Consider the following 72,089-nt stretch of genomic DNA (forward strand, 5'->3'; position numbering starts at 1 on the left):
TAATCATGCATAGCACGTAAACGCCTGGTCACTAGGTGTCAGTGAACGCACCATCAGACCTTGTTAAACTGCCTAAAGTTGATTGCATTATTTTCATAAAACATACCGGTCACTTTTACAGATGTATGTGGTTACTTTAAGAAATAAATAAATAATTTAAGAACTTTAAGAATCTGAATCTGTTGTAAAAGCAAAAGTTTTACTTTTTAAAAAATTAAATTTGACAGTTTGATAAACATACATACCACTTGTTTTGATATTTGTACTTGAAATACGGTGAGTTACCATTTACTTGTTCTCGCAAGTTTTAAAAAATGAAATAAATTCTATTTCATATCATTTTGTACTTGTAAAGGGGAAATGTTGTAGTTATTGATATCACGATATATCACAATGTTCATCGTATTGTTTAGTATGGAGATAGATTGTAGCGTGATATCATGAAAATCGTGAATCGTATCGTCAGATTCATGGCAATGCCCAACACTATAATAAGATTGTATAATATGCACAGCAGGGTTACCTGTCTTCTTTGGGTTCACGGCTCCATGACTGGCCTCTGTCTCCAGGTTCTTTGGCACCCTCTCCTCGTCCTCGTTGACCCCACACTTGCTTCCCTCTTCGGCCAAAGCCACGCGTCCTCTGCGCCTGATCAGATGCTCGTCCTCCTCCTCCGCACCCTGGAAGTGAGAGGCGTTGTGCGGTTGGATGAAGTACTCTTCCCCGCGGAAGTAGAACCCGCCCCTGAGTCCGTGGCACAGGTTGAGCGCAGCGGCCGAGCGCTCGTCTCCATTCACGGTGCCGGAGAAGAAGCAGCCCGGCTCCGATCCGGTCTTTGGCTCCTCCGTGGGTCCAGATTGTGGCGTCCCCACGACGTGGAACACAAAACCCGGTGCCAGGAAAGTCTGATCAGGCTCAAGGTGCAAAACGAACTCTTTCCCAAACGCGTCCAAGCGGTAGAGCCTCATCTCAGACACTTTTTCCCTCTCCTCTGGTGAAAGTGTCCGCCATGGTTCGGCCTGGCTGTGCGGGTCCAGCCTCACCGGCACCACGCTGCTCTCCTCCCAGGCGGTGGTGGTGGTGATGGTCGCACGGACGCACAAAGCCGCGATCAAACCGATGGAAACGCGTAAAACCCACATCATTCACTGCTGTCTGCGATCCGCCCCCCAAAAAGAGGAAATATATCAGATTAAAGGAAGATTTTTAATCCCTTTTAAAGTTTCACCCAAAAAACTTCCACAAAAAAAGTCTTCAAAATTACGCACGGGTGTAGAAATGTATTTAAATTAAAAGTAAGAATGAAATCCAGTGCAGAAATGGTTAAAAGTTATGAGAATGAGAATAAAGTCCAATCTTTGTCTTTTATAGGTGTGAGCTCAGAGGCAGTTTTCTGCTCTTCTTCTCTCTGTTCTCTACCCTTGCCTTGCAGTCAGAACTAAGAATCTACCTCCTATTTATCCCCCTGCCCCGGGACCACCCCCTTTCCTTAGGGCCCTTTCATCTGAGCGGGGGGGAGGGGGGGGGGATTTTACGCAAATCCCGTGCGTAAAAGCAAACGCACCATGGACTTGGAGAGCTGCCATGATCATTAATCATTGTGGTTGGATGATGGAGAAATTTGGGGTATTTGAGGGACTTCACTTATTATTACTATTATTATTGATATTATTATTATGATTATTCCCTACCATTGGAAATATTTCATCCTCATTATGCTTATTATTACTACTTCCCTTTGATGTTGACAAGTGACCACAACACTAATCCATTGTGGAGTTCTTCTTCTTCTTCTTCTTCTTCTTCTTCTTCTTCTTCTTCTTCTTCTTCTTCTTAGCTCATTTAAAGCAGGATAAATTAAACCAGGCATTGATGTTTAATATAAAGCAGAGTTTGGAGTAATGGAAGCAGACAGGACGGGGGTGGGGGTGGTGGTCGGGGTGGGGATAGGGTGGTGTGCGCCAAGCCGGCTCTGGTGCGCCTTTTCCCGGGTTCCGTGGCAGAGAAGGGCCGCTGAAGTCTTAAGGTGGAGCGGCCTCTCTCTCTCTCTCTCTCTCTCTCTCTCTCTCTCTCTCTCTCTCTCTCTCTCTCTCTCTCTCTCTCTCTCTCTCTCTCTCTCTCTCTCTCTCTCTCTCTCCTCTCTCTCCTCTCTCTCTCTCCTCTCTCTCTCTCTCTGTGTGTGTGTGACTTCTACACACTGAAGAACACTAATATGTTGTGCTTTTCAACATCAAGGCAATGCGTAAAAAGCGCATTTGGAAACTGGTTCACAAGCACTTATTTATTTAAAGTTTTTACCATAATTATATAAAAGCATAATTGTTTTTTCATTCCATTCTAGTTCAGGGATAAATGAAAATGAAGGCATCAAAACACAGTGACAGGATAATCTGCAGATAATTAAGATCAGATCCTTGATTTTATGACTCATATTTGGGTTTGTGGGTACATTTCACTCTGCGTCATGAGTTTCCACTTCGACGCACAGACAAGCGTCACCCCCAAAAGTCCACCTTAATCACAATAATTCAGAAATGACACATTTGTACTTTAATGATTTCCCAGAAGAGGGCAGACTCAGATAAAGGTGGTTTCCCACTGCAGATGCGTAACTTCCAACTTCTACCGACAGGTGGCGACATTTGCTTATAATTGGAGAGACAAAACTGAAGCCCAACCCTTGGGTTCTCAACTGGGTCCCACATTTTCCCAAGATCATTAAATTGTGAGCCACTATTTTATAAATCAACCAACAAAATTTCGTTAAAAAAAAAAAAAAAAAAAAAAAAGTTGTTCAGAGCACACATGTATCATCTTTTTTTAAAAAAATAAATGTATGTATTTTCCTGTGCAACATGCATTTCACAGCACTTTCTTTCAAAAGTAAAGACAAGTCCAATATAAGACACAAATTAACAATTTGCTTTTTACTAGCCGTCTGTGACCCACTTTTGGGTCCCAACCCACCAGTTGAGAATCACTGCTCTAGTCGATGGAGGTAGATTTGTGTCTTTATTATTCAATAATAATAATAATAATAATAATAATAAAACCTTTTCAATCAATTTTTTTTTAACTTCAATCAAGTGTAAAAAAAACTGAGCCAAATAATTGCATTTAGAAACTTTTTGAATAAAGTATTTGTTTCTCTTGTTTTTTTGATTGAAGTAGTTTTTTTTTTTGTTTGATTGATAATTAAGTATTATTCAATCAAAAATACATATTTTCAAGCAAACATAAGTAGTAAAATGCAAAATAATATTTGGGACCCAAATAATTGCATTTAAACACTTTTTTTCTTTGAGTGAAAATATTTATTTTTGATTGAAAAGGTTTCTTTTTTGTAATTATTGAATAATAAAGACACAAATCAACCTCCATCGACTAGAGCAGTGATTCTCAACTGGTGGGTCAGGACCCAAAAGTGGGTCTTCTTCCTACTCCTTTTTTGAACGTGCAAATGTTTTATTGAAATCATCTTACTTTGTGTTTTTGGAAATTAACTTGTTTTGTGACATTCCTTTTATTTTTATATGTATTCATTTTGTTTTTACATGTTCAAAAAAATAAACATAAAAATAACACATATATATATATATATATACAGTATATATACCTTGTTAAAGGTCCAACATTTAAAAAAAATCACCATCAGTTCTTCAATATACAGTATGCAGCCATTGCAGTACTTTTTAATCGCAAACTGTTTACAATTACTTCAAAAACCAATTAATTTCTTGCAAATAAACTCACAAATTGAAAAATAAATAAATAAAAAAATTGCAAAAGCAGGCCGGACACTGGCACATTGACGTGGAAATTGTTACATCATTCATATTAGAAATATACCACTATATCCCTGGAATGTTAAATACATCATACAATACAATACAAAACTCTACTAGGTAAACCTGGGCAATATATTGAGAATAAAAATATATCAAGATTTCTATTTTGGCAACACAGAAAATTACAATATCACCTATGTCAATATATTTTTGATTTATTTTGTATTAAAATACTTGTTTTAGGACAATCATCTGTCGCCATTTTTGAGGAAAAATATTGAGTTGATATTTCTACAGGATGGATCAAATATAATATATACCTTACCTCCATAACATCTATTTCTAGTAGGGCTGGGATGATACGCTTCTATTCAATTTTATCGTGATACTTGGGTGTCAATTTTATATTGCGATTCGACAGTGACAATTACTGCGATTTTAATTTCCTTATTTTATTGAAAGTGGAATCATTCGGTTAATTTATTTAGATCGTGCATGAAATTGCACTTTTGACTCTTTAAATTTTAATATTGTCACAAAAAAATTGCGATATATGCGTGAATCAATATTTTTTCCCGCGCCTTTGATTTTTAAAACTTATTATTCTTTTAATTGTAGATAAATCCCCTCTATCGCTGCTTTCATCATCATATCTATAGTCGTAACCTCGAGGACTTTCTGCGAAAGAAAGAAATGACACACACACACACAAAAAGATTTAAATATATAGATTTTATATACATATATTCATGTGGAAGACACTATATTCTTACAAAAAAAACAATCCCTCATGGTCATATTTCTAAGTTAAATAGTAATTTGATACAAAATTACTATTAAATAAATAAACACATCTCATCGTTCGGATTTATTCACACGACAGTTGTAACAAACAATAAATTACAAGTTCAGTGCTGTGTTTGTCGTCAACAGGAGGCGTAGAGTGTGGAGATGTTGATTCCTCACACAAACACGTGGTGGATATTGTGTAAATAAACACATTGTGAAGTTTATCGTAGTTCCCATGCTTTTGTTTTCTGAATGTGTGGCGTATATATCTATGCCAGATGGGTGAGGTTTACCACACAGACATTTTCACACAATTACAGGAAAACATTTTTAAAGTCCATTAGCGAGGTATGTAACACCTGAGCTCAACTGAAACCACGTTTTCACTCCAGTTTCTGGCACCTTTTACACGGGATTTGAAGACATGACGCACATAAACACTAACTCTGCATATTTATTGTTGATTATTTAACTCTGTTTAAGGTGTAAATGTAAATTGTGCTACATATTCAAGCGATCGTTACTTAAAAAAATCCATCACCACTAATTGTTTCCACATTTTTACATTTAAGTCCTTGTATCTTTAGGAAAACTTAAGACAGTAAAAAATCTATCTCAAACTCTGTTGCCCTAAGGCACGTGTCAAACCTAAGGCCTGAGGGCCAAATCCAGCCTTTTGGAGCATCCAATTCGGCCCCCCAGGAGAAAGAAAAAATTAATGACACTCAATATTTGCAGGGGCTCACATTTTTCTCTTATAAGGCATGACTGCAGTCAAATTTAATGTTAAAACTCAAAATTCTTACAAAATCCTTCAATTTTCTTCAAATTGGTCACAAAATCTAGGAAATTTAAAGTCCTGTTGGGACTGATATGTCACTTATTGCTTGGATAGTGTCAGTTTCTTACATATTTTGTATTTTATGTATACACAGAAATGCAAACTAGGGTACAATAATGTTGAAATTACTAGTCTTCCCGCATGAAATTTGTGGCCCACTTCTGCTCCGTATTTGGCACCTGAACCAAAATGAGCTGGACACTTCTTCCCTAAGGCCTAGCTTGATAGCCTAGCCTAGCATAAAGACAAATCCAATTTGGTGTTTATTCGTCGCATGTTGATTTCTTAAAAGCTAAATTGTGTTTTTAACCTTGCCGTCTCATATGTTTTTTTTTTTTTTTTTATATATAAATGGAAATTAAAGGTTAGTAAAAGGCCAGAAAGACAAATAAGGGGGCAACAATCCTCTTTGGTAAACTGTTAGCGAAGCGGCTAGCATGTTAAAAGCTAAACCTTCAGACATTTTGAACTCAGAATGTCCATTTCTTGGCAAACCTCACCCAACATCAGGTCAAACAAAGAGCTTTGGGACGTAAAACCAGTCAGAGACACTCATTTTGCCATTTCAGATGCTGTTGCAAGTATCCAGGGCACACATTGTCATGTTAGCATCAGCAGACACACAAAAAAAAACACAACTGTCGTAGCACCAGCATAACGAACGATACAGAAGAAGCTTTAAAACAAAATCCATCTGTTCATGGTACAAACATTATGCTAAATGCTACCTCTGCCTGAAACCTGTACGTAACCTTTAGGATCCAGATATCGGAATAACGACGACGCATGTGGTGAGCGCAAAAGTCAAACTGCTGAGTCATTGTAGGCTACCGGTGACTATCAAATACTGTAGATTACGATTAAACATTTATTTCCCGAAGATGCTTCAAGATCAGAGGAAGAGCATTAGCATTACAACACGTCACTGGATTAGCGCTTTGTTAAAACAACCTCACTCCTGTAACGTTGTTGCTTTACCAAATAGCCTACATGGGTTTTCCAGTTATAACTTCTCTTGTTTCACATTCATTTGCCTTTTCATAGAAGATGTCCCTACATTATCCCAGATTGACAACAAAATATGACATTAGCTAATCTATGCTAATCAATGAGAAGTTCTGTGGGTATTTATATTCCAAAATCTTAGAATTTCAGGCCAATTTATTAGAAAAGGATGATTTAAATACTACACTTGTAATTAAACCACTGTTGGCTGTAAACTTTGTATCATTTATTCTTTGAAGTTGTCAAAAAACATCCTGAAATCGTGAACTGTAGGAGAAGGGAGAGAAGTCCTTTGAAATTGAAAGCGGAGGTCTTTTATGTTGCCATTCCTTGCTACCGTCAGGGAATCGAGTTTATTGAAGTGACTCCATAATCCTCACATGTTGGGTGACCTTCAGGATTATCACATGGGCAGGAGTGGAAATACAAGCCCTTCCCATGGTTTGGCCTTTTGTGTTGTTCACACTCACGACAACGAACAGATGTTTTGTCTTCAAAGATCACCATAGCGACAAGAAGACCAGGAAGAACAACAGACTGGAGTGAGTACAATCACATAATGTCCACATTGGAAAAGACATGCAACACAGTTCTCAGGCGTGTTGGGGCGCATCTTCCTACGAAAACTCTTTCCTTTCTATTTGTGCTCTGCATAGCTACGTTGATTCCTGGCACTTCCTCAGGTATGTAGTCAGGTACATCCGAGTCAGTCTTTCTAAAGCCTCCTTGTGTACAGTTATGGTTCTGGTTCTGTCCACAAACATTCACAGACCAGTTCTCAGTCACACATCCAGCACTTGAGACTCTTTATCTGATGAACTGATTACAACTTCTTCCTACAAAGTGTGTACATCTTTAGGCTCAACATTTCTTTACCAGACAGTGTTTGAAGGCAGAGGGGCGAGTATTGAGAACGCAGCCTTTAGATAGCTTCCCGCCCCAGTCCTTACATTGCACTGTCCGGCTTTGCCAACCAGCGTCACAAGTTCTTGAACAGTTCATCCAAGGCCCCGTTACCCACTGAGGTCCTGGGGTTGCAGTTGAAGGACCTGGACCTGTGGGTATCACTGAAGTTGTCGTAGTGGCACTGGTGTAGGTTCTTGTCGTGGGTGATGATGCTTTCTGCAATTGAAGGGACTTTGAATTGGCTAGAACTGGATTTGATGGCTGTTGAGGAGCCACCCAACGAGGCATGAAGAAGCTGTAACGGACATCCAGGGGCTTTTTGGCATCTGTTGCTAGAATCTGGATCACCAAGGCTTCTTGGACAGCCCCAGGGCCCATGCTGTGCAACCACTCGTCCCTTTGGCTCCAGCCACTGTAGTTGAGCACAGAACCAATGAGGGGGATGATACTTTCGGAGGTAGAGATCATGAACTTTCCATTCAGGAGGTAGTCTCCATTGGGTCGTCGGAGGGCCAGATAGGCGGTGTAGCGAGTCTGGTCTTTGGCTTTGTACTGGCGAACCTTAATGTGAGTTGAACCGGCGGGGATCTTCACCACATCAGTGTACCCCTTACTGTTTGATGGGGAAGTAAATAGAGAAGTCACATGGAGATTCAACTAATGTTTATTCACACACAACAGTTTTTCTTTTTTTACCTCTTCTTGGTGAAGTTTCCCACCACACGTACACACCCGGTGTTGTCCCCACCACAGATACCACACTTGTCAAACTGGAGCTTGGATCCGATGATTCCATCACACCCAGTTCGTATGCATTTCCCCTTCACGCAAACCGAGCTGCTGTACGGACGACACTCAGTCCCGTCCACCACCTGAACATGAAGAACCATGATGACTCTGAGCATTACATACAAACACATCATTCATCACAGATGTTCCTTTTAGGTGCAACTTACCCTCTGGGAAAACACCACATAGTATCCCGTGCCTTTTGCCCGACAAGTTAATTTGCAAACGTCTTTCGGGAGAACACCAGCATACTTCGGCACCCACTCGACAAAGGTCTTGACACCTTTGGGATCCGTTTGCGGACCATTGCGCACCTCACATTGCTCCTGGCGGAAGCTTTTATCTGACAATCAGACACATGGATAAATAACTAAATAAATCAAACATACACCGTCGAGTTGGTAAATTCATGCATAGGTAGGTGTTGATGATTACTTGAAACTGGGCACGATGTAACGCTGCAGGACCGATAGATGGCTCTCTTGCCCGTGCAGTAGCGCCCGTTGTTTCGTGGCGGCGGGTTGTTGCACAAACGTTGGGCGAACTGCACGCCGCCGCCGCAAGTTCTAGAACATGCACCCCACGAACCCCAAGAACTCCAGCTGCCGTGATTTGACACCTGAGAGGGAAAGATCGTCAGCTACCAAAACAGCATCATTCAACGTCATGTGATGATGTCAACCCACTTCCCTTCATCCCCAATCAAGAACACATGCAGTTCCTTTAGTCATTTAGTAACAATTCAATTTGCAGTACAAGTACAAAGTAACCATTGTTCAGGAATAAAAAATGCTGATGTGACATAATGGCTCTATCTTAAGTGCACCTCTTTGTTTTTCCACGAATAAGCTCACAATGCCAGTTGTTGATTAGAAATCAGTGTTGGACTATGGAATATTCCCTTTTTTGTTTGTCAAGCTCACTCAGTCTTACCGAGTAATGCTTCTTGCGCGTCTTGTCCACACACTTCCCCTGAAGGCAGATGCGTCCTTTTCCGCAGGGCGTGCCCTCTACCGCGGGCAGCTTCTTGGTCAGACACACCATCTGCCCCTGACGCATGACGGCGCACCACAGCCGGGAGCACACGTCCATGCCCGGGCAGACCGTGTACTCCGGTCCGAAGGCCAGGCGACACTGGCGCACGGCGTCGTAGCTTTGTCCCGGAAGCTCTTCAGGGCCGAGGAGCGACTGGCGAGGAGAATCGAGGAGACACTCGGCTGTGGGTAGAGGAAAGAAGATGGTATTAACAGCAGAGCTTTAGATCCGAAAGGAAACTGGAAGGCCTAATATGAGTCATGCCTTGGCAGCACGGCAAAAATGCTTTTTAAAGACGTCCATATGACTATAAAACCTCTCTCTGTTAACAGATTTCAGCAGTGTTGCCAGATTTGGCCATGCTGGATAAAAAGTAATCAGCCATATTTTTCAACCCTTGATTTGAGCTTTGTTTGATGGAATATGAGGAAACACGAAAGATCAAATGGATCTCTGAGAATTTGGGTTTCAGAGTCACATCCAAACCAAACCTCCTCCCACACCAACAAATGTAGGGCCGCGATCGAGGAAAACAGATAATAATTGGGCACCAACATGACAATAAAATGTCTTTTGGGACCATATCATGCATTTACTTGCTATTTTTCTCCCCATAAAACGGGTGATTGAATTTCCTGTTAAATAAGTTGCTGAGTGTGTAGCATTGTTGCCAACAGACAGTCAAAATCTTGTGATTTCAGCGTTACCATGCCGTTTTTCAATAATATCTCAAGCATCCATCCATTTTCTGACCCACTTGTTCCTTTTTTCAGGTTGGCAGGGGTCTGCTGGTGCAGGGATGAGCAACTCTATCACAGTGGGGGCCACAATAATGTGATTGTATCTGATCCGAGGGCCACATTATCAACATTTATGTCAGCATTTAGAATAATGACCAAGGGGTTATGTCATCTTTTTTGTCGAAGTCTGGTTTAGTTGTTTTGTCAGTTTTTAGTCATTGTGTGCTTTTGTTATTTTTTTGTGTTCTTGTTTCAATTGTGTGTACTTTCCTGTCATTTTGCGCAATTGTGTTGACAGTTTTTGGAGATATTCTGTAATGTGTTGTTGCGTCTGTCTCTTTTGTCATTTTGTGCATTTTGGGAAATTTTTTGTGTACTTTTGGCATTTTGCTTTCAATTTGTGTGTTTTGGGAGTTATTTTGTGTATTATGTTGCACTGTATATTCCTTTTCAACTTCTGGAAAAACAATTTTTGGGGATTTGTTTTAGGGGCCGCACAAAATTAGACCGAGGGCAATGAAGCATTTGGAAAACTTTGAAAGGGAAAATGGGAGGTTGCCATACCGTTGCCGTCATCAAAGAAGTCCGTGATGGTCGCTGAGGTGCAGCGGCTCCACGGTTTGGAGGCGTCGATGGAGGTGAGGATGGACGACATCAGCCTCTTGTCGCTGTTCACGCCAAATCGCTCCTCGCAGAACTTGGAGTCATCGTGGGACAGGCCGAGCAGGTGCCCTGAGGCGGACACACATAATGTTTTTCCCTGAAGCTTTTTGACAGTCGTGCGTGGAAAGACAACGGCAGCAGGAATGAGTAAAGTAAACACAGCGAGCACTCAGTGTCACGAGCTGACGCTGCAGTGATTTAACAAGCTGTAGCTAGGGCTGGGCGTGTGCAGACGTGCTCACCGATCTCATGGGCCACAGTGAACGCGGCGTGAAGCCCGTCGTCCTCGATGACGGCGCAGCTTCTCTCTGGGGAGCAGATGGCGCCCACGTCGGCCATGCCGAGGGTGTCACAGGAGTGGTGGCCACAGAGGTCCTGACAAAGCAAGAACGGAACATTTGAATCCACAAACGTTGGAAATCACATGAAAGAAGCAAAGAGAAGTGCAGTTATGGTGAAAATGGGAGGACGAGTATGTTTTTAACCAACTATTTATCATTTATTTACTGAGCACACATTAAAGAAAAACAACACTAAAGGTGCAAGGAGGGAACGAAGGCCAAAGGGCGTGTAAAAGAGCTCCACCCTTTTCAATAAACACAAGTAATTTAAAATAAACATGAGACAAAATGCACAAATAAACTTTGATATATGAGGAAAAATAATGTGTACAAAAAGTATGTGTCAAAAGACAAATGAAAATATTAAAAAAATGATAGATTTGATTGATAATTAAAAAAAAAAAGAAATACAAACGTACAAAACAAACCATGACAAAGCTGTTATTAAGTATGTGATGCTCAACATGTGGCTCTTTTTATTCCCCCAGAAAACCTTAAAAGGAGGAACTTTTCAACCGCTTTTTACCTTTTTTGCCCCTTTCCCAAAATAACTGACACTTATTTTAGCTTCCTTTTGACAATAAATCAAAATTTTTCCGAATCTTTGACACTTTTATCAAATTTTTGTCCTTCTTTAAACATTTTTTTGCCACTTTTCATCCAAATAAGCTACATTTTGTCATTACATACCACCCGTTTCCTCTTTTTTGTCAATTATTTTTGCCACTCTTTACTGCTTTTGGCCTATTTTAGTCACTTTTCACTCTTTTCTTGACCATTTTTTTATCACTTTATGTCTTTCCTGCTCATTTCTGTGAAAATCTGTCTCCTTTATACATGACTCAGGCTTGGCTGATGGCTTTTCCCTCATCATCCTCTCATCTCTTCATCTTTTCAGAGCGGTAAAGAGGCTTTCATTCATTCAGCCACTTCCTTCCTCCCATCCTTCCTTTCTTTAATCTCTCGTTTTGTTTTTCGTCCTTCCAACACACACCATTGATCCCTGGTTTGATTCCCACACATGTCCATGCAGACGAGGCCTGGGGCTAATCACGCTGCCACTGTCCCATGTACACGTGCTAACATTTTAACATACAGCACCAGCAATGTGGCTGGTGCACGTGACGCAGTCAACACGGCACAGAGTGTTGTCGTGTTGACAGGCTTGGTTTAGAACAGATGTGTCAAACTCAATTATAACATTAATGTGCCCTCTACATATACGTAAATGATATTTCAAGTATGCGAGGCACCGATGATATCCGGTAAGTGACATATCAGTACCTGCAGGATGTTCTCTTTTAAATTTCATAGATTTTGTGCTAAATCTTCAATTAATTCGGGGAAATTATGTTTAATTTGAATGTTTGTCTGTTTTTGTAGTCGTTTTGTGTATTTTTGGTGTCATTTTGTTGTTGTTTCTTTTTATTATTCAGTATATTCTTCATTTATTTTGTGTGTTTTTGTTGTCATTTTGTGTTTCGTTGGTATTATTTAAGTTATTCTATCTCAGTGTGTGTGTTTTTGGTGTCGTTTTGTATGTTTCTCTGTTATTTTTGCCTATTTTGTAGTGATCATGTGTGTTTTTCTCTGTTGTGTCTTTGTTGTTGTTTTGTGTGTTGCTGGTAATAAGTATTTTTCTCTCTTAGCGAGTGTGTTTTTGGTGTCATTTTTATGTATTTTTGGTGTCTTTTGTTGTTGTTTGTCTGTTCTTTTTATTATTCAGCATCTTTTTCTCCGATTTTGAACGTTGTTGTTGTCATTTTGTGCGTCGTTGGTATTTGTTTTAATTAGTTTCTCTCAGCGTGTGTAGTTTTGTACGTTTCTCTGTTATTTTTGCCTATTTTGTAGTGACCTTGTGTGTTTTTCTCTCATTTATTGTGTCTTTGTTGTTGTTTTGTGTGTTAATTTTCTCTCTTGGTGCGTGTGTTTTTAATGTCATTTTGTCATTGTTTGTTCCTTTTATTATTCAGTAGATCTTCAGTTTATTTTGTGTGTTTTTGTTGTCGTTTTTAGAGTTCCTGGTAAAGTATGATTATCATTTTTAACTAAAAATAAACATCATAAAACCACCTAATTTAAGGCTTTTATTTGTTAATTTTCCCCTCTCTCAAGTACGCCCTGTAGTGCCATCGCGTAGCCCCATTTGACACGTTGTTTAGAACAAATTGCCTTGTGTTCTGCTCTCACACACACACACACTTGAGGAACTCGAGGAAAACCCACTTATTAGGATCTACAAGTGAGAAAGTAGCTGCAGCTTTTCCTCCTCCTGCTCTTTGCACATTTCCTTTTTCATTCTTGCACTTTCAGACTTGAGAACAGGATATTTGGGGGCGGGGGGAAGGACTTGAGAGTCAACGTTGCGGGGGAAAAAGGATTAAGGATTGGCGGAAATTAAAAAAAAGAAGTGAAAAAACAGGGAGGTCGAGATATTAGTAGAAATAATAGGAGGACAAGGGGCCGGCTGGATGCAAGGGTCAGGGGCAGTGTGTGTGTGTGTGTGTGTGTGTGTGTCCACCTCACTTGCAGAGGCTTGCGTTGAACAAACAGACGGCCAGACCCAGACATACACAGAGGTCTCTCCCAGGGTGTGTTTAGCTCATTTTATGTAACACACACACGCACACACAATGACGACAAAGTGTGTGTGTGCATGTGCTTTTTAAATGAAATGTGTGAGGGTTTTTTTTTTTTTTTTTTTTAAATCGGTAAATTAATTTTTTTTAAAAAAAAATACCATAGACTGCCTGAGTAGGAACTCCGATTTTCCGTGATTGCAGAAAACGGCCATAAAAAAAAAAAAAAAAAAAAGAAAAAAAGGAAAACAGAATTCAGGTTCTGAAACGGAAAATACATCTGACCTGTTTTTTTTATTTTTTATTTTCAATTTCTCTCTTTATTTAAAATCAGGCCACAACATGACACGGAAAAGCCTCACGTGCACGTTTTGGGACAATATCACAAATTGAAACGCAATTTGTCATCGGAAAACTGTCGACTGAATGACTAGAATGTGTCACAAATGGACAAATATGACAGATTACGTCCATAATCCTGTTAAAGGTCTAACGCTACATATTGGTGCGAGTGGCTGAGGGTTAGCAGTGTGGCTAATGTCACCCTGCCATTTTTGTAAATCACCTGAAATGTAAAAAAACATCAAATGAATACCAGTATTTGACTCTATCAACCCTATTCGGCATGTTTGGTACGATTTTTGGATGTTTAACAGCCAGTGAAGTCGTCTTAACAGGGAACGACGATGAAACTGAAAAGAAATGAAAAAGTTGATGCGTAAAAGTGAAAACCCTGAAACAAAGGTTGGTAATGGGAAAATGGGAGGTTCTATCTAAGAGAGGAAGAACTTTGACAACTTAAATCTCAACTAATGCATGATAATACGCCTCAATAAAAGGTTGCCCTTAAAGGGATCCTCCACTGTTTTTACAAATGTGGCCCAAAACCTTTCAAATGTATTTATTAGAAGATCTATGCCTAACAAAACACACTATTTTGCACCATGAATGTTTAATTAACTTTTAAAATTGGGACTACTTTACAGTTTTAGAGCCTGTGTTCCTCTTGAAATCATGTGATTGATGATGTCACAGGGCCCCACTGCCTGTAAACATCCCATTGTTTTTGATTGGAGTGAAACATTCAGCCTGATTTTCAGATCATTTAGCAGCTTTTTAGGTCAAAATGACAACTTGTGCTGCTTATGGTTGCTTTAAAAAAAGGAGGAAATATTAAAGATGTTGATGTAAACCTCTTTTGTTTACAAAAAAAAGATAAAAACGGATTGGTAGTAGACAACATAGCGGAGAAGAAGAGCTCTCCTTAGGAACCTTTACTTCCCCTTTGGCTGGTGTAAGCAAGTAAATAATGTACTGTTGAAGGACTTCCACCTTCTATCCTCAGGGTTTGTGTGTCTTTAACTTCAGGCACCACATTTTTTGGGTCCCATTTGTTTTCATTCTCTTTTCCTGATTATTTAAAGCAACCAAAAGCAGCACAAATGGTCATTTTGACCTAAAAAGCTGCAAAAATGATCTAAAAAGCAGGTTGAATGCTTCAATCCAATAGAAAACAATGAGATGTTTACAGGCAGTGGGGCCCTGTGACATCATCAATCACGGATGGCGGAACACAGGCTCTAAAACTGTCAAGTAATGTCATTTTTAAAAGTTAATTAAACAAATATGGTGCAAAATAATGTGTTTTGTTAGGCATAGATCTACTAATAAGTACATTTCAAAGGTTTTAGGCCATATTTGTAAAAACAGTGGAGGATCCCTTTAAAATAAAATGAGTGATATTTGTCATGGCGTAAAGCCAGATGATGAGATTTTGCATTTATAGTCACGCAACGTTAGTTCTAAGAAAAAATATCAAGCAAAGTTTTGCTCAAAATAAGTAGATAATCACAAAAGTCGCAGAAAGACACGTTTGTTTCCATCTTCCTGACCATTCACAGTCAGTTTTTTTGTTTCCAGAAGGACAAATCAGGTCAAGCTGCTGGAAAAGTGATGATCATGTGTGGCTACAGTAAATAGCACGGGGCCTGTGAGGTCAAAGGTCACTGATCCGAACGTTTCTGCGGCTCTGGAGTGTGAAATATCAGGAGCATTTCAAACAAACGCATGTGCCAGTTGTGACGTGAAGCGGGGGTTGGGAAACGTCCACGAGGACAGAGGGGAAATCAGGTCAACAAAAGACGGATGCGAAATGTGATATTTATGTCAATATTTACAAAGCACGAAACCTCACGTGCTTTTTACGCGTCGCCGAAATGAAATCTCACCGTGTCGATGGGGTCGACACTTACTCGCCAACAGAGTTTGTTCAAATATTATGAAGAAATCAAACGTCCACCCAAATGCACAGAGTACACAAAAACACAAAATAATTCATTCCAAAAAACACACAAACCTCATGTAGACACCGCAATAATCGAAAAATATACAAGACAACACAACATGACAACACATAAACACAAAATAACTGAAATATTTACCAAACATGAACAAAAATGCACAAAATAACCACATGATAACAACATCACACAAAAGCGACACATAGGAACACTTATAGGAACATTTTAAATGAAGTTTGAAAAAACAAACATTCAAAAAGTCAACAAAAATCTACAAAATGTTTGTTAACATTTACACAATGTTAACAAAAATACACAACTGACAACAAAGACGCACACAACAACCACTAAAACAAACAAAATCACCAGACATTACAGAATAGACACACAAACTGTTCACAAAACGAGAGGAAAATACAGAAAACAACAACAATAATACAGAAAGTGACTCCAAACACGCACAAATCGGCAATAAAAATGCAGAAAATGACAGAAAAATACACAAAATTACAACACATTATCAACATTCATGTCAGCATTTAGAACAATGACCAAACTAAGCATTAATACAAGCTTTAAAACACACATTTTGTGTTTTTAAATTCATTAGTAGAGTTTCTCATCAATATGGACATTTTTTATTGTCTTTTGTGTGTTTTTCAAGTCATGATGAGTGTTTTTGTTGTATTTTTTCTGTTCTTGTTGTCATTTTATGTATTTTTCTGTCATTTTGTGTAATTTCATGAATTTTTTTTTTTTAAACTTTTTGTGTTTTTGTACTTTTGACATTTTGCTGTTGTGTTCTGTGTTTCTGTGAGTGTCGTGTATCATGGTCTTCATGGATTACAATTTTGTTTTGGGGCCGCGAAAAATTAGCCAGAGGGCCGCATCTGGCCCCCGGGCCACCAGTTGCCTAAGCCTGCCCTACAGTGACCGCTTTGTCCATGTAACGTTCACATGTGGACGCTCAATGTCCCCGTTGTTCAGACCACGTGTTGGCATGTGAGGAAGTGGGTGACGCCACGGCACGGGTCAGCTCACCGTGGGTGTGGGCGTGGGTGGTGGGGGGGGCAATTGGACGCGAACACAAAAGGAGCACGGCCCCTTTAACCCTGTGATCCGCTCTGGCCTCTGTGAGGGAACAGTGGGAAGATTTTATGGTCCAGGTTGTCAGAAATCTAACGCAAACATGGGCAACTTTTATGTTTGTGTGTTTGTGGCGTTATTTTGTATTATCTTCACGAGTGTTTTTGTTGTCGTTTTGTGTATTTTTATGTTCTTTTGTCTATTACCTTGTCCGTATGTTTGGATATTTTTGTATTAATTTAGTTATTGTTTTTGTGTGTTTTGAAGCAAAAATTGTGGGTTTCTTGAGTGATTTTGTATATTTTTTGTAGTTTTCTGTAGTTTCGTATGTTTTTTTGGTCGCATATTATAGTATTTTCATTGTTTGCTATTTTTTCTCATATTTTGTAGTCATTTTATGTAATTATATTATTCTGTTTTTATATAATTCTGTATGTTTTCTGCATTTTCGCTGTGTTTTTGAAAATATTTTTCTGATATTTTTGTATTGGTTTTGTGTACTTGTTTTCTGTAGTTTGTTTTTCATTTTTCATTATTATGTATGTTTTTTCAAAATATGTTTTTTTTTAATTTGTGTTATCTTTCGGTGTGTCATTTGACATGTTTTTGGTGTAATTGTTGTGTATTTATAGAGTATCGATTCATTTTGTTACTTTTGTGTTGTTTTTGTAGTTGTTTAGTGTGTCTTTGTCATTTTGCACGCTTGCACAAACGTAGACCGAGGGTTGCCCGTCTCTGATCTAGAGCCTGTGGACCGTCTTTGGGTCTGCGGACCTCAGTTTAAAACTGCTCCTGCCTTTGATGCACATCTGAATTGAATCCAAGTCGAGCTTTTCTTCTTTCTTTTTTCCAACTCTCAGATTCCAACAGTGACAGAAATGAAGTTTTTTTTTTTTTTTACTTGTTTTTGCTCCGTGTTTGAATGTAAACAAAAAGCAACTATTCTTAATGTTGCATCTCTTGATAAAAGCCTTTAAAATCCCCAGAGTTCAAAGGTCAAACTTAAAGTAAGCTGGCTGATTTCGCCCCTCTTGACCCCAAAGTCAGGTCAGACATTTACTTACATGCTTATTTAGGCGACTCCCTGCGGGGGCGGAGCCAACAGAGAGAGCGTTTCCCCTGTGGTGACGGTCTAAGACCTCAGTGAACGTTTATGAATAAAACAAACTGAAGCTGGAACATTCTGAGTCTTCTTCTGCACACAATTCATGATCAAAAAGTCCATCAAGATGGGTACAGGGTAGGAGTGGAAATGTGCTTTCAGAAAGCTCAAAGGTGAAAATCAAACATCAAAGGCACACAACCTTTACGTTTGCCTTTGATGCTGCCTCATGACTGACCCTTTCCACGCTGCCAAAGCCAACTACCCAAGGATGCCACATCCTTCCTGCAGGTGTCGGCCAATGGGGATGCTGAGGTAGTTACAGGCAAAGGACGGGCCAACTGTTCCATAAAGGGAGATCCAACACTGTTAGCCCAACTTAGCAACCACAAAACACACCATTTAAAAAAAAACAACTTAATTTTATCACCTAAAGACAAAGCGTAGGCCTCATAGATCAATAAATTAAAGATTATTTGCTTTTAAAAATATTTCAAAAAGGTTAAAAGGTTTGTTTTGTTCTGCACTGTAAATGCTGCTGTTTTTTTGGTGCATTGCATTGTGGGATGTGGAGTCCTATAGTGTTTTTACTACTTTGTTTTGTTGCCATAATATGAGGTCAGTTATTGGCTCAAAACCATTTTTGTTCTAGTTTGTTCCGTATTCACCTCACTCTACCAGACATTCAATTTTGGTTTGGTCTACGGGACTTCATATCCCACAATGCAAAGCTCAAAACTTTTCCGAAAATATCAACAGGAGAACCTTTTGGTGAAGATTAAAACAAACTTCCGAAGATGATTTTCAGTCTTTTTTTTGTTTCCATAACTCTCGTAGGTTCTTTGGAGGCATTTTGTCTATCTCTTTGTGTATTTTTGACTCTTTTAGTATGTGTCCTTAGAGTTATTTTGTATATTTTTCTCTCATTTTTTGTCGGTGCTTTGTGTTTTTTCCACACAATTTATGTATTTTGTTGTTTGCGATATCTTTTTTACATTTTTGTAGTCGTTTTGTGTAATTATGTTATCTTTTTGTGTGATTTTGGAGTCATTTTAAATATTTTTCTCTCATTTGATGCATTTTTGTTGTCATTTTGCATATTTGCCTGTTATTGTTGTTCATTCTGGCGGTTGTTTTTCTGTATACCCAATATGCAAAATGACATTTTGGAGTCATTTTGCATACTGTTCTGTTTTTTGTGTGTGTTTTTGTTATTGTTTTGTATATTTTCTCCAAATTTGTTGTCATTTTTATGGAATTTGTGTTATTCTTTCATATGTTTTTATGTAATTGTATGTTTCTGGAATATTTTTTTGTTGCTTTACCCGTGTTTTTCTTAAAGCTTTTGGCCTCTGGTAAAAGTAAGTGTTGAAAATGTGCAAATTGAAGTGAGGAAATGACGACTGCTTATAGTTCAAAGGAGAGTTTTGGGGAAGTTTAGTGGCTGATTTTACGCATGTGTGCCTCTGATCAAAGACTGAAGCTGGAGCTGCCAAAGGACTTGGAGACGGAGCCTGGAAAAACACCAGGAAACTCAGGTTTATGGTTGTTTGACTGACGCTGAGCCACATTACGCACGAAGGATGGAGTAGTGGACACACGAAAAGGAAGGAAACAAACACATCAGTGTGCAAGATTCACTGTCAAACTGTGCGTAATGGTGCCACAGGGTGCGCGTAAAGGATCCAAACACACTGGAATCACACCCTGGGTTCTAAGGCGCGCGCACAGGTGCGTGCGTAAAGATCTAAGTCCCTTTACCTGCCTGGTGAAGAGGATGGCCGCGTCATGGTGCTGCAGGTGGTCGTCATCCAGCGGGTTCTGCTGGTTCTGCCACTTGCAGAAGCTCTTGAGCGTCGCCGCCGCGTTCTTGGACACCTCCAGGCCTTTCTCCTTCTCCGTCACCACCGTCACCTTCACCACCGACAGCCGGATTGGGTTCTCGATGCTGGCGTGTCCGTATAGCTTGGAGGCGATAGAGGCCAGTGTGAGTAAGTAGTGGTTCAGGTCTTTGCCGTATTTCTTCGTCATGGTCTGGTCCGCGACCAGGAGCAGCTCCACGTGCCTGGCGCGGGACACAGACCTCTTGCTCCTGCTCCGGGCGCGCGTTTCCACCGCGCTCTTCCCTTTGCGCGCCGCGTGCCTGCGTCCTCTGCGGCGGTCGCGCGTGCCGCAGCTCTCGCGCCCTCCGTCCATGGCTTCGAACCTGAAACTCTCGCGCGTAAAAACGTGCAGCGCGCTCTCCGCGTCCTTGTCCTGCAGGGCGCGCACGTCGTGCTCGTGTCCCTTCGCCCTGATGATGGGGGTGATGGTGTAGCGCGCGTGGTCCACCGCGAAGAAGCCCTGCAGTCCTCCCCCGCACAGGTCCAGCACCGCCAGGGACTCCGGGTTGGAGTTGACCGTGCCGCGGTACGCGCACTCCCGTTGCGGGCGCGTCACACCGAGCCAGTGCTGGGGACCGAAATGATGCGACAGCACCGACTCATCCCGCTCCATGTCCAACTGGAACCGGCTTCCATTCAGGTACAGCAGGTACCCCACCTTCCCCCCTCCGTGGTAAATCCGGTCTATGGTCCGCACTACGCCGTCCGTCCTGCGAGCAGGTGAGAGAGGGGAGCCGCTCACAGGTGGGAGGTAGAAACCCTGGAAAGAAGAAGAAGAGGCTCCGAGTCCTAACTCCACCAAGCACAGCAGCACCAGCACCAACCCGAACCAGTGCATGATCCCAGTCTGATCTCCAAGGCGCGCACACATTGTTTTATTATTCCAGTGGCTTCAAAGCTTCAGGTCAGCGCTGCTGTGGAAGGAAGCATCCTCCATCCATCCTCCTCCTGCTGTCCATCAGATCCATGAGTCGAGCCTCATGCACGGTGGGAACAGAGATCCACAGTGCGCAGCCCTGAGCTGAAGTTGGAGAACAAAAACACAAAGTTTGCTCTTAATAGCAGGCGGAGAGGAAAAAGTCCTGCCCCCTTTGCGCTCAGTCTGCTCTCCTCCTCCTCCTCCTCCTCCTCCTCCTCCTCCTCCTCCTCCTCCTCTCTCTCCTTCTCAAACATGAGCAAAGTCAAGTGCTGGAGGAGGAGATTCATTATTATTATTATTATTATTATTATGGGATCTGCAAACACAGAGAAGTTGGTTTCACTAAGTTTTATACATAAAGGCCGACATAACGCTGTCATAGGGCTGGGCAATATATCGAGAATCATGATACATTGAGTTTTCTATTCTAGTGACATTGAAAATTACAATATTGCCTATAGCTACAGTATATATAGTTTATACTTACTTCTCAGAACAGCATGAAAAGCTCAGTTAGACGGATCACTGAGTGCATCCTAACTCAGACCTTCTCCTAAACAAGCCATACTACAGAACTCACTCACACGTGCTGTCCCTTAGAGGAGAAAAAGATAACTCCGAATTATCTTTCGGGTCGGACTTAATTTGAAATGAAAATATCGATATCTATATTGCATATCGTCATTTTGAGAAAAAATATCGAGATATGAGTTTTGGTCCATATCCCCCAGCCCTACGCTGGCATGAAGGCTGTCAGTAAGTGACATTTGTTGAATTATGACACCTTTGGAGCTATGTTGGCATTTTTGGGTTAGGTGGAGGGTAACAAAGGGTTAGGATAAACATGGGCAACTGATGGCCCCGGGACCACATGCTGCCCTCAGTTTAATTTACTGTGGCCCCCCAAAATGACAATATAAACAGTAAAAAAAACACAAAAAAAAAACAGCGAAAATAGACCAAATTACAAAAGACTGCACAAAAGGATGGCAAAAATACACACATATACTCCAAAAGGGAGCAAGAAAAATAACAGAAAAATAAACAAAACGAGAACACAAATGACCCCAAAATTGCACAAAATGACTCAACAACAAACAAAACACAGAGTGACAAACAAAACATACAAAGCGACAACAGCAATACACAAAATCAGTCCAAAAACATGCAAAAATGACCAAACAAATACAAAATATGCACCATAATATAATTGCAAAAGAGACTAAACCCGTTATTGTTGCATTCATCTTCAGATTGGTCTGTATGCCAACGCTGAGATGATATTGCTCTATTGTGGTCTTAATCATGCTAATGACAGGTGTCATGTCATAGTAATGTCAGCCTTTATGTATAAAAAGTTCCTTTCTGAATCGTCACGTGTTGAAACTCTGCATCAGTCGTTCTTTTCCTCCTCTGAAGCCTTTAATAATTGAAGAACCAGGGGACGTGAGTGGAGAGTTTGAGCCGATGAAGGAGGGAATGGATAATTTATGGCCATTTAATGGAGAACAGCGTGTGCTAGTGTTGTTCCGATACCCAGTTACATAGTGTACCCCTCGATTTAAATGATTTTTTTAAAATGCTATTTTGATCCTTAAAAGAACTGACAGTTAAACTTGATATGAAACATATTGAAATATTGGTTCACTACGCATGTGTAAGCCAGAGTGTGGTTCTCCAGTTTTGTGTTAAATAGATTGCAAATGACAGTTTTTGACAGAATCCATGCCAAATACAATTATCTGATCTCAATTACAATTCAATTATGATTACAATAGCAACAGATTTTTCCAGTTACACTTACAATTATAACTAGAATTTTTGGAAAATGCAAGTGAGGATGCAGGTGCTGGCCCACACTGCATTAGCATGAACTAGCATTAGCATACATTAACATTAGCGAGAACTAGTGCGTGCATTAACATTAACCTTGCGTTAGCATTAACTAGCATTAGCATACATTAATATTAGCGAGAACTAGCGCATGCATTAACATTAAACTTGCGTTACATTAGCCTAGCAATAACATTAACCTAACATTAGCAGTAAAGTAGCATTAACATCAGCCTAGCACTAGCTTCAACCTAACATTAATGCTAACCTAGCAATAACATTAGCCTAACGTTAACATTAGCCTAGCAATAACATTAACCTAGCATTAGCAGTAAACTAACATTAACCTAGCACTAACATTAACACGAACCTAGCATTAGCATTAACCTGGCAATAGCATTAACCTAACAATGATATTAACCTAACATTAACACTAACCTAACAATAGCATTAGCTTAGCAATAAAATTAACCTAGCATTATCAGTGAACTAGTATTAACATTAGCCTAGCACTAGCATTAACACTAACCTAGCATTAACCTAGCACTAGCATTAGCCTAGCGTTAACATTAGCTTAGCAATAACATTAACATAGCATTAGTAGTAAACTAGCATTGACATTAGTCTAGCACTAGCACTAACCTAGCATTAGCATTACCCTAGCAATTTCATTAATCTAACAATAATATTAACCTAACATTAACAATAACCTAGCAATAGCATTAATCGAGCAATTGTATTAATCTCGCATTAGCAATATCCTACCATTAACCTAGCAATAACATTATCCTAGCATTAACAATAACCTTGCAATAGTATTAACGTAACATTAGCACTAATCTAGCATTACCCTTGCAACAGAATTAACATAGCATTAGCATTAACCTAGCAATAGCAAATAACCTAACATTAGCACAAACCTGACATTAACATTTGCCTAATAGTTGCATTACCGCTAACCTAGCATCAGCCTAACAATAGCATTAACCGAGTATTAACAAAGCAATATCCTAGCAATAGCTTCACTAATTACATCATAATTGTAATTAATTATCAATTACAACTGTAATTGACCCTAACCCTGGTGTGTCTCCTACTATTGCTGAGTAACGGATAGTTTAACTTTCCTCATGTTTCCTAAACGTGCCACCACTACCACTTCTTCTTCTTTGGCGTTACGCAACACTTCCTCCCCCACTCCCTCCCTCCCTCACGTCCTGTGTCTCCATCCTCGACTGCTTCGCTTTTTTTTCTTCAGCCAAACTGTCAAGTGTAGCAGTGCAGACGGAAGACGAGGGATGGAGAAGTGATTCTGCGTCATTATTTCTATAAAGGAAAAAAAAGAAATGTTGCAGCTGCAAATGACTGGCACTGATTGGAGTAGTTAGAGCCTGGGACACACACACACACACACTCCAAACATCATCCCCCCTCCCTCTTTTCTGTGAATCTCACACACACACACACTCAGCCCATTGGAGCATTTTTAATCCCCCCATCATCTCAAACAGAGATGTATGCCAAACCAACCATATGGACATAAAAGCGTGCACACACACACACAAACACACACACACACACACACACACGTGCAGTGAAAAATCACCAAAACATAGTGTGCGACTGCCACGTGTGCGCAGGACCCGCCCACTTCCTGCCTCTGCGGCTTCTCTGAGGGGAGGGAATCCAATAGGGTTAATTGACGAGCCCCGAAGTGTTTACATAACCGTCAGAACTCCCAGCATGCACTACGTCCTCTGCCCTCCCTCTCTTTTCTCCTCCTCCTTTTCAACACACTGATCAGGAGTGTTGTCAGCATCCGTTGCCAAGGCGCCGAGGGAGAGAGAGAGAGAGAGAGAGAGGAGTCTCCTGTATAGACACAACTAATCACGCCACACAATAATGAACACAAACAGTTGTATCGACAATGATTATGTTCATTTAGAAAAGAAAGGCAGATTACTAATCAAAAATAAGACACTTTTTACACCCGTAAACAGACGACGACTCCCAGGATACGACAGATGTAGCACGTTAGCATCCTTTGGGTTTGCAACACCTTGGGGGCGCACAATCCGTTCTCCACTTACAGTACGACACATTAAAGATGATCCTCCACTGTTGGCTTTTTTTTTTTACAAATCTGGCCTAAAATCTTTTAAATGTAATTAATAGATCTATGCTTAACTAAACACATTATTATGCACCATGTTCGTTTTATTAACTTTAAAAAATGGGTTGGTAGTAGACAATGAAGCAGAGAAGAAGAGCTCTCCTTTAATCTCACTTAAACAGTGCGCTGACACGCTCTGGTGGCTGAAGTTAGTGAGTAAATTACAGACTGTTGAAGGACTTCTATCAGTCCGTGATGACTTGCTAACTTCAGCTACCAGAGCGTGTCAGCGCACTGTTTAAGGGAGAGCTCTTCTTCTCTGCTTCATTGTCTACTACGAAATCGCAGAGTTGAAACTGTCGCCCCCCTCCCCGCGGTCACAGATTGTTGTTTATATCCTCGATTCTGTAAACAAAAGATGTTTGCATGAACATTTTTTTACTTTTCCTGATCGTTTACAGCAACTGAAAGCTGCACAAATTAGCATTTTCACTGAAAAAGCTGCTAAATGATCTAAGAAACAGGCTGAATGCTTCACTCCAATAGGAACAATGGGTTGTTCTGAGAAAGTGGGGCCGTGTGACATCATCAATCACAATATGGTGGAACACAGGCTCCAAAACGGCAAAGTAGTCCCATTTTTAAACGTTTTAAAACAAATTTAGAGCAAAAACAATGTGTTTTGTTAGGCATACATCTAGATTTTAGGACATTTGTAACAACAGTGGAGGATCTCTTTAAAGGCAGATTGAACATTGTAAGAATAAAAAGAGGCTCAGGCTGATTCTTTGAGCTTACACCGACTCACTACTGATAGTAAACATGAAGAGTCAACGTAGAAAGTCAACTTTGACAGAATCGAGATAAATATTTCACTCTCAGCAGCAGCAGCAGCACCCCTATTTAAAAAATAAATGTAAAAAAACAACCTCCACTGCATAGATTTCCATAAGCTCCGCCTTCTATTGCCGTTCAAATGTTACAGTAAAAACCACCTATACAGAAAAAGAAAGAAAGAAGAAGAAGAAGAGGTATGGAGTGGATACAAAGAATCAATAGACTTCCTCTACACAGCAGCATCTCGTGTTATCGCGATGATATAGTGACGTGTTTTTATCTGAGGATCAACGGTTCAACACAGAGGCTGGAATCGTCAGATTTAAACGCCTTTCTCTGCATTTTCTAGGATTTTGCATGACCTTGGTTAAAAATGGGCCACTTTTATCACAGCGGGGGCCACAAACGTGTGAGTTTTGCATATGTTTCTGTCATTGCATATTTTTGTGGTCATGTTGTGTATTGTTTGGGTCTTTTTCTGTGTTTTTGTTTTGTTTATGCCTAACTCATATATATATATATATATTTTTTCATTCTAAATTGTTTTTATTTAAAAAAAAATAAATTAAGATTTTTATAAAATAAAAATATACACCCTTTTAAAGTAATGTTTAAGTTAATTCGTGTACATTTGTCATTTTGTGTATATTTGTTGTTGTGTTTCATTCATTTTTGACGTTTTTGGAGTCATTTTTGTGTATTTTCATTGATATTATTTTGGGTATATTTATGGCTATTTTGCATATTTTTGTTGATGCGTTGTATGTTTGTTTTTCAAACGTTATTTATAATCTTCTCATGAATGTTTATAAGTCGTTTTAGTGTGTAATTCTTGTCATTTTGTGCATTTTTCTGTCAATTTGTATGTTTATTGGAGTTATGTTGTGGATTTTTGCTTATTAGTGCATTTTTCTGTCATTTTGTGCGTTTACTTTGGCGGCTTCACACAGAATCAGACCGAGGGCCGTGTGTGGCCCCGTGGCCGTCAGTTGCCCAAGTCGGTAGGATAAGCATATGATGTATTGGCAGTAAAAAGAGCATTAGATGTTGTTCTGCGTGTATCTGTGGCGTGTTAGGAACCATTTGAAGTACAAAAAAAAACTACACAATAATGCCTGTCGCGACTCATGGAGCCTTTTTTAGATGCAAACTCGTAGCCGAAAAAAACGAGGCTAATCTGGCCGAGAGTCAAAGGGGCGACACTAGCTTTGATCTCTCGGTCTCTCATAGAGAGCATAGCGCTAAGATAACGAATAACAACTAAAAAAAAAAACAAAATACTGCATGATGGAATCAGACTTTGAAACTTGTGCTTCATGTTGGGACTAAAAAAAATACAATCGATGTTAAATTAGGAATCAGGAGTGTGTGAGAACGACAACGACAAAAAATAAACCATGTCTCAATACAGAGTTATACCAAAGATTCCCATTAAAAAAAACCTAGCCAGTATTTAGTTTGAAAAACATTCTGTTTGTTGTTTACTTACAAATAAGGTTTGGGTTTTTATTCCCTTTTAAAATGACTGTTACCACTAAATCTAAAATGATGGCATTGACAATCCTTGCAAAAGTTTGAATTATGTTTTTAAAAAAGATCTGTACACTTTTTAGTTTTACACTCCCTAATGGTAGGGGATGTAGTAATCTCACGCCGTTTTGTTTTACGCCCCCTAAAAATAGGGGGGGGGTAAAACAAAAAATGGCTTTGACAATCCTTGCAAAGTTTGAATGATGCTTTTAAAAAGATCTGTACAGTAATCTTACGACTTTTTGTTTTACGCCCCCTAACGGCAGGGGGGCGTAAAACGAAATGATGGCATTGACAATCCGAGCGAGGTTTGAATGATGTTTTTAAAAAGATCTGTGTAATAATCTTACGCCTCTTTGTTTCACGCCCCCTAACAGTAGGGGGCGTAAATTTGTGAACTTAACTTTAACGCAACAAAGTGCGAGAAAACGGTCATAAACACGACTGGATATTCTCAGATTACTCACGTAATAAAAAGTCCAACATGTTGTTCCTCATTTGGCTCATTAGGGGGCGACGGTGAGTCTTAAAGCAAACCGATTTCAAAGCACATTTTCAGTATTGCGGCCTCCACCATCCTGCTGTTAACCTATTAGTCCATTAGGCTGTAATTTGGTTAAAAATGACTTTGACGGCGTTGTTGTTGCCACCTGCTGGTGATATTTAAACCTCGTCAACATGACGAGGTTTTCTCTACGTGAAGAAAAGGGAAAATGTCCGTGTGGAAAACGCAGTTAAAAAAAAAAAACAAGAGTTGTCAGTTCATTTCCTACCCTGTTGTGTCCGGTTACACAAAGTTAAGATCTTTAAAGATATACTGAGCATCATTGTGGGTCATTCCTTTAGTTTTTCTTTGACAAGTCCCAGCAGTTTAACCTCAGCACACCTCACTGGCTGAGCAGCCCTCCTGTGTTTCAAGTAGTTAACGTTTATCAAGTCTTCTGATCTGCGACGAGCACCGTAAATGGTTCCTTTGGCTTCTCGGTGAGAGGCAGCGATGGGGGGCAAGGGTGCGCCGAGCCGTTGGTGTAGATGGCTGGATAGGCCACGTGTGGTAGCGTGGCGGGGGTGCAGAGACGGTGGAACCGCTGTGGAATCCAAGTAAACACAATTAGCTTAAGGTTCCAATGCCTATTATGTAGGAATGTTTTGGTGCTAACCTGTCGCAGGCTTCCAGGGGTGCTGGCCAGGGCGTAGATGGCCCAGATAGGCAGCAGGGAGACGGAGGACAGGGTCAGAAGCCAGCCCAGGGCTGTGGCCCAGCTAGGGGCCACCAGGCCCTTACCCAAGGTCAGCGGAGACCAGCACACCAGGGAGAACACAAAGGTCGCCTACGGGGGAGAACGGGTCTGAATCACCAAAAAGAAGTCTGGGAACATGAGCCAAGACTAAAGACTGGAAAACACCAGCCTGAAAAACTAGCCGACGCCGTCAAAAAAACAAAAAAATCAACACCTATTCTCAAAAAAGAGAAAGAAAAAATGGAGAAAGAGAGAGAAAATTTAGACAAAAAAGAGGAAAAAGAAGAACAAAAAAAAAAAAACAACAAAATGCAACTTTCTAATCAATTATTGGCTTAATTCTAACTTTTGATATACAAGATAGTAAGTAGGGTGGTTCACAATATGACTTCAAGTTTTCCAAATTTTGCCAGATTGCATTTTTGCCTTGTACCTATTGACATTTTGAACCAAAAATTGAGCCAATATAACCTCAATAAAGGGTGGCACACTTTTTCCACAACTTTTATTGCTCAACCGAAGAATGTGTAACTTTCACAGGTATCAGAAACGTGAAAAATAAAACTAACAGTTCCCTGTATTTATACTCAATGAGTAAGAACAAGCACTATTCCAGTGTGCCACCCCTTAATGTGCAGCAATATTTGGTACAGACGCTTGCGATCTGGTGAAATGTAATGAAAATTCATTTTGTGAACCACCCTAATATTGAACCAGAGCTATCAGACTTCCACATCTTCTCACTCACAGTGCAAACCGCCGGGGTCAAGTACTTCCAGCATATCTGGAAGATCACCAGAGGGTTCCGGCCCGTCATGTCCTTGATGTTGGCGCTGAAGCGCTCGGCTCCTGCAGCCAAAACATTGTTATGGTGAGTTGTGGTTGGTCTGAGACCAGGAAATGTCACACTAACGTACTACTCACACTAAGTATGACGTGAGTATTTGTTTGTTCACATTAGATAGTGTGAAACGATTGAGTACGCGATAAATACCTGGTTGTATACAATATGGGGACATTTTTCTAAGTATGCACGATGGGCACACTAGCAATACTGAACTGTCCCATGATGCATTGCGAGCAGAATGTAAAATCGTCCTGGGACCGGCTTCAAGCTAACAATCGAACCTCCTCTTTTCAAAATAAAAGCATCTCATTTTGTCTTACATTTGATTTTTAACTCTTTTCGTCAATAGGGCTCAATTCCAAATGCATCTTGGGAAACTTGTTTACCCTTTTTCTGCAACTACACCATCAATTTTTCTCCTTTTAATGCATTTTGCTACATTACTCCCATTTCTGCCATTTCATCATCAACTTTCAACGCCTTTTCTGCACATTTTTCCACTTCACCCATTATTGTCACTTTTAACCTCTTTTTACCATAATTCATGCTTATTTTTTTGCCAATCTAACCACATTTACAATTTGCCATGCCCATTAATTGCCAGTTTAAATTAATTGTTCCAATATTTACACTTTGAACCCTTTTTACCTCTTTTTCTGTCCATTTTTGGCCACTGTAATTTGTAACTTTGAACCAATTTCTGTGACTTTTAACCCATTTTATTTCTGATTAAAACAAGGATTTACATCTGATAGATACATAAATGTGTTTTTTACAGATTCATATACACGTGTGTGTTCAACCACCTTCACGTACAGTCTCTGGCACCTTTATTTTGGAAGTCTGTCCATCTTTACTTCAAAAATCCTTGATTTCGTGACCAATTTTTGTATAGTTTAGAGGAATTTTGTGGTATTGTTTCCTGTAGGCATGGGAAAATTTGAGTAGCTGAGATATTTACAACTTAATTATTTGGTAATTTCCTTCATGCTGAAAAGAGCAGCAACAAGAGCTTAAACTCTTTGTGAATCCAATCAACTTATTTCCACCCACTGCAGCTGCACTGGGTTTATTTTTAGAAACTTTTACGACATCCTTTGGTTTTAACAGCGTTGGTAATTGTCAGAGCGATCCGTGTTTTCCTCATACATTCCACACTTCTCACAATTAAACAAACAACGTTTCTGTAAATAATTGGGAGCCCCCATGCTTGGCTGGGATAGGGGGCTCCCTGGGGCCCCCAGGGGCTGATTTTGGGCTCTGATACAGACAGACAGGGGCCTGGCAGAGAGCCAGTGGGTCACTGCAGTCACGTTAATGGATCTCAGTCTCCAAGTGGAATGCAGAACAGAAGGGAGCGATGAATGTCTGCGTGAGATTTATCTTTTATACCTTTTAAACATTCCCCGTTAAAGGAGACGAATCATGGGAATGACTTCTTTAATCAAATCGGGCTGGAAGAAGAATTATTTTGAACTAAAATTAAGAAAAATATGGAAACGAAATGTGTAAAAGCAATAAAGAGGAGAAAGAATGATAAAAGTGTGTGACTACATTATTGCTTTTGGTCAGAGGTATAAATAGAGGCTGTGAGCACATCATTTATTTCTCAATAAAAATGAATGGCAACATTTTTAAGAAAAAAAGTCAAAGTAATTGAAAAGTTAAAAAAGACTAAAATGGGGCAAAGACTGTGGGAGGTTACACAAAAATAAAAACATTAGTAATAACTACAATATTTGCAATATTTGGAACATTTTGGAAACAGAAACTCGGGGGCCATAATCAAGAAAATGTGAAAAATGTAAAAACAGTTGTAGTTTGGTACCGTAGACCCAGCCGATGGCCAGGGACTGGAAGATGGAGAGCAGCAGCAGACTGGCTCCACTGCAGGAGAAGTGGTCGTAGATCTGGAACACGTAGAGCCCGCCCTGCAGCGACGTGGGAAAACAAAAACAAACATCGATTCTCCTTATTTATTAACTGCTCACACACACACACACACACACACATTACGTCCTCCCATGTGACCCACCGGTGTGACCATGACCAGTCCAAACAGGAAGCAGACCACGCAGATAACCAGCAGCAGCAGCTCTCTGCGGTGGCCTCGGCGAATCAGGTGAGGGTACAGGTCTGTGACGGAGGTCATTAGAGCCTCCAGACTCACAAACTGGGAAACGCACACACACACACACACAGGTGAGCGCCGCTAAAGGCTGTGTACGTAAAAGAAAACGTGGCTCAAACCAACCTGAGTGTCCAAGCCCAACATGATGATCATGAGGAAGAAGCAAACGGCCCACAGCTGGGGGAGGGGCATCATGGCCACAGCTCGGGGGTAGGCGATGAACGCCAAACCTGGTCCTGAGGATTCAACCAATAATCAGCCACTGAGTAATAATTAATAACAGGATAATAAATGTGAGTCCATCTGTTTTTATGTCATTTTTTTGTTGGAATACTGTGTGTTGGGTGCTTCATTTGGGATTTTAGGTGTTTTTGGAGCCATTTTGTGTATTCTTGTTATCGTGTTGTGTCTTTTTAGAGTTGTATTCTATATTTCTGATTTGTTTTGGGTGATTTTTGAGTTATTTTAGTGTGTTTTTTGAGTTATTTTGTGTATTTTTGTTCTCACTTTAAGTGTAACTTTAGTGTTAGTCATCCATGGTGTTTTTGGAGCCATTTTGTGTATTTTTGTCGTCTATCTGTCCTTTTGTACGCTTTTGGAGTCGTGGTGTATTTTTTGTTATTTGCCACCTTTTTGTTATTTCGTGTGTTTTCGGGGCCATTTCTTGTTTATTTGATGTGGTTTTATGTTTTTAAGAGTTATTTTAATGGGTTTTAAGAGTTATTTTGTGTATTATGAGTTTTTTTCTGTTGTTTTGGGTGTGTTTGTGGTCATCCATGGTTTTTTTGGAGCCATTGTGTGTATTTTTGTTGTCAATTTGTGTATTATTTTTGTCGTCATTTGGCCCGTTGTTGTATTTCGTACATTTGTCATCATGTTGTGTAGTTTTTTTTGTGTGTTATTTTTTTGTGTGTTGTCATTATGCATGTCGTTCATGTCCTTTTTTGTGTGTTAGTCTGGACATTACAGTATCTATAATGTAGCATCAATAAAAAGGTGCTAATACATTTAAATCAGACATGGGGCCCTCAGAATGATTTAGTGTGGCCCCCAAAACCAAACCAATCCCCCCCAAAAAATTGCAATTCAAAATGTTTTTTTACATACTGTACATTTAACTACTGTTTTACGAAAATATGAAAAAAAAAAAAAACACACAAAACAACAAAAATACACAAAATTAAAAAAATAAAGACTCACAACAAGAGAAAAACAAATAAAAACATGTTTTCTTTCCTGCTAAACGGCATATATTAATTCTAAGGCATGCGTTTGCAAATGTGACAAGTTCAAAGTTTAAAGATTAATCCACAGCTTATATGCATTTTGGATGCATTTGTATAAGCCACGATTATTACTTAGCAAATGCAATTAATCCATGGCTACACATTAATTAATCCGATTAAAATGTGCCCACATTTCAGCAAAAAAAAAAAAAAAACATTGAAAATGTCACTTTCAGTTGCTGTAACTGGATTTAAACACTTTGGGGGGTGGTTGACGGTTATTATTATTATTATTATTATTATTATTATTATTATTATTATTATTATTATTACCTGACTGGGCTACAGCGGATATGTCAACGCCCTGCTCCTCAGCCATGAAGCCCAGCACAGAGAAGATGGCAAAACCAGCCAGAAAACTGGTGGTGCTGTTCAGGAGGCAGAGCAGGAAGGAGTCCCTGAAAAACACACACACACAAAGGAAAAAAAACACAAGGTTCAGCGATACAGACTGAGTATCGTGTGTGTCTGGTCCTAAATTGCAGGGCTTTGTCGTGTTACTGTAAATACGAGCGTGGAGTGAAGTGTTCTGTCAGCGATAGAGGGGGGGGGGGGCTGTGGGAAACACCACAGTCAGCACTTTTCTCTGAGGTGTGGTCGTGTCAGTGTGTTTTCTCTGTCCATTCCTGTCATTCCTTCTGGAAGCCGGCGAAGCCGTAAGAGCTTATACGCTGCATTTCAGGCTCTGCGTTTATCTAGGAACAGTGTGTGTTTTTGTTTAGGGTGCTTTTGTTGTCATTTTGGGGCGACTTTGTGTAGTTTTGCTGTCCTTTTTATGTTTTTAAGAGATCGTAGTTTGTTTTTGGAGTGATTGTGTATTTTTGTTTTTTTCTGCTGTCCTCATATGTTTTTGGAGTCTTAATTTATATTATTTATATTGTTTTGGGTGTTTTTGGAGCCATTTTGTGTACTTTTGTTGTCATTTTGTGTCTTACAAGTCTTTATATGTGTTTCGTATTGTAAATTGTTTTGGGTGTGTTTGTGGTCATCTATCATGTTTTTTGGAACCATTTTGTTTTTTTGTCATTATTTGGCACATTTTTGTTATTTTGTGTGTTTTTTGCAGTGAATTTGTCATTATTTTGTGTATTTAAGTGTCCTTTTGTGTGTTTTGGAGTTGTAATATATATTTCTGATAGTGTGTTTTTGGAGCCATTTTGTGTATATTTGTTGTCGATTCGCGTATTGTCTCTGTCCTTTTGTGTGCTTTTGGGGCAGCTAGATTTCCTCTTATCGCGGTAACTTAGGCTGAACGACTAACCTGGTTGTGATTAATTAATTACAGAAAAATTACGCACAAAAAAAAAAACATGGAACCTTTCTCACTTTTTGGTGTGTGTGTGTGTGTGTGTGTGTGTGTGTGTGTGTGTGTGTGTGTGTGTGTGTGTGTGTGTGTGTGTGTGTGAGAGACAGTGGCTCACTTGTAGCAGTCGTTGTTGTATTTGTTGTAGCTGCCGAGGGCTGTCAGACTTCCCAAACAGATTCCATACGAGAAAAATATCTGCGTGCCTGCGTCCATCCACACCTGTGGTCGGATGGAGAAATAACATTTTTAATACATTTTTGCTACATTATTCCCATTTCTGCCACTTCATCACATTTCAGTGCCTTTACTTTAAATTTTTCTACTTTCCACAACTTTTCCAACTAATGTTGCATATATTGACCCATGATTGCCACTTTTCACCATATTTCATGCCTATTTTTGCAACATTAACCGCATTCATAATCTGTCATGCCCATTATTTGTCTGTTTGAACTACTTATTTACTACTTTTTTAATTACATTTTGGACAATGTGATGCTTCCAGCTTTGTGGGAACAGTTTAAGGGAACGTTCTAATATGACATCCTGCACCTTTGAGATGAACTGGAAAGGAGAATGTGAGCCAGGCCTTGTCGTCCAACATCAGTGCCTGACTAGTACATACATACATAAAATAAGATACGATTCCACATATTTCGGTTCACTGTTTCTTGATTCTTCTTTATTTACGTTTACTTGTATATTCATGTAGATTTGTAGAATATTTGCACATTTAATTATTAGTGTTTAATCCTTACTTATCATTCAATTTGTATTCTTGTATCAATAATAAACTATTATGTTCAGGTTTCATTTATTCAAGACAAATTTCTCAGAAAATGTACTTTGATCTCCTGACATGTCAACTGCCAGTCGTCTTCAGAGGTGTCTGCTGATCGCAATGATGTGTCTTTGACACATCATGTAATTAATAAATGAAACCTCAACATATTTTTTAAAAAGAAGACAAAAATAACTATTGTCTTGGTCTTTGTTATAAATTTTTACTTGGAACCACTTGGAAAAGTCCTTTTTCCTCTGGGATTATTAAAGTATTTCTGATTCTAATTTCTGAAAAACTACATTTTTGAACAACACTTGTGTGCGCACACAGGATTAGAAAGGCTTCGACCTCGACATCTCGAGAAGTTCCATTCTACGATGCACGTAATGAACAAAAACTAGTGCATGATGTGTTGTGTTTTGGTACCTGTGGGTCTGCCAGTCGAGTGTGGTTGGGTTTGAGGTAGTAGATGATGCCCTGGGTGGCCCCGGGCAGGGTGGCGCCGCGCACCAGCAGCACAAACAGCATGACGTAGGGGAAGGTGGCCGTCAGGTACACCACCTACAACCCAGGAGGAGACGGTGATGACTACAAAGTAAATAAATCTCAAAGGGGGGAAAAAAAGGAGCTCGGTTTTACATCCTGAGTGCAGCTCAAAAAAAGAGAAGAGTTCATATAAATATAAGAAATATAAAGACAGAGAAAATCCCCATGACTTTAACACCGAGGAAAAATCAAACCACACAATATAACAACAAAAATACACATGAATTAATAAAAAAAAAAAAAAAAAAAACAAGAAAAAACTCAACAGAAAGATTCCAGAAACTACTCAAAAAGTACATGCAACAATAAAAAGTGCACAAAATGCCAAAACACACACAAAAGAAGAAACAGAAAAAAAAACAAAACTTTAAAAAAAATAGAGAAAATTACAAAGGAAATGCAGAAAATGCAAAAGAAATGACAGAAATACACAAAATGACGTGAAAAAACCCAAAAGGACAAAAAAAATCTGCAGATGAACAACTTAGGCACACAAGCACAACAAGATATTACTCAAAACAACAACATAAACATTAAAAACAAAAAAAAGACAATATAAAGCCACTAATGACAAAAAAAACACAAAATATGAGGAAAACACTCAAAACGGAAAACCGAAAAGGACTCCAAAAGTACACACAAAACAACAAGAAAAATACACAAATCAACAAAAAAAAGACAACTAAAAGTGCACAAAATCACTTGAAAAGTACACAGAATGACTACAAACACACAACAATAAAAATACTCACAATTTTAGTTTTTTCTAAATAAAGAAAAGGACAACAAAAAACCTACAAAATGCCAGAACACACAAAAACAATAACCAAAAACCCACAGAAAAAAAACAGGACTTAACAAAAAATTCAGAAAAATACACCAAAAAAAATCAAGGAAAAATACACAAAAAGCAACCGAAAAACACACAAAATGACCCCAAATACACACAAAAAAGCCAACTAAAAATGCACAAAATGACACAGAAAATGACTTAAAAAGTACACATATAATACACTAAGAAAAAAATACACAAAATGACATCATAAAGACCCAAAAGTACATGCACAACAAAAAACCAACAGAAAAAAAACACAACTTATAAGAAATAGAGAAAATGACAACATCAATGCAGAAAACGGGAGAAACAAAAACACGGTGGCAACCAAACAAAGATATTATTACCACACACAGAGAAAAAAAACAAAAAAATACAAGAAAACAATAGTTGATTGCGCCAGAAAACGCTACAAAGATGAATGAAACCATGAGGTAACCCACTAATAATTCCAGTAGTCATGAAGGAGACCTGCACACTCAACGCTCACCTTTCCAGTCGACTTCACGCCCTTCCAGACACAGAAGTAACAGACGATCCAAACCACGGCCAGACACAGAACCAGCTTCCAGCTGACGGGCCCCAGTGAGTCCAAAGAGTCGGAGAGTCGCAGAACCTCTCGCCTGGAACACAAAGACGCTCGTGAGCATTTGACATGGAATGGCTCAACTAAAAAAAATTTAAAAAAAAAGACTCCAGAGACACACTAAATGAGAGAAAATTACACAAGATGACAATAGAAAAACCCAAAAGGATTCTAAATACACAAAAAACTAGAACAACAACACACAAAATCAATTAAAAAGTACACATATTGACTATGAAATTACACAAAATGACTCCAGAAACACACTAAGTGAGAGAAAATTATTCAAAATGACAACAGAAAACCCTAAAAGGACATGAAAGACAAAAAATTCACAAAAAGAACAAAGAAACTTCAGAAAAACACACAATACATCTAAATACTCACAAAACACAGGGACAACACACAAAATGGCAAAAAAAAGAGAACAAAAATGCACAAAATGAGATAAATACTTAAAATGACACCATGAATACACAAAATAACTTCAAAAGTACATATAATGACTACAAAAACACACAAAATGACTCCAAAAACACACTATATGAGAGAAAACTACACAAAATGACAACAGCAAAACCCAAAATAACTCCAAATTCTCAAAAAGAATTGGGAAAAATACACAAAAACAACAGAAAAACACACAATAAATTAAAAAAAAAAAAACACAAAACAACACACAAAATGGCTTCAAAAGTACACATGAATTGAAAAAATAAGGAAAAGGACAGCAAAAACTCACAAAATCGCACATATTGTGCACTTTTATCGTTATATGATAAATTTAAATTTGTCATTATTGATATTGCATTGCTATATTGGTATCTATTAATATGAAAAATTGGAAAAAAATGCTCGACTTACTCCCAGAACTCCATAACGGGTGATGTGGCGTTGCCAGGCAGGCTAGTGGCATTGGCGGTCTGGTTGTGGTAGTCAAACAGAACACAGGCCTCTATAGGTGGACACGTGCACAGTTAGCTTTAGCATGAATTTAAATAGCAAAAAAATGGTTACGATGAGTCATTTTCTGACCGGTATTCCACGAGTTGTTGCAGTGCGACCACGGCAGCTCGGCCTGGAAGCTGTAGGACAGGTAGAACACGGCCCAGGCCAGAATGACTATGTAGTACACGCAACCATGGAGGATCATCACCTGGCTGGCATAGCCCAGGCCTGTGGAGAAAAGGCACACAGACACAACAAGACATTACGCAAAACATCAAAAATACACACAAACTTTAAAAACAAAGAAAAATACAACAAAAAGGCAGAAATGACTCAAAAACCCACAAAATGAGCGGAAAACACTCAAATTGATAAGAGAAAAACCCAAAAGAACTCCAAAAGCACACACAATGACAAAACAAAATGCATAAGAACACACAAAAAGAACAAAAAAACACACAAAACAACAAGAATAATACCCAAAATGACAAAAAAGACAACAAAAATGCACAAAAATGAAAGATGAATACTCAAAAGTACTCATGACAACAGAAACAGCAAAAATATGGTACACATGAATGAACTTAAAAAAATTAAGAAAAAGACAACAAAAATCCACAAAATGACTCCACAAACACACTGAATAAGAGAAAATTACACAAAATGTTAACATAAAAACAACACGCAACAACAAAAAAATGCCAAAACACACAAAACAACAAGAATAACACCCAAAATGACAAAAAAAGACAAGAGAAACGCACAAAATGAAAAACAAATACTCAAAATGACAGCAAGAAAACACAAAATGACTCCAAAAGTAAACATGACTACAAAAACACACACAAAAGAATAAAAAAACCAAAGAAAACTACAACCAAAAGCTACAAAATGACACCAGAATCATCTAAATAAGAAAAAAACACATTAAAATGACAAAATGAAAAACCCAAAAGGTCTCAAAAAGTACATGCAACAACAAAAAAAATGCCAAAACATTGACAAAAACAATAACAAAAAACACGACATGCAAAAAGGACAAAACAATAGAAAAACACACACAGTGACCCCGAATACACACAAAACAACAAGAAAAACACACAAAACTTCAAAAAAGACAACAAAAAAATGCACAAAATAAAAGAAAATTACTCAAAAGGACTCCAAAAGTACAAAAAATACACACGTATGTGCAACAACAAAAAAAATGCACAAAATGTTAAAAACACACAAAAACAATAACAAAAAACCAACGGAAAAAAAAAAAAAAAAAATAGAGAAAATGCAAAAAGGACAAAGAACAACTGAAAGACACACACAATGACCTCAAATACACACAAAACAACAAGAAAAACAAAGAAAATGACAAGACAAACGCACATAATGACTCCAGAAACACACTCAATCAGAGAAAAATAAACAAAATGACAACAGGAAAAACCCCAAAAGGAGTCAAAAAAAAAAAAACAGTCCAAATAACAGAACACACATACAGTAAAAACAATAACAAAAAAACACAACTTCAAAAATGTAAAGAAAAAGACAAGAAAAATGCACAAAATGAGAGAAAAAGAAAAGTGAGTTTACAAAGTGACGGATATTATTTATGGTCACCACCAATCCCCAGTGAGCTCAGCGTTTGGTGTGGATCCAATAGATGCTCATTTCCCTGATGGCTTCATTAATATGATGATATTTAACAGTTTGTTGGCTAATGTTCAAATGGAAAGACGCTCTTTCCCACCCCAACATATGGTCAACAGATTAAAGACGTCATTTTCACAGAGCAAACATCAGATTCACTGTTAATGAGCAGCATTTAGTTCCTGCGTGGAAGGCTACGAATATAAAATACACAAAATGACTGGAAAATACACATCATTTTAACAAGAAAAACACAAAACCGACAACAAGGATAACAGAAGAATACACATATTAACTTCAAATACACAACAAGAAATACACAAAAAGCCACAAAATGCTCAAAATCGAGAACAAAAATACACAAAATGACGACAAGAATGCACAAAACAACAGAAAAATACATACGCTGACAGACAGGAATGTACACAAAAATACCCAGAATAATTTCAAAAGTACATGCAACAAAAAAATGACTACAAGGACGCACAAAACAAGAGAGAAACACAAAATGCTAAAAACACAAAACCATAACTAAAACAACAGAGAAATACCTATTTTGACTCCAAACACACAAAATAACTTAAAAAACAAAGAAAAAGGCAACAAAATAAGAGAAAAATACAAAAAAATCACTACAAAAATGCAGAAAAATGCTCAAAATCGAGAACAAAAATACACAAAATGACGACAAGAATGTACAAAACAACAGAAAAATGACAAACTCACTACAAAAACACATGAAACAAGAAAAAAAAAAACAGACAGGAATGTACACAAAAATACCCAGAATAATTTCAAAAGTACATTGCAACAAAAAAAATGACTACAAGAACGCACAAAACAAGAGAAACACAAAATGCTAAAAAAACAAACAAACACAAAACCATAACATAAACAACAGAGAAATATATATTTTGACTCCAAACACACAAAATAACTTAAAAAACAAAGAAAAAGGCAATAAAATAAGAGGAAAAAAAATTAAAATTACAACAAAAGTAGACAATTACTACAAAAACACAGAAAACAATTAAAAAAAAAAAAAAAAAAAACAGAAATGTCCACAAAACAGAAATATACGTAACAAAAAATACACAAAACAACAAAAAGAAAAACAAAAAAGGAACAAAAACGACAGAAAATACACCCAATGACTCCATATACACACAAGACAACAAGAAAAACACACAATCATTTAAAATGAAAAAAGAAAGAAAAAGACAACAAAAAACACACAAAAAAGTCACAAAACAATAAAAAAATACACAAAAATGACAGAAAAAAAGACAACAAAAAAACTCAACAATAATATGCAAAATGACTACAAAAATACAGACAAAATTACTTTGAAAAACAAAAAAGCACAACAAACACACAAAACATGTCCCCAAAAATACAGCAAAAAAATTAAATAAAAAACACGACTGCAAAAACACACACAATGATAGAAAAATAGACAATTTTCTTAAATTTATGGTGAAATATGCAGTAATTCTTCGTAAAGCAAGTCGAACTTTTAGGAAGATGTTTTTTTTATCTTTATGTTTGTGTGCAATCATATTCAAACTGAATGAATAAGCTTGTTGTTCACACAATGAACTAAATCTGTATGCAATGTTAATAAATCATCTTTAAACGTGATAGTACAGTAGGTAGTGCAACGTTCAGCACTTTCCCAGTTATCTCAAGTTCAGGTCACTGTAAATAAATAAATGTAGCACTGTAAGCTTATCCTTATCGTGCGGCTACGCCATAAAAAACGTAAAAGTGCAGCAAAGTTCATGGCCGTGGAGTTCACGTCGGGTTAGAACTCAGAATAAATAAAAACATCAAATACACGCAGTGGAAACATTCCAGTCAAAATCACCTTATCTTGTGACATTGAGTGTTTCTGGTGTAACCTTATGTTATTTTATTGTCCTTTTGTTTATTTTTGTTCTCCATTTGTGTATTTTATTGTCCTTTTGTTTATTTTTGTTCTCCATTTGTGTATTTTATTGTCCTTTTGTTTATTTTTGTTCTCCTTTGGTGTATTTTATTGTCCTTTTGTGTATTTTTGAAGTCCCATTGCAAGCAACTTGTGTGTTACTGGAGTCATTTTGCGTATTTACTTTGTGGCCCTCACGTTGCCCATGTCTGCTCTAAAGACACAGTAACATTTTAGTAAAATTACCTCCAAACAGTGGACAGATGCTCCTCCAGGCGCTGACCCCTCCCAGGCTGGTGAACTGTCCCAACGAGGTCTCCAGAAGGAACAAAGGGATGCCGCACAGAACCAGGAACAACAGGTAAGGAATGAAAAACACACCTGAACAGAAAAAAACAAAATATTACCCTAGATTTCCAATGAATCCATAGCTGCTCAGAAACTGCTCCGCTGCGTAACTGCAGCGCAATCTGTAGTCAAGCAATCCACACCAGCAGTCTAGAAAATCACGCTCATTCACGTGTAATCGATGATCAACCATGGATAAATGCAATGTTTATATGTGAAATACGGGTTTAAAAGTGCTCGGATTGATCGAATTGTGCTCGCTAGAGCCTTAACGGATAATTTTCACATCAAAAAAAGTTGTATCAGCCTACAGGTTTCATTCCCGTGTCCGAATATGTGCTTGGTTTTGGGAAAGAGTCCAAACTGCGCCCGCTAGAGCTGAAATGCACAATTTTTGGGCCGAAAAAAAGTGTTAATTTTGTCGAAAAAATGTGGTATCAGTGGACGGGTTTTATTCCCGACTTCAAAAATGTGCTCGGTTTTCGGATAGTCTGAATTGCGCCAACTAGAGCCGAAATGGCCAATTTTCAGGCTGAAAATTTTTTTTTCATTTTGTCGAAAATATGGTAGCAGGTTTTATTCCTGTGTCCGAATATGTCCTTGGTTTTTGGATAGAGTCCGAACTGCACCCGCTAGAGCCGAAACGCACAATTTTCGAGCCAAAAAAAAAAAGCATTATTTTTGTCACAAATGTGGTATCAGCCGACAGATTTTATTCCCGTGTCCAAATATGTGCTTGGTTTTGGGAAAGAGTTTAAACTGCGCCCGATAGCGCCGAAACGCACAATGTTTGGGGCAAAAAAAAAAAGTGCTAATTATATCAAAAATGTGGTATCAATGGACGGGTTTTATTCCCGACTTAAAAAATGTGCTCAGTTTTCGGATAGAGTCCGAATTGCGCCCGCTAGAGCCGAAACGCCCAATTTTCGGGCCGTAAAAAAAGTGCAAATTTTATCGAAAATATGGTATCAGCGGACCGGTTTTATTCCCGAGTCCGAATATGTGCTCGGTTTTCGGATAGAATCCGAATTGCACCCGCTAGAGCCGAAACACACAATTTTCGAGCCAAAAAGAAGCATTAATTTTGTCAAAAATGATTTTATTCCCGTGTCCAAATATATGCTTGGTTTTTGGATAGAGTCCAAAATTGGCCCGCAGGAGGCCCCAAAAGGTCGGTAACCTTGATCAATGAATGGAATTACGACTCGAATTTAACACAGTATTTTATTTGAAAAATAATCCAGATATTTTATTCTGTGTTTAGGCACTACTTCCTGTTCAACCTGTCAGCTGAGTTGCGGTTTCGGAAGCGGTGGAAATTGAGAGTTAAACTACGTTAACTCGACGGCTGCAGTTTTTACCTCCTCCGTTTTTGTAGCAAAGGTAGGGGAACCTCCACACGTTGCCAAGCCCGATGATCTGCCCGGCAACAGCCAGCAAGAACTCCGCCTTACTGGCCCACTGTCCTCTGGCGTGGAGGCCGTCTTTGGAGAGTTCCTTTCCTTTGGAGGAGTTCACCGATGGGAGCTTGTTGAGCAGCGAGTCCATCTGCTCGGCAGGCGGTTGGTCGGCCATTACCGGCTTTGGCAGAGATATGCAAACACCCCTGAGGGGGAAAAAAAATAATCAAAAATAAACAGTCGCAGCTGAAGCATGACAAAGCACTTCATACTCACATCTCCGCAACCCCGAAATGAAACAAGTACGAGCCCGAGTGACGGATTATGTGCCTGTTGGTTAGACTGACTTCACCTATCTCAGTTATGAGTCTCAAGGATGAGTTTGGCTGGGTGTGCGTCTTATCTGCTCTCAGCAGGACGCTTGGGTGGAGAAACATTTGTTATTTTCAGCATCAGGAGGGGAGGTATTTCTGCACTGACCTTGCTGAGTTTTTTTTTTTTCTCCCCACAGATAAGACACATGACATCAGCAGATTCTGTTCAGCTGTTGTTCATATAGAAATAATCACAACTACAATTGTTCCATTTCTTTGTCTTTCCCTGTTTAAACTTGTGATTCTCAACCTTTTCAGCCCGTGACCCCCAAAATAAAGGTCCCAAAGAGCGGGGACCCCCACTGTACCTGAAGGTGGTTGAACACAGACATTGAAGAACAGTCATGTGTAGACTGAGCCTATTCAGGAAGTTTAGTATTATTTTCACCATAGTATATATTCATCTTAAAAATGTAAATCCTTGTTTTTATCAGAAACAAAATGTGTTAAAAGTGACAAAAAATGGTGGAAAAGATGGTAAAATGAGACTTTAAAAATCACAGAAATTGGTTAAAAGTGGTAAAAATGGGTTCAAAGTGTCAATATTCAAACAATTAGCAGATAGAATTAGTTTAAACTGGCAAATAATGGCACAAATGTGATTAAATTGGCAACAAATAAGCATGAAACATGGTTAAAACAGGTTAAAAGTGACAATAATCAGTCAACATTAGGTGGGAAAAGTGGTGGAAAAGGTTTATAAGTGCCTAAAATGTCTTTAAAGTGGAAAAATGTGCAGAAAAGGCATTTAATTTTGATGGAGAAGTGGCAGAAATGGGAGTCATGTAACAAAAATGCATTAAAAGGTGCAAAAATGTGGCAAGAAAAAGTGATGGAAATAGATTAAAATATGGCAAGTTTGGTGTAGTTGCAGAAAAAGGTTAAAAAGTAGCAAAAATGGGTTGAGCCTAATGTCACTGTCACTCCAAGTGCAAAACCAGTTTAACGTGCTCCTTATTTTTAGATGCTAAAAATAGATGCTAATTTCATTAAAATTTAGTTTTAAAGTTATTTTCATTTAACATTTAGATTTTTTTTTTGTCATACAGCCAAACAATTGCATCACGTACACTAGTATATTTGTTAATGCTAATAAGTTAAATGCATGTTGTTCTACTGTCATTTTGTACAAATGATACATTAGGAATGGGGTGAGGCAGTGTTTCCAGTTTTGTAATTCAGAATAATTGTGTGAATGACTACACACCCAATGACGAGACATCATTGCATTCATCATTGAGATACTATAATTGGCAGTAGCATTTGCTCAGTCATGCTTACGTTAATGTCTTAATATAAACAACCGAGGATTACGCTCTGTTTCGATTATATAAACAATACCATTTTTAAATGTACATTCCCAACAGAGAAGCCAAAAATAAATACATGCATAAATGTAGAATTTTAAGCAGAGACGGGCGATATTATTGGCATATATTTATCATAAAATTTAATTTCGGTCAACAACGGTATCGACTTTTCCACTGATATTGAAAAACCAACGTGTTAAAAACGAATATCGCACTTTTGTCTCTAATTACAGTTGAATAAGTATTCTTATTTTGCACAGGTGATGTTTATATCACATTAAAAGTAGGATTAAACTGTTGTTTTATTTACATGGTGAAATATATAATAGGTTGGGTGCAGGGGGTCTATATGTATTTAAAAGTATTTGTTAATATAAAAAACCCAGAAATGTAGTGTCAAACAATATCGGCAAAAAGCTAATATCAAACATTTAACAGATTTTAATAACAAATACCTCAAATTGTGTGTGTGCTACACTTTTATATGGAAGTGGATTAGGGCCGTATTACTTATTAAATAAATTTAAAAAAAAATCTGTTTACATAAGTATATATAATTTAATGTATTTGTATTCATTATTATTAGTTTTTATATTTTGCACCTTATCTTTCATTTGCACATTTTCTTTGGGTAGTTTTGCTCCTTTTTCTGCGCATGTGTATATTATTGCCGTTGTGTTTACCCCTCGGTTTTACTGCTTTTGATTCCAAGTTTTCTATTTTGGCGATACAGAAAATTACGATATTGCCTATATTGATATATATATATATGTGTCATTTTTATTGCTGATTTTGTTTTAAAATACTTTTCGCGCATATTGCCTTGCCCTACGATATTATTTATTTTCGAAATTTCCACTTTAATCTTGTCTTTTCCACTTCAATCGCAGCATTATATTTCAACTTTATTCTCGATATGTCAACTTTAATTTCGACTTCATTCTTGATTTGCCCAAAAATCATTTTCTCCATCAAAATTTGTCCCTAATCCGCTTCCGTCCATGACGTACGAGTCCAGTGTGGTTTTTTTCAACACCTGAACCCAAAGTGGATGGAAACGCACCCTTACGTCATCCTCGGCTCTACCATTCACCTTCTTTTCCCTTATACGTAACAAAGCACAGTGTGTAGTCTTATCTATCAGCTCTCAGTTGTGTAACACACACACACACACACACTGTGGAGATATTCCCAAAAGAACTCGATATTACACCTTTCTGATGCTGCTGCTGCTGCATTTATGTGATAAACTTCCCGTCTCGTGCCGGTGACCGTGGAGTGGCCTCTCTCATTCATGCTACACACACACACAACAACAACAACAGCACACATTTCATTCTGTCCACTAACACACTTACAGCACAACAGTGATTAAATAAAAGCCATGTTTACAGCGTGTATTTCCCCCCTCGTCTCTTCTCCCTTTTCTTTATGTAACAATTTGATGCAACGTGCATTTCAGAAGCACCGGAGGCGTGTTTTACTATCGGGATGCTCGGGTTTTAAAGCTGCTATGTTCCATAGGTCAAGTACTTGTGTGCTATTAGCTTATTTAGCTTCGTATGTGGATAAAAAGAGGAATTATTCAACATTTAGTCGCCTACCTTCACGTTTCCTGTAGTTGGCCAGTTGGAAACCCCCCCCCCCCGGAACCGGTGAGGTAATGGTTTGATCCAGGCACGAGCAACAGTCAACGGACTCCATTCAAAGTGTCCTCACAGAGCTCTGCTATTTTGGTCTTATACTGGTGTCACAAACTCACTCATTTATTTATTGTCCACATAATTAAATAAAAAGGCGTTCGTCTCAGCCAATCAGGTCACACCCTGGCTGCTTTCCAGTTTCACCTGCTGCGCCTTAGGTTCACTTTTTTTTTTTTTTTTTTTTTTTGCAAATTCAAACAAGCCTTAAAAAATAAAATAAAATAAAATAAAATAAAATAAAATAAAATAAAATAAAATAAAATAAAATAAAATAAAATAAATATTTTTTTCATCAACGTTGAAGGCTACTGTCTATTAGGAATGGAGTTTTCTGTACAGATTCCAGATACAGAATGTACCATCTGCATGTAAATAACTTATTAAAATCCTCTTCTGTACAGTTCACTATTATATATTTGCAGAGATGTGCTTTTGACCAGACTGACAGCAATGTTTGTGATTTTTTTTCTCACTCGTAAAAACACAATATCAATGTTAAATCTAAATCTAAATGATGGATCTAAATGTTAAATCTAAATGTTTTATGTTAAATCTAAATGTTAACTCAAAATGTCACAGGTGAAACTAAATATTTAGCTAATGTGCAAATTCACCAGAAGTACCAAAATAAAAGCTAATTCCAGTGAATTTAGATATTAGCTAAATATTTAGTTTCACATTTAGATTTAACATTTAGATTTAGATTTAACATTTACAATTTATATTTACCATTTATATTTTTATGTACAGTTAATATTTAACATTTAGAGTTAGATTTAACATTTGGATTGAAATTTAACATTTATATTTACATTTACATTTATTATTTAACAGTTAGATTTAGATCTAAAATTTAGATTTAACATGTAGAATTTAGATTTAACATTTATATTTACATTTAACATTTATATTTACATTTACATTTAATATTTAACAGTTAGATTTAGATCTAAAATTTAGATTTAACATGTAGAATTTAGATTTAACATTTATATTTACATTTAATATTCAACATTTAGATTTAACATTTATATTTAACATTTATATTTACATTTACCATTGACATTATATCATTACAAGAAAAAAAAAATATTGCTGTAAATTGGTGTATTGGTGACTAGAGCCCCTGAGGGCCCCTGACATGGTCCATGAGGGCTACCTGGTGCCAGTGGGCACCGTTTGGTGACCCCTGATTTAGACACTTATAAAAGGAGAGAACTAGTGATATAAGCTCAACTTTAAAAGGTTAAAAACACCTGAGAGATGGTTTTCCAGTGCTGAGGGGGCCAATGAGCAAAAAGTCAGAACAAGTTGAATATGTTCATGTGACTGAAGTAAAAACAAAGCAACACGTAAAAACAAAGGAGTGGGAAAGTAAAGTTGTTACAACTACTAGAAAAGTTACTGTACAGTGTTATGATTAAAAACAGCTCAGCGAGAAAAGACTTGACAATGCGTTTTCTAAAATCGTCATATTTTTGCCATGACTTGACTGATTAATAGTTGCTACCCTAGGGACTTTCTGTGCACGCTGATCTACTAAATCTTTCTGAAGCCCTGTAACTAATCTTATTTTTGCCTTTGAAATAATGCTTTGTACAAAACACACGGTTTTATTGGATTTTGAATCCAGTGTTCAGATCCATAATTCTTCTTCTTGCAAGAATTCCCTTAATATGGCAGACACGGGAATCAAACATGGGTCTCTTTGCTGTGAGCCAATCACTGCTCCACCGTGCTGTACTATGTAGAATTTCATAAAAGTGTATATTATATAAGTCTATATTTAGCTCCTCTGTGATGTTGTATGCTGATGATAATCTGCTTTACTGACAAGGTAATAAACCTTGTGTGCAGATAATAAACTGCTCTGTTTTTGAAATACTTAAAATAACTCTGGACTTATCAGTGGCTTTTAAATACATGGGTCAATAACGTATAAGGGGCTTTCACCGCATGATATTTCATAAAATGAGCATCACTGGGCAAGGTTTGCATGAATATTATGATGAAAATAAAAATGAAAATACCTTAAAATCTTATTTTGGAATATAAGACAGCTAAATAAAGTAGGATAAACAATTCATTTGAATAGATTTACAGCAATTTTAAAGATTTTTTTCAAAACAGTCAAAAGTTGCATGATATTTCGACACTTTGAATGACAGAAGTAATTTATTAAGTACAATTTTTGAAGTTACTCCATATTTGCATTTGAACCTTTTTTTTAAACTAAAAAAAATTTAGTTGGACAGAATATTTAGGCATTGCGTCATTGAACCACCAAGGATTAATGTTTTGGCAAGAGTTTAGTTGAACAACTTTGTCAAGACTTGCGATTGTTGCATGTTGTGCTTTGAAAGAGATGTAGACGCCTTGTCTTCGTCTGTCAAATGTATTTCGAAAACGACTAAAAATAGAGAGAGGGAGAGAGAATGCTCTTTAACTGTTCAACCTTGGCATGGTTCTTAAAATGGATTTTTATGGGCTTAGTCTTGGTCTTGGCTTGGTTTTGACTTCCAAAAGTCTTGGTCTTGGCCAACTTTTGGAATCTCTGGATTCTTAACCCTCGGGATCATCTTTGTGATCAAAAGTGACATTTTGGGTGTTTTTATTTGTTTGTTTTTTAATATTACGGTCAGTTTTAAGGCTTGTTGTATGAAATTTTGCCACTATTTCTTTTCCAAAGTCCTGTACATTGAAAGTGTATAGAAAAAGAGAGATTTGCTGACACTAAGCAACCTAGTGACCAACCCAGTGACCAAATTGGCTCCCATTGTAACCACATATTTCTCCTATACTGTAATTATGACATATGTTTTTTTCCAATTAATACGTAATAGATCAAAGCCTCTGTCTTGAAAATAAAGGGAAAATATGTTTTAGATGTAATGACCCGCTACCAACCAGAAACCATTGCATAAAGTTTTTCAGTAAAAGCCTGGATTTCTTATCTCACAAAATATACAAGGTGCATGTCTATGTGCCAAAAATATTAATGCATTAAATTCAATTCTTCAATCAATTAATGACACGGTCAAGGCTGTAATATTTCCATCCAAAATATTTGACTTTGGCCCTCATTTTTTGGAAATACTTCATATTTAGTATTTGGAAATTATAATACATTTTATATCTATGGATAGGTCTGAAGTAGTTGAAAAGATCTGATGTGGTGGAAGTTAAAATAAAATGAACGGAGTATACGTTTTTATTGCAAACTCATTGAGTTTTTCCTGTTCCTTAGCCCTTCTTACTCCTGTTTCACAACGCTGAATCATTAAAAGCCACTAAACTACCGCAATGTAAATCAAACTTGTGGCTGAGTTGTAAATGAAGCCAATATAAGTCAACAATTAGGTCCCTGACACAAATATTTGTTATAGTGTACTTCAGGTTTCCCTCATTAGTTTTAGGAATTCAGCAGCAAAAGAAAAAAGCGGAAGAAGCCAAAGGTCAAGAGTCAGGAAGTGGTAAAAGAAAGCGTCGCAATCAACAATGCATTGTAGATTCCTCAAGATCTTGAGTGTGCACAGAATGCTTGAGTCTCCTCTCTGTCGGGGGCCACATAAACCCCACAGGTTTAAGGCTCCTGCAATACAGTCGTCACTGTTTAGTCCGTGGTTTTAAACGTGCATCCAAATCAGAGCAGGCGTAGCTACTTTATGGCTGTTTTTATGGACGTCTGCGATGCGGGGCAGTGGGTCACTGATATACAGTGGGAGGCTTTGTTATGGTCTCCAAGCATGGGTGGACTGGGACAAAAATTCAGACCTGGCATTTAGTGTCCAGACCAGCCCACAATATTATCAGCGACACCATGTAGTAGCCGTTATTAGGGTGGCTTTTTATGTCGTTATTTTAATTATTATTCCCCCAGAAAACATTAAAATGGGGAATCTTTAACCCTTTTTTTTAACCTATGTTTTTTGGTTCTTTTTACAACTTTGTCCCATTTTGCCCCTTTTCAAAAAGTTCTGACACTTTTTTCAGACTTGAGCTACCATTTGCCAATAACTTACTATTTTTTTTGTTAATTTTTGCAAGTTCATTTTGATACTTTTTGTTCCATATTTTCTGGCCACTTTTGGACCATTTTTGGCCACCTGTTATCATGTCTGCCTCCACTCGCTCGTCAAAAACCAAACACGTAGCGGCCCAGACCGGCCCACCGGGACGATGCCCGTCATGCCAGATGTCTCCAAATCTATCTTCATTCTAAACTTTAAAACCACAGCAACACAACAGAACGCACTGTGCATGCATTGCAAGAAAAAATAAAAATAAAAAACCCTAATTAAACTTCTGCAGGTTTTACAGTGAGTTTCTTTACTGTGCATATTCAATGGGAGCATGAGGTAATTTACAAAAGCCATCTGATAAGACAACGGTGTCAAGTTAACAGACACCTAACACTGATACCTAATATCTGCCTGCACACGCTCCCTGTATAAACAACCATTATGTCAGATGGCTGCGGACAAGGTGGTTTAGTATACGGATGTCTGCATAATCACTCTGTACACAAGAAGAGGTGCCGGGACCTGTTTGTGTGTGGAATGGCTGCGAAAACTGTAAACCTGCATAACAAATAAAGAGAAAACAATGGCAGCAGGTTGAGATACAATAAAGGTGTGGGCTGTATTTTTTTGCAATGCGCGGCTACAACAAACTCAGTCGTGCACATTGATTAAACTTGCACGGGCAAAGAATGAAGCTCAGAATATATATGACCCACACAGAATGTTCATGAACGGAGGCCAAAAATACACATTTGACAAAAAATGGCAACAAGGAAGTTGACTTAAAAAATAATTGAATTTGAAACATATTTAAAACATTGCCATATAATTTGTGGGAATTTTATGCCACAAAGTTCCAAGAAATTGCAGTGTTAATTATAAATTTAATTACATGATTACGTTATCTGTAAATAATTGAACTAAATGATTCCCAGCATATTAATCTTATTTTTCCCCAATAGTTTCTTTGGATTTCAATAATCTTCTCGATCAAGTGTCAAAATCAAGACTCGGGGGGCCAAATCCGGCCCTTTAAAGCTCCCAATTTGGCCTCATTTGTAGATATCTCAGTACCTCCAAATATACCCAGATTCAATGAAACTGCAAAGTTTTCCAGAGCTCACAGTTTTCCCATGACTTTATCACATAATGGCAGTCATTTTTAACTTCAAATTGTCATTAATAGTCTCAATTTTTCCCAAAATCCTACAATTTTCCTGAAATTATTACCCCAAATCTCAAATTTTCCCCAAATCCTACAATTTTACTCAAATTGTTCCCCAAATTAAATAAAAATTGGTCACAAAATCAAGATAATTTAAGACCCTGCAGGGTATTACATCTGATACTTGCTTGGATATTGTCGGTGCTTTTCATACTTTAGATATTATAATAGATGGAAGTGCAAACTAGGGCACAAGATTGATAAAATTATATTACTATAATTTGGGGCCCACTTGAGATGAAACCTGAATTAAATGAGTTTGACACCCCTGCTCTAGATTATCTGGATTTTTCTCAAAGGTTTAACCATAAGAGTGACCAAAAGTTCCCAATTGGACGCCATCAAACTCTTCAACTCTTTCCCCCCTATGTCTTGCTCCTCAATCTCCAAATAGATAAACATTCCTGTGGCTTTCCTCTTTAACCCATGTGAAACACATATCCAGTAAAGGAGGAGCTAATTAAACCATTGCCTTAAATCCACAATGTACACGGCTCCCCGGAGGCTTGTAGCCAGCCAGTTATTTGCCACAATTGTTTTGTTTTTTTTCGGGGATGAGAAAGTCTTAATGGTCATTGAAACCACACTGGGCACACGTATATTGCTGCCAACATGGTTCATTATATCTATAAAATACCATTCAAATTATTTGTCTTATACAATAAAAAGGAGCTCCACAGGTTGTGAAGTCGAAGAAGTACTTAAGGCATTGCATGTATGTAAAAAGTAGCTGAACCTGATCAAACCTGTACCTACAAGTACCTACATTTCTGTTTTAATGCATGCAAAGGAAAAATACATTTCCATGACAATCTGAGAGGTGAAGTTAAAATCAGACATCAAATGACAGATATCAAAGCCTTTAAAGTTATATTGAGAAAAATAAAATTGGTCACAATCTTGGAGGTGAAATGGCTTTTTTTTTTTACATTAATGTTAAAAACATCCTCTCCTTGTGCTGAGCTCTGTTTAATTTAACCCCTAGTATGTCCAGGTCATTTTTCCGATAAAATCAGTACCAACCTGCTTTTCCTTGGTTCATCCGGTTTTTGACCGTGCTGAATCGAGCTCCCAGGGCAAGTGAGGGGGAGCTAAACGAACCCAGATTCCTGCTGCTCACTGAGTCTGAAGCCAACCAGCGGCTGAGCGCTGCGATCATGGGACTTATACAAGTTGGAACATAAGGCCTTGGCCCGCAAGCAAACTGAGCTGCTTGCAGAGAAACAAATGTACAGTATCTTTATGTTTAACAGTAAGTCATGCTGACGTCAAAGTGCTATAGTATGCATTACAATTGATTATAGGATTTCAAACTATCATACAGAGGTGTAAAGAGTACTGATAAATCCTACTCAAGTAAAAGTACTGTTACTTGTTTGGAAGTTGATTGAGTTTTGTATGTATGACTTACTTGTAGTTGTGTACAAGTAAGTCATACATAAAAAACTCAAGTACAAATAAAAAGTAGCTCAGTCAGTACTCAAAGTGAAAATTACTAGTTACTTTTACACCCACATTTATTTTTGGTAATAAATCTTGCCACGGTTCCCTTGCATACAATAAACATCTCATTCACCAATGAATTCAATTCAAAATAAAAGACATTTGGGAACTTTTTTAAAAAAATTAAACAATTTTTTTCAAATTTAACAATTTTTTTTTAAATTGAACAAATTAAACATTTTATTTATTTCCAAAATTGATTTCTATCTAATTTTTTCTAAATTTCAATTTTCTGAATTCTAAATTTCTAAATTTGAACTAATTTTATAATTTTTTTAATTACCAATTAATTCAATTCAAAATAAAAAAGACTATTTTTTTAAATTAAACAGTTTTTTAAATTGAACTTATTTTTATTTATTTCTAAATTTTCTAAATTTGAACTATTTTTTTAATTAATTACCAATGAATTCAATTCAAAATTAAAAAAAGACATTTATGAATATTTTTTTTTAAATTAAACTATTTTTTTCAGATTTCAGATTGAACACATTTTCAAAATTTTATTTATTTAAAAATTTATTTATTTCTAAATGTTATTTGTTTCTAAATGTTATTTGTTTCTAAATGTTATTTATTTAAACATTTTATTTATTTAAAAATTGTATTTATTCAAAATTGTATTTATTCCAAAATTTATTTATTTCAAAATGTTTTGTATTTCTAAATGTTATTTATTTAAAAATTTTCTAAATTTTAACTTTTTTTTTTTTTTTAATTAAATTGAGGTATATTTAGGAACTCTAAAACTGAGTAAAAGACCTCCATTCAATGCTGTTTTGGTGCCGTGCATTACGTTTAATCTGATTGGTCGGCTATGATGTGATGCATTTGACTGTTGTCTGGTCATTTTTTTGGAGTTTCACAATGTCTGTTGATCATTTTAAAACAACAATTGGTCATGGTTGGGCACAGAAACGTAACAAATATTTTTACTCCTTTAAAGAAATACTTTAGCACAAGTAAAATGACTGATTTAGAAAAGTACTAGTACCCATAAAAGTAACTTAATTCCAGTAACGCGAGTACTATCGCAAAGGGATGACCACGAGAATGGCGTTACAGAGCCAGAAAGAATTCTTTGAAAATCAACTCTTTATCCAAAGATGATTAAAATTTTGGAATCTGGTTCAAACACCCAGACCATCACACTTTGCTTTAATGATGGACGAACCCAACCCTTAAATAATACGCTTTTCTTTGCTAAAGTAAAGAAAACGCATGGGAACTAGCAATTAAAGGGAAGTTGATGGATTAACAGGTTTCAGAGTGAATGTACCAAGCCTTTTACTTAATACCGTTGCAGGGTAATTATATCATAACACAGGTCATTGCCTATTTTGTTTCTACATGCTCGCACACGGCCAGGCCCGTACGCATGGATGCAAAAACTTAATCAAGTTTAAGCACCATGGCCAGGGGGCCTGCGCTGGTCAACAGGGATATGTATCGAGCCCCTTGACTCTTTGGCTAGAGTAAAGGAGAAATATCAGTGAAAAACCCTTGCTGGGATACAATGTTGACTGAAAAGGTGAACTGCATCTGCCACAATATTCAGAACCTTTGATTCCTTATTTTTTGGAGCGACCTGTTATTGAAAAAGGCTGGAAACATCACAAGCTTCTTGATGTCCTGATGGACATTCAAGGCCTGCATTCCATCCTGTAGAACAAAGCTAGATAGACATCATAATGGACAATGTGATGCCAAGGCTAGGTTGTAGCCGACTGGGCTGTGAAAGGTACAGAAACGTCTCATTTGAAGGTATCTGGATATCAAAACAGAAGCTTGTATTTACACATTTCTGATGCCAGTGTGACCCCAAAAACTCTAAAACTGGTGAAGAAAAAGAAGAAATCATAGTAAAAACCCTTCTTAAACAAACTTTTCTGCTAAAATGAACGCACAAAACTTTTCAGAAGTTTAAGTCATACCTTCGATATTTCGATGTTTCCAGCAGTTTTTTTTCCTATATCATAAACAAGATTTTCTACTTGTTTAAAAGCCCTTTTTCAAATAAGATAAGGTGGACAGAAGAAGTTCGTCCCCCCCCTTGCCAACAACTCAATTTCTTACAACTTTAACATACCCGGATAAATGAAACCGTTGCGTGTCAAGCTCAATGTTTGTGAGCCAAATCTGAGTTATCTTGCCTCGAGTGTAAATGACAGAAAAACCATTGAGTGTTTAAGGTACTGCTTACACACAAACTACAAAAAAAAAAACAAATATCACACTCCTAGCATATATCTCGGGCTACATTTAACAAAAAGCAGAAAGACTGAGTCCTTTAAACACTTTTATACCAACCTAGACTCTCCAATTAGCACAGGACCAAAGTGCCACGAGACCTAAAACAAGTCAAAACTCATTAGATTATGCTAACAAACTTTATACAAACTATTGTCACACTATGTAGAAGATCAGCAGCATTCTTGTGTTTAAAGATCTTGGCTCGAGAAAAACACCGCTGATTTCTGGCAGTGACTTCAGTGATTCAGTCATCTGTTATTCTCCACAATTGTTAGAAATTACTCTAAGCCAGATCACTTTGCAGATAATCCGTCTGAATGAGGGCATGCTGGGCTACGACGGAGGGCGCATAATGGTTAAAGCCAGCAATGGCCATGCTCGCCTTTGACACATGTGCTTCTAATAATTTGGACAAATGCATCATGAGACGACCGACTATGTGTTACTGCTTTAAGTCACACAGTGGGATTTACATGCCAAGAGCCACTAAGAAGAGAAACAATAACTGATTTAATTGGGTTAAAAACCACAGCTTTGCCACAAGCTGATGACACGAGACACGGAAAACGCGGTCACCTGTGGTTGGAATGACAAAGTCCATGGAGCGACCCGTGGACTGGGAGTAAAACAAACAAGCTGTAAGATACAAGACATCACCCTACAGTCGGTCCATTGGTGAAGAGCTGCCCTGCTGTTTAGTAACTAGCCGTATGTTGTTAGCCAAACAAAGCTTACATGTACAGGGAAACAATAGATTGCAGCTGCGTTGATGGTTCTTACATTGACACCATGTGGAAAACATGGCTTTGACAAGCATTAAACGGGAAGCAGTTACTCATGAAATGATGACACTTGTTGCAGTTTATATGAAGTAACTCCTTAGTAATGGAATGTCTGGTAGTGGTTGGCGATACCGTAAGAATTACTATTGATCTGATACCAAGTAAATACAGGGCCAATATCGTCAATTGGTCAGAACCTGGTCAGTTCTGGTCAGACTGCCCTAAGCAGGGCCAAATACCATTGTACACTGATAAATCCACCAAGGTCTTTGCCTAAGGAGGCTATGCTCTGTTTTGACTACCGCTATCAGCAATATGCATAACATGTTGCTGATAGCTGGGTTTCCCCCAGATACCTTTCGACATAATAAACCCGGTGTTGGCATCTGACCAGCAACCCTAATGCTGCGTACACACCAAATGCGTTTTGGGTGTCAAAATTGTGCCTCACGCCCCTAGTTGGGCGCTTAGTGCTCATTGAATCAGACGCTTGTCACCAGCGTTGAGCAGGTTTAGGGGAGGGGCTTCTTTGTTGCTGGTGTTGTTCATACAATGGATGATATTGTAGCGATCAGTGACGTTCATAATTCACCCAGTGACTGTGAAGTGGTTGGGAACATAATTGTGTTGAGAAGGCGGTTTTTCCGGTCGGATGTCTTTTGGTGCATTAGAAGGCTCTAGAAAAGTGTGGGTGAATGGATGATGAAGTTTGGAGTTCCTTGCTGAACACGTCGCCTCTGACTCCCGTTCATCGGCTCTACATTATCCAGAGAGTGGCTTGGCATTATTTGCGTCTTGGCGCCGTTTCTGGAATCACCAGAGCTGCGCTTGAACAAGAGTTGTTTTCAGTGCTACTTCTGTCTCTCCCGGGCCTAGTTTGACAACCTGCATCTCCTACCAGGACACCAACTTCAGACGCTCTATTCCAGCAGAAGAACGCCTTGTCGATTTATCTCCGGTTCATGTTTTTTTTCATATTCTGAATTTATCACGGTTGGGGAAAGCTCCTGATTGGTTGACGCCCGCTATATCCCCCAAAAGTTCAACAATCCCAACTCTAGCGTCGGCTGCGCCGGACGCATATCAAAAACTTGAAATCTCAAAACGCGTAAACCTTCAAAACGCACCGCACAGGAGGCAAATCCTCTCGACGCTCCGAGAAGTGCCTCCACCATATATTGTCTACGTAAACCTGACGCTATTGATGCTTTGGATGCGTTTGGTGTGAAACTCGACTTCGTCTTACTCATCAAAACCGCCACAACACCGATACAGATTTTAGGCAAAGTTCATCGATGAAAACCAAATATTTTGATACCAGTGGCTCCCAAACTGGGGGGCGTGACGTCTTGACAGGGTTTGGGGTCGGTGGCACTTGAATGGCTTTGAGTTGAACCTTGAGCATGAAAAACAGAAAATGTTTTGTTCTTTGTACTTCAATCAATAAAGAGCTTTATCATTGTTCTAAAATATGTGATTGCAAATTTTATTTATTTATTTTTTTTCTCTCTTTTTCTACCTGACAGTTTTTCCATTCTTCAAGCAGAAAAAAGTTTGGGAACCACTCATTTTATACCTATTACAACAGTAACAAATCAAAATTTATATGTGAATTTTTTCTTAGATAAAGTGCAAACCACTACTTTTTAAGATAAATAAGATTTTTTTTTTTTTTCCTAAGCAAAATAATAATTCAAGTCTTGACATTTTATACAACCAGTATTTGTGTTACATTTAACACACACGGGTGATTAAATTCAATCAAGTCGGAGCCATGTTATATTTAATGGATTTGTGTCAATTTCAGCAAATGTATAAATACATTGTTATGCTATATACAGTATATCTTTGTGCCTCTGTTATGTTATGTCAAAACATTTCCTACTGGGTGTGGTGGTGAAGTATATGTTTCATTGTAACTGACATTTAACACATACAATAAATATGGCATTAACATACCAAACATCTAAAGAACATAGATATACATATACAGTATATATTGTTCAGGCCAAAGCGCTCTGTCTACAACCTGCCTATAAAATAAACTGGATTCTCGCCAAATGCCATTAACCTATTTTCACTGAACATTTTATTACTTTCATAATGATGACACAAGATGTTTTTCCAGGTCCCGCCGATGAGGAATAGATATGAAACATTTTTTAGATAATTGTGTAGAACTGCACATAGAACCGTAACATGGTTCCACAGTTTTGCATTAAATTACAATTTTTATATGAAAGACATCCCTTTATCATTCTCTCAAACTGGTTCAGGCCTCTGCTGGAACCACGGTTTATTATTATTATTATTATTATTATTAGGAAACAGTTGAAATGATGTGGATGTGGGTGAGTTTGTACTGCATAAAATATGCACCGCTCTCGTCAAACCCTTTTTCTCAGTAGTTAACCTTTGCATAGCTCAGCCTCACATGTAACTAAACACCCAAACAATGACTTTTTGCTGTGTCATGCTGGCAACGTCATGATGACCACAGCGAAACGTGACACGAGTAGGGAGGGTCGAGGCGTGACATGACGCTGCACTGAAGCTGATACAACAGATACTGCTTTTACATTCAAACTGTTGTTTGTTGCGACAGTCGACTTCAGAATATCAGAAAAAAAAGCATGTATATCGAGAATAATGACAAATATGGTAAATAAAACAAGTAAAATCAAACTGCATTTACACAGAAAAGGCAAAGCGCGAATGCTGTACGCTAGCTGGAAGTGTAAAGGACACATGGGATGGAATGATTTGCAGAATTTTCACAAAAAAGAACATTTCACAAGATAAAATGCAATCAAATCAAACAAAATCGAGTCAAACATGATGAAACAAAATCCATCGAATCAAATAAAACTAAAGAAAGTACAATTAAATAAAATAAAAAGTTTAATAATAAAAACTAATAGTAAAATAAAGCTAAATTAAATTTATTAAACAAAATAAAATAAAGTAGAATTAAGTAAACATAAACAAAATGTAAAACAGCAAAAAAAACAAAATGTAAAACATAGTAAAATAAAACTAAATGAAATAAAATAAAGTGTCACGCAATGGATGCATGTCGTGGAAAGATGTACAACAAAAATAAATTAAGAAAATTTAACAAGATAAAATGTAACAAAGTAAAATAAAATAGAGAAAATTGTCGTTAAACAAAAGCAATCAAATCAAATACAACAAAATGAAGTCAAATTCAATTTAAAATAATATTAATAAAATAAAATTAAACAATTTTAAATATAGTGAGATAAAGTAAAGTTAAACAAACTATATTAAATAAAATACAATAAAATAAAGTAGAATTAAGTAAAAATAAACAAAATGTAAATAAAGATAACTAAAACTAAATAAAGTCAAAATGAATTCAAATGAAACATAATAATGATAGATAAAACAAAATAAAGAAATGATCTTTAATCTCATCTCTATTCTGCTCTCTATTGAAAGAGTCATGTGACATTGCAGTGGTTTACCTGTGTATTCACACCTAAACTAACCGTATCTGACACAGCTTTGATCATGTCTTACCAGTGTGGTAAATGGATATGTCGTCCTCCAGTGCAGTCTCTCAAAGAGCAAATCATAGAAGTCAGTCAGTGAAGCAATAAAAGATCTGCCTCGGGTCAGGTGGGAGGAGCTTATGAAAGTCCAAGAATCAGGTGTGCTGGGTTGTTTTCTTCACGTTCATTGTTTCATTCATTCCACAAAAGGACAGAGCGAGCCTTAGACACTTTGATGGTAGTGAAGTCACCACAGGTGTCATCACAGGTGTCATCACAGGTGTCATCACATCTGTAGCAGGTGGACGAGGAAGAGGAGGAGCATGGACAACCCCTGCTGTCATTACACTACTTCTGTTCATCATCACAGCGTTGAGACTTCTTCTCTTCAGCCGTTTATTGGCTATTCTTTAGTGATCTTTACGGAACAGTTACTAGTTTCAAATCCGGGCCAAAAAATAAAAAATAGCCAAACAACAAAAAAAGTGATTAAAAGTGCAATTTGATAAACATTTGTACATACTAACATTTTTTCACAAAATGTTTGCAAGAACACTTTTACCCACTGAAATGAAATATATGGGGCTCCGATTGTAAAATTGTGCGTGCTAAAATAAACGGCAACTTTTTGCATCATTTAGCAACAAACCAAGTTGAAAACACTTACGTGAACTTTTGACCGGATTTACAGCAATATTTGTGAAATTTGTGATTTTTTCTTTTCCATTATAATGTCAATGTTAAATCATTAGCGCTAATTAGCTTTTATTTTGGTACTTCTGGTGAATTTGCATATTAGCTAAATATTTAGTTTCGCCGTGAGATTTAGATATAACATTTAACATTTAGATTTATATTTAACACTTAGATGTACATTTATCATTTAAATTTAACACTTAACATTTAGATTTAACACTTAACATTTAGATTTACATTTAACATTTAATATTTAGATTTTACATTTAGATTTACATTTAAGATTTACATTTAACATTTAGATTTAACATTTAAGATTTAGATTCAACATTGACATTATATTTTTATGAGAAAAAAACATCACATATTTCACTAATATTGCCGTAAATCTGGTTGAAAGTAACGTAAAAAAAAAATGCAAACACTTTTTTTTGCAAATACATGTCACAGAGTGTGACTTATGTGGTCACGACCACTTTTCTCGGAGAAAACATGACGGGGTACGTGAAAACAGAAAAGGAGACCGGGAAATTTCTTAGGATTATACTTTCAAATTATTCCTGCCACATTAGACGTGAAACAAAAAAGGATAACTGAGTGTTATAAAAAGGTTTGGAGCATCCATCTTCCTGCAGCAAAGTATCTCGGGATGAGATTTCACAGGAGTTACGAGGCGCTTGCCCAAAACAACGTTCAATGGAAACACGTTAAAAGCGCAACTATACGTTATTAACATTTAGAAACATTGTTTTTGTTTTCTAAAAATCTGTAATGGACACTCATTGAATTCCTTGTCTGGCAAGAAATATTGCTAAGAATTAAGCAAAAACTCTTTTTAAAGAAACTTTTCGGGGCTCCAAAGCTCAAGTCACATGACCATTTGTCAAAAAAACCCATTGTTTTCAATAACTAACTTGCGAATAGTAATTGCAGCTTGACACCAGTGTTTAAATCTGGAACGTTTAAAAATTCCAGAATCAAATTGTTGCCCAAAGGCCTATCCGTAACATTCCTGATCAACCAAGCTGATGAACTGGATTGCCTATGAATTTGAAAACACTCCCTTAGTGTTTAAGTTCTTTGGATTCCCATGTGACTGTTTTTCTTTGATGCATCATCATAAACCAATGGAGAGGCCTCGTGTCCCTCCAGGAGGTGCATGAATAAAGAAAGATCACAAGGACTACACATTAGAAACAGCACTAAAGCAACGCAATTCAAATTTTCACACCAGGAATGATCGTTGGCCTTGACAGTTGAGAAGAGAATGGAAATGCAACCCTGCACAAGGTCCCACTGTTGTCTTCAAACTGCGTTCTTTTTTTTCCCAAACTGACACGCTGTCACATTTTTTATCTAATGGTTAAGTCTGCTAAATTGGACTATAACCCGAGGGGCTACTGGTGCCTTTTTCATCTTACAATGTAGAAAACATGGTTTTTTTTGGTGGTCTAGACCAGATTGCCCAGGTCTGCAGACACATTCACATGCTTTAGCTTATTCAGACTTGCACAAATCAAAGGCTGCCAAAACTAATTGGAAATCAAAGGGGAAAAGTATCCTGAGGGGACATTTGTGTGACTAAGCAACGAGTCAACAACACACTCTTTTTAATCTTCCCGTTTCATGAAAAATTTAAATTAAGGTATAATGCTTAGGATTTAGCCATTGAAACCCAAACAACTTTGGTCTATTAATATGAATTTATGCAGAAAAATCCCTGTATATTGAAGGTGACAAATTCAGTTTTTGCATTCATGCATTTTCTTTGGAAAAAGCAGTTTGTTTTTTGTTGTCGGGGGCCGGTGATGAGGAATTCGAGAACATGCACGGCATATGTTGGGAGAGCCCTCGTCTCGTATGACCCCTTTGGGATTCCTGAGTCGTAAACACAAAGGGCTGTGATCAACAACGCCCGTCCCACTGCCAATTCTGTCTCCAGTGCACTAACATTCCTCTAAAAAAAAAGAAAACTCTGCAAACTGGAGGGAGAGACATGAATTAATTAGGGCAGGGTGGTGATGTCATAGAGCGAAGCATGTGTTCATTGTTTTTGGCCGATGCAAAGATGACTGATGAAGCTTACGCCATCATTTACTGACATGCAACAAACTGGAACCTGAAATATGTTCAATCGCTGCAAAAAAAAAAAAAAAAAAACCCAAAAAACTATTGAAACCCATTGTTTTATTTGCTTATTCATTGTTTCCAAAAACTTTAGCATTCACACGGCAACGTCTTCAAAACAATCTCTGTTTACATGAGACCGCGAGAAACATACAAAACGATGTGGTATACATGCCAGGCCAATAGATGGCAGTGTGATTTTTCAATTAACCAAAAATAAGTCGGAGTAGAATTGAAATCGGACTTAAAAAGTTTGACCCGACCTGGCCCTGAAACCGATAGAATACGTAGAAAACCAGAATAAAGCTAATCTCTCTTTAAGTCTGAACCCATTTCTGCCAGGCCCTTGTTCTGCATCCGACTATAAACATAACAAGCAGCTTTAAGTGATGCTACATGCTAATGTAGAGGTTTCCTATGGCAACACTGCTGTAAAGACAACTCAGAAACCTAATTTACTAATGTACCAGAGGACAACCTCCATTCATTCCCTCCTGCATAGTTCACGCGCAAATCATCTGACCGTGTTTATATACCATGCAGGCTAAGCAAAAAGTTGAGCAAAACATTTGCGTTTTTTCTTGAAAACGTCATCGTGTAAACAGGTCCTACAAATCTTGCATCGGAATTAATATCATCCGTAACATATTGGGAAACCACAACAAATAAAGGACGATAAGCAATTCAAGATTGAAACTGGTCATGTTTTATATATATATATATATCAGAAACTTTAAAAGTAACACCTAAATTAATTCAAAAAAGGGTCTCAAACGATGAGAATCTGTCGTCTGTTCCACACAAAGGCTTTAACAGACAGGCTGAGTTAGTGCTCTGGATTAGAGTTACCCTCCCTATGTGATGAACTGTCCTGAGATACAATACGCACACATTGTTCTTTGACACGTCTGTGCAGACAGACGCTCTTTGATGCTCCAGCAACACAACTTCAAGGTCAAGGAATCTGGGAGCTCGGAGCAAGCGATGTTCGTGTGACGGTCTTTCCTTTGGCTGCGTCTCGCTCAGATATTTCCTTTAGATGTTGTGACTGTGTATCTATCAAAAACATGTGTCGAGTGTCCACGCACAGCTGCCTGATCTTTGCTTTGCTGATAAGCGGCGATGTGGATTGCTGTGGTAGAAAGGAATGCCCCCTTTTTTTTTTTTTTTCAAAACGCAGAGAATTAACTCGAGTCTTGACCTTGCACGACATCTCCTTCGTGAATGTTTCTCTTCAAGAATTTACTTCCTTAAAAAAAAGGGCCTCTTTCCTATCTAAGCTCTTAATAGCAAGTCTAACAGCGTTTCTCAACATTAGCACATCGTAAAATCCAAAATGGCTGCTGTGCTCTTGGTTCTCCAGTCTGTATAAAAAGGGATTTGCCTTTAAATGCAGCTTCTAATTACAGCAATCACATGTAACTGCAGGTTTCTTGGCTTTGCAGTGGTGGAAACCATTAAATACGACGAAATACAGCTTTTACACTCAACGCCGTGTGCATCTTCCTAATTTACTGTCTCAAATGAGAGAAGATACTCGTCCCGCCTATTAATTTGTGCCTTGGTGATAAAAAGAAATGCACGAGTGATTGAGATGTGTGGATGTAAGAGGACCAGTCAGGAATGTGCCATGAGAAAAAAAAAAAAAAAGAAGACAAGCTCTGCTCGGCTCTCAGCTACAAAACAAAAACCTGATCGCACACAAAAAAACGCCAAATCACCGTCGCATGTAGGAACAAACACGACCCATTGGGTCATCAGCAGCCAGAGTTTGTGGTGGAATGTTATCGGATTTAAAAAGAATCGGGCCCTGTGGAATCCGAGCCTGAGAACACAATACCCTGCCCGAGAGAGAACGCGAACATGCAGTTTTAAGAAAACAAACGTAATTTAAGAAGATACCAGTTGGCCCTGAAATGGCCTTTACAGCAGATTCTGCTACTAAATCCTTCACATAGTAATGTGCAATAACTCTGGAGAAGGGTTTACCAAACATTTATCCAGATTTTAACACATACAGACTTATATTAATTTATCCTTCACATTAAATGCATGTTCACGGAAAATATCACCAAGCATTATATATTATTATTACGTTACATTATGCAGGCAAAGGTGACTCCAGGTCATGCATATGGTGAGATCCTTATTGATAAGCCACAAACAAAAAATAGAGTAAATATGTTGTTTATTTACCAGTGATTTTAGACTGCATGAATAAATTCCATCTAAATCTTAAAGGCATTTATTAACACTGAGAGCAGAACCTATAATAGTAACAATCTGGTCAGTAGTTATGCTCAAACTATGTATAAAGTAAATGTAAAGGGTACCTGTACGCTTGTTTACAGCATCAATTGTTATTTATAATTCCAGCAAGTTCATTCTGTCTTCTTTTTTGAAATAATATGTTATGGTTTCATTCAGTCAGACAACTATTTTCAGGAAATTTACTTAAAAATGTACTTTCATCCCCTGAGTAAATGTAAGTGAATTTCTAAGTATATTTCTAAGTACATTTCTATCGAACTCTGATAAATAATAGTGGAGGATTCCGTTAATAAAGCTTTCAGTTATGTTTCACAACATATACTTACATCAGAGTTTTACTTGGAATCAGCTAAGCTTGGTATGATCATGGAGGACTTGACATTTCTATCCCTTTCTGTGCGTTTCTTGACCCTAACGTCTTAGAGGAGGATATTTCACAAGAATAGGGAACTGGTTTGAATCACTAGCTGGCTCCAGGCAGCCTCTTCCTGTGTCAGCACAGCTCAGTGCTGACCACCGTGAGAAAAACACGGCTTCGCATCCTGTGGGAAATTATGGGAGATGTTTTTCTCCTCTGTGGCCATGAAGAGTGGCAGAGTAAGTTGGTATTTCTGGATATCTGAATGAAGGTGGAGAGTTTTAGGCCGTGGGACTTTAAGGTTATTAATAATAATGTGAACACCTTGATTTGGCTTTATTTTGCAAGTCAGGGTGACCCAGAGAAACCACGTCACCCTGCATGAGCTGCTTGTTTTTGATCCAGTGACTCACTTAATTCTGGCAAGTCATGGACCTTTATTTACTTTCAGTCACCGTTCTATGTTCTTATGTAGATCTTTGATCTCATCAGGAGATCAAAGTACACTTCCTGGAACAAAAAAGCTGTCTGATGAAATGAAACCTCAACATATTGTTCAAAAAGAAGACAGAAGGAACTTGCTGGCATTATTACGCAGGAGTCAAGGACACATCAAAGCAATCAGCAGATGCCTCTGAAGAAAACTGGCAGAACACAGTCAAAAACTTCTTAATTTTATTAACTTTTGGGGAAGAAAAACATCAGCTTTTGGCTTTACCCTTAAAGTCATTACTCATTTCTTAATGTTTTGTACATACAATATATTGTATATGTTGTACCTACGCCAGGATCCTGTTTGTGGACTTCAGCTCTGCTTTCAACACTATAACCCCAGCTCTCCTTCAGGACAAGCTTTCCCAGCTGAACGTGCCAGACTCCACCAACAAGTGGATCACAGACTTCCTGTCTGACAGGAAGCAGCATGTGAAGCTGGGAAAAACCATCTCTGCTCCCCGGACCATCAGCACTGGATCTCCTCAGGGCTGTGTTCTTTCTCCTCTGCTCTTCTCCCTGTACACCAACAGCTGCACCTCCTCTCACCAGTCGGTCAACGACACGACCATCATCGGTCTCATCTCTGATGGAGACGAGTCTGACTACAGGTGGGAGACAGACCGGCTGGTGTCCTGGTGCAGCCAGAACAACCTGGAGCTCAATGCTTTAAAGACAGTGGAGATGATAGCAGACTTCAGGAAGAACCCAGCCCCCCTCACCCCCCTCACCCTGGGAGACTCTACAGTGAGCTCTGTGGAGTACTTCTGCTTCCTGGGGACCATCATCACCCAGGACCTCAAGTGGGAGCTGAACATCAGCTCCCTTATCAAAAAAGCTCAGCAGAGGATGTACTTCCTGCGGCAGCTGAAGAAGTTCAGTCTGCCAACAAAGATGATGGTGAACTTCTACAGCTCCATCATCCAGTCCATCGTCTGCTCCTCCATCACCATCTGGTACGCTGCAGCTACGGCCAAGGACTGCAGCGTATCATCCACTCTGCAGAGAAGGTCATCGGCTGCAATCTGCCCTCCCTCCAGGACCTGTACCCCTCCAGGATTTTGAGGCGTGCAGGAAAGATTGTGGCCGACCCTTCCCACCCCAGTCATAAACTGTTTCAATCTCTCCCTTCTGGAAGAAGGTTTCGGTCCATCAGGACCCCAACCTCCAGACACAAAAACAGCTTCTTTCCCTCTGCCACCATCCACATGAACACACCCCAAGTCACCCACTGAACCCCCCCCACCCGATCACCACCTCCATGATGACATTATCTGCTGCACCGTATATATATATATATATATATATATATTTATATTTATCCTATTTATCCTTTATTCTCTATCTATCCTTTATTCTCCATCTATCCTTTATTTATCCCTCATCCTTTATATTTATCATTATTATTATTATTATTATTGTTGCTGGGTTGTTCTTTGTTTTTTTTCTTTATTTTTTGTTGTTTGTTTTGTGCACCAACTACCAAGACTAATTCCTTGTACTGTCCTTAAAACTGTACATGGCCATTAAAAACATTTCTGATTCTGATTCTGATTGAGTACAGAAATGAATGAATAAACTTGATAATTTTAACATTTGCTTTGATGTGAGTCATAGTTTGTGACAAACCAGTGACGGGGAATCCTGAATCCTTAACAACAGACACAAGAAATCCTCCACGTGACTGGTATGGATGGAGGAAAAGCCTGGAAGGTGATGGCGTGGAGGCCAAAGGAAACCAAAAGAGGGAAAAAGAATCCAGCTGGAGAGCAGAGCGGCAGTGGCGGATGATATTGGGTTTGGCGGCAAGGGTTTCCCTGATGAAGCACAGCTGAGTGTGCGAACCTACAGCGCTCTACTGACAGGCCTCCCCACATCAACCCACTCACATTATTATACAGCTGTAACAGACCCAGGCCCACACACACACTCCTGACCTGCTGTACTGCCAGCCTCTGTGTGTGTGTGTGTGTGAGAGATCATTTATAGTCAAAGGCAGTGGTTCCCAATCTTTTTTGTCCTGTGTACCCCCTCTTCATATCATTAGTACCCTCTCCATAATTTTCATATCTCATTCTCAAACATTGGTTCCCTAAGGCTTAATCTACAAATTCAGAACAATGAGTGTAATTTAATGTGTTTTTTTTTTGACTTGCTGGAATTATTACACGAAATTGGACGTCACAAAGCGATCAACAGACGCCTCTAAGGAAGACTGGCAGTTGACAGTCGCAGCATGTCAGGAGATCAAAGCAAACTTCCTGAAAAAAGTTTTCTGAATAAGTGAAACTTTAACATATTAATAGTACTGTGAGGTTGTCCAAAAAAAAAAAAAAAAAAAAAAACTAGGAACATTTCCCAATTATTTTTTAAATGAAATGTTAAATCTTTCCAAATACCCCCTGCAATGTGTTTCTGTACCCCTAGGGGAACATGTACCCCTGTTTGGGAACCACTGGACTAAGGCATGCTAGCCTAGCCATGTTTACCCACGCTCTAGAAATTTCCATTATTTCTCATTTATTTGCGAGTTATGTAAATATTACGACGGTTGGTGGTACCAAATCATTGGCACGTATTAATTTACAAATGCGGCCCATTACGGGGGCGCCAGGGGGACCCCGGGGGCCACACTTTTCAAATGACTACTCCTTTGTTAGTTCTCGTTAGATTGGAATGCAGTTTGGTATGAATACTTATGATTCAATATGATGAGATGCTCTGAGCTCTTTTTTTGAAATGGGGATCGGGGGTCCAACCCCCATTTCTGGTCATTTCCAAATGTATGGGGACATAGCCATGTGATCATTTCAAAGGTATTTGTAAATTACAATTATGCCTCACAAAATTGCCCTCTTTTAGGCAATTTCCATTTGTTTTCTCATTTTGTGAGTCAAATATTGCGACACTGGTACCGAATCATTGACATATACCAATATATAAATGGGGCCCATTACACTGTATGTGCCACGGGGACCACCCCCTTTCATGGTAATTTCAAAATGCATCCGAACATAGTTGTGTGATATATCGTTTCGAAGGTAATTCAACGTAGATCACCATTTTACAAACGCACAATTTCATTTTTTATTTGTTTTACTTGATGGAACCGAGTCATTTCACTGAATTCTCGGGAACGTGGAGCGCGCTGTTTGGCACGGAGACGTTCCGCAGGCCCGACCAATCAAATGAAATGTATAATGCACGGCGACAAAAAGACTCTTAAAATACAAAACAAATATTCATTTTTATTCGCTGAGTTAGTGCCTTAAATGAATTTACTTGCAGTTAATACAAGTCCGTGCACATTGGTTGCTGCTGCTGTTGTTTTTTCAAAATGCAAAAGATCTCTCTTATGATAACATCGTGAATCAGTTTGTAAAATACACTAAAAATATTATTTATCATTTGATTTGTTTTTCATCTCATGGTTACCACGTTAGGCTTGAATATGTGTGTACTCACACTTCATGCGCCAGGCAAGACAAGGCAAATGTATATGTATAGCGCATTTCATACATAATGCAACTGAAAGTGATTTACATGATCAAAAAGTGTATTTTTGTTGTCGATTTCTATGTTTTTCTCTCATTTTGTGTGTTTTTGAAGTTGTTTTGTGTATTTTTGTTGCCACTTTGGAATTTTTTTTTCTTTTGTTTCTTAAGATTTCATATCTCTCCTATTTTTGTGTTCATTTGTTTTATTAGAGTCATTTATGTATTTTTTTGGGGTATAATTTTCAGTCATTCTGTGCCTTTTTGCTTGTTTTTCCGTGTAAATGTGTTGTTATTTCATGTTTTGGAGTCATTTCTTTTCTTTATTTGTTAATTTCTCTGTTTTTTTCTTGTGTATTTGATGTAATCATCACAATTACATGCATTGCTTTAAGCGTGTTTGCACACGTGCTAATTTGCAACGAGTCTTGTGGGTTTTTGGAGTAAATTTGTGTGTTTTTGTTGCCTGTGCAAGTATTTTTGTGAGTAACTATCCATATTTTTCTTGCTGTTTTGGTGTCATTTTTTTAGCCTTTTGTGGCCCCGTATGTGCTTTCACCTCATCATATTCCGTGTGCATAGAGCTTTGGGTTGCAGAGGGCGATAAAACGAAAGCTGTTTAATGAAACACAGACCAATGCACAAATAAAAAATAATTGATGAGAATTTACTGCGATGAGAGAAACAAAAGGCATTTGGAAGACGGGGCCGCCCTTGTTGAACAAAGTAGTTGGCTTTATTCCCTCCTGCGGAACTACACACCAGCAGTGAGGTGCACGCAGACGAGAGAAAATAAAGTTTGACCTTGGTTTCCATGGGCGTGAGAGGTGGAATGTTAAGCGGCTGTGTTTCCCACAGCTGAGAACACACACACACACACTTGAATGATCCTCTTAAGGCGGCACGTGTGCTGCAAAGACCATAAGAAGAAAAGGCAGAGTGACAAACATCCATCAGTGCATCAGTCACTCTTAAAGACAGAAAGTGTGACGCCAGGATTAATTCTTCCCTTCCAGGGCAAACGAGAAAGTTTTGAAATGTGGTTTAAGGACCGACTGTGGGCGTTCCTGAAAAATGACTGAGGAGGTTCATGTAATTTCCTTGTATATCATTGTTTAGAGTGTTGAGGTCAGACAATCAGAAAGGAAAGAGGATGTCTTAAAGGGCCCATGTTACGCTAAATTAACTTTTCTGTGCTTTAAACATGATAAAAGTGCTATATGGGCTTCGTACACACTCCCAACGTGTTTTTTTCATTGATTCCATCAATCGTTAGTTAGAGGGTGATTTGCTCCTTTCCCACTGCAGGCCGAGCCCAAACACCTCGCTACAATTTGATGACGCGTTCCCACTTTGATGACGAATTTGACGCGGGAAATTCGCGGCCCCGCCCCCACACTCTGTCTCGTGTTTATAACGCAGCATGAGCTCAACTAAGGAGTGGGTGGGAGGAGGACGGGCCGTCCTCTGGCCCTCCGTCACCGATGCGGGGAGGAGGAAGTCAGTGTTCCGTCGATAGACACGCCCACTCATGAATATGCATAAGTAGGACGCAAATCAGCCTGTTTGTGTAGAGTTGCACAGAAAGGGACTTTTCAGAGGCTAAAACTCTGGAAAACAGGCGAGTTTGGGAAAATAAACCTCAAATACTATGTTTTTGTGGTTCTTAGAACAAATGGAGATGGAAAATTTCTATGGTTTTTAAATTCTCATTTCACCACCTTTTCCACCATTTTATTTCTGATTAAAACAAGGATTTACATCATTAAAATGACTATATACCACGGCGCAAATAATAATAAACTTCCTGGATAACAGTGGATATTATTCAGATAAATGAATAAATGGGGTTATCACAGATTCATAGAACAATGGACCATCTGATTTGGTTCATCTCTGCCTGTTTCTGATCTTTATAAAAGTTGAAATGTGTGTGTGCGTGTGCATTCCGTTTCCTCGGCCCACGCCCTCCGTACCTCCACCCAGGCCTCGCTGCTCCCGTTGGCCCATAATGAGCAGCTCTTCCAGGGCATGGCCTGCTATTTGGTCCCCTGTGTTATTCCATCATGGTTTCTCCTTCCTCTCAGAGGTCCTCACAGAAAGGAAGTGCTGTGTTAATCGAGTTTATGTGCATGAATGTTGGGCTGACTCGGCAGAAAAGTGGGCTAGACCAGTGGTTCTCAAGCTTTTCAGCCAGCGACCCCCAAAATAAAGGTTCCAGAGACCGGGGACCCCCACTGTACCTATAGGTGGTTGAACACAGACAAACATTGAAGAACAGTCATGTGGAGATAGGGCCATCTATAAGGGGGAATGAAGGGGAGAACTTTTTGGGGTCCATCCATAAAGTCAGCAAAATGATGGTCCATTGTTCTATGAATCTGTGATAATCACATTTATTTATTTATCTGAATAATATCCACTGTTATCCATAAAGTTCATTATCATTTTTGCCATATATAGTCATTTTATAGATGTAATTCCTTGTTTTAATTATAAATTAAATGGGTTAAAAGTGACAAAAGTGTCGAAAATGTCTTGAAAGTGGAAAAAAAAATGTGCAGAAATTGAATTGAAAGTTGAAGGAGAAGTGGCAGAAATGGGAGTAATGTAGCAAAAATTTATTATATGTCAAAGTTTGGTGTGGTTGCAGAAAAAGGCTAAAAATAAAAAAAATGGGTGGAAAAGGTGGTGAAATGGGATTTTAAAAACCACAGTAATTGGTTAAAAGAAACAGAAAAAGTGGTAAAAAGGGTTTAAAAGTGTCAATATTGGTTTCAAAGTGGCAGAAATGGGGGGAAGGTGGCGGGTTGGGGGAATGTATTTTAAGAAGTAGGAAAAATGAGTTTAAACTAGCAAATAATGGGGATGACAAATCGTGAATGTGGTTAAACAGGCAAAATAATAAATAAAATAAAAATATGGTGAAAAGAGTTTAAAGTGACAATAATGAACATAGGCGACATTAGGTGGAAAAGTGGTGGAAAGGGTTTATAAGTGCTGGAAATGTCTTAAAAGTGGAAGAAATGTGCAGAAAATGGAGTAACGTAGCAAAA

The 72,089-nt window shown here is 38.1% G+C and overlaps 3 protein-coding genes across 6 annotated transcripts in view; all 3 read right to left on the reverse strand.

The window, feature by feature from the left end:
• The window catches only part of adamts1 (ADAM metallopeptidase with thrombospondin type 1 motif, 1), a 6,284-nt gene extending 4,873 nt beyond the window's left edge, over positions 1-1,411 (reverse strand). Inside the window, exon 1 of the mRNA XM_028468869.1 lies at positions 524-1,411. Within this exon, the coding sequence (XP_028324670.1) occupies positions 524-1,145 (622 nt within the window). The 5' untranslated portion in view covers positions 1,146-1,411. The remainder of the gene's footprint in view (positions 1-523) is intronic.
• A 4,328-nt stretch (positions 1,412-5,739) lies between these two features.
• adamts5 (ADAM metallopeptidase with thrombospondin type 1 motif, 5 (aggrecanase-2)) lies at positions 5,740-20,930 on the reverse strand. The gene is made up of 8 exons (XM_028468877.1): positions 19,726-20,930; positions 10,799-10,931; positions 10,458-10,625; positions 9,052-9,335; positions 8,554-8,737; positions 8,286-8,461; positions 8,026-8,201; positions 5,740-7,942 (listed from the first exon to the last, which is right to left on the reverse strand). Exons 1-8 carry the CDS (start codon positions 20,716-20,718, stop codon positions 7,285-7,287), a joined length of 2,772 nt encoding a protein of 923 aa, XP_028324678.1. The 5' UTR covers positions 20,719-20,930; the 3' UTR covers positions 5,740-7,284.
• Positions 20,931-24,956: 4,026 nt separating this feature from the next.
• Positions 24,957-59,783, reverse strand: LOC114476907 (sodium- and chloride-dependent GABA transporter 2-like). 4 transcript variants are annotated; one of them, XM_028468912.1, is made up of 15 exons: positions 43,185-43,391; positions 42,870-43,114; positions 41,407-41,541; positions 37,677-37,817; positions 37,506-37,596; positions 36,546-36,678; positions 35,101-35,235; positions 34,006-34,109; positions 32,858-32,982; positions 31,422-31,534; positions 31,203-31,340; positions 30,996-31,098; positions 29,069-29,169; positions 28,240-28,410; positions 24,957-28,167 (listed from the first exon to the last, which is right to left on the reverse strand). In XM_028468912.1, the coding sequence occupies exons 1-15, from the start codon at positions 43,343-43,345 to the stop codon at positions 28,012-28,014; spliced, it is 2,052 nt and encodes a 683-aa protein (XP_028324713.1). In that variant the 5' UTR covers positions 43,346-43,391; the 3' UTR covers positions 24,957-28,011. The 4 variants fall into 4 exon arrangements, with proteins under 4 accessions (XP_028324713.1, XP_028324722.1, XP_028324732.1 ...); XM_028468921.1 differs by lacking the exon at positions 43,185-43,391 and adding an exon at positions 59,624-59,783 and having other exon boundaries at positions 24,958-28,167; XM_028468931.1 differs by lacking the exon at positions 43,185-43,391 and adding an exon at positions 46,197-46,328 and having other exon boundaries at positions 24,958-28,167.
• Positions 59,784-72,089: the final 12,306 nt, after the last annotated feature.

This window comes from Gouania willdenowi, chromosome 2 (assembly GCF_900634775.1).
Source record: "Gouania willdenowi chromosome 2, fGouWil2.1, whole genome shotgun sequence".
NCBI lineage: Eukaryota > Metazoa > Chordata > Actinopteri > Blenniiformes > Gobiesocidae > Gouania > Gouania willdenowi.

Bases quoted from the DNA above. Each gene is read 5' to 3' on its own strand.
- adamts5 (XM_028468877.1), bottom strand. From the start codon at position 20,718: ATGTGTGCGCGCCTTGGAGATCAGACTGGGATCATGCACTGGTTCGGG. The intron at 10,626-10,798 runs GTGAGCACGTCT...TGTCCGCCTCAG, and splicing joins CACTGTGGCCCATGAGATCG to GGCACCTGCTCGGCCTGTCC. The intron at 7,943-8,025 runs GTAAAAAAAGAA...CCCATCAAACAG, and splicing joins GGAAACTTCACCAAGAAGAG to TAAGGGGTACACTGATGTGG.
- LOC114476907 (XM_028468912.1), bottom strand. From the start codon at position 43,345: ATGTTTCTCCACCCAAGCGTCCTGCTGAGAGCAGATAAGACGCACACC. The intron at 37,597-37,676 runs GTCAGAAAATGA...GTCCACCTATAG, and splicing joins CAACAACTCGTGGAATACCG to AGGCCTGTGTTCTGTTTGAC. The intron at 36,679-37,505 runs GTAAGTCGAGCA...TTTGTGTTCCAG, and splicing joins CCCGTTATGGAGTTCTGGGA to GCGAGAGGTTCTGCGACTCT.